The sequence below is a fragment of the Chanos chanos genome, chromosome 12 (genome assembly GCF_902362185.1).
Source record: "Chanos chanos chromosome 12, fChaCha1.1, whole genome shotgun sequence".
Taxonomy (NCBI): domain Eukaryota; kingdom Metazoa; phylum Chordata; class Actinopteri; order Gonorynchiformes; family Chanidae; genus Chanos; species Chanos chanos.
Genome location: NC_044506.1, coordinates 12,945,398 through 13,017,486, shown reverse-complemented (window position 1 = coordinate 13,017,486; position 72,089 = coordinate 12,945,398). Strand labels below are relative to the sequence as shown.

The window sequence follows — 72,089 nt, the reverse complement described above, 5'->3', positions numbered from 1 at the left end:
GGGCACAGTTCATACTACCTGAAGGTCTCTTTCCGTCAAATGTCCAGGTCTACTCGACATTAGCCGCTGTCCATTTGAAACGTCAGCAAGTGGAGATGACCTTGTCACCGAGGCTCCTGCCAAACATGTTAAAACCATCAGAGCTCTCTCAAAGTCACAGAAATCTCTTCTTTGAGCCGTGGCCAAAACACGTGCGGAAGCACCTACGTTCACTATACTTTGTTTCATTCGTTTACACTAGTGTGTCCTTCATTTTGTCAGTTACGTGCCTTTGGTATTTTCTCATATCATGCATTAGTAAAGAGATCTCACTAGTCTGTTTTTAGATGTTGAAAATAATGGCTTTAATTTAAATCGGATCGTAAATCCTCATCTCTTCTGTGCTGTGCTGTGCTGTGCTGCGCTATGCTGTGCATGTGAAAACTGTTTCCAAATGTGAAAATCTTTGCTAGTCACACCTGATGCGAGCTTTATTTGACTCATTCTGTCAAAGGATGAGCCAATTGTGTGGGTGTCAGCGCATAGGTGGTCCAACCTTGGACGGTCATGCCTGTGGGTGTATGCGTACATATATGTGATTCAGGTGTGGCTCATGCTTGGCCACACCGTGACCACACACACACACACACACACACACACACACACACACACACACTCATTCATTGCTGGCAAACTCCAGAGAGCTGCAGAGAGGCCCATATGTGAGTAAACACTTAGCCAAAGCCTGAGAAACCATATGCACTTTTCTTTCTTTTTTTTTTATACCTGATTGTCCTGTAGTTTATACATCAGACAGTTACAAGATTCTGTACCCTTTGAAACTGTGCTATGTTCAATTGTTTCAGCTCGGTGATTTAGGATTAGAATGGTATTTTGGGTTTGTAACAAATGAACCACAACATGTTTCAGATCCAGTTTTAAGTTTTCTAAAACTGTGAGTTACCAACAGTGATGAAAATGCAATTGTACAGTACTGCATGTCACATCATTAACACATATTCATATTTTAATATTAATAATTAATGATTTGTTGATAGAACAGTACCCAAAATGTCTGGCACGTTGCTAAATTACTAAGTAACAAACTGCTGTAACTTTTAATCCTTTTAACCCTGTGTTTGCAATGATACAAGAAGCTTGTACTAAATCAGCAATATCATGAATGAAAACAGCCAAAACAACAATGGGCATGTCATCCCATGTGGTCTGACTGTCAGTGGATGAGAAATGGAGACAAAAGAGAACTAATCAACCTGTGAGAGGACTCCAATGAATCAGTGGTATGCTCTCTACCTGACATCAGTACATTGGGAGTAACTTTGGCACATACATCTGTTACAAAGCAGGAGTTCTGCTGTGTTTCTGGACACAACCCCCCTGATGCAACACTGCCTGGAGGTCTACAGCTTGGTCAATTCATCACAAGCCTGAGGAGAAAGTCCCTACATGGACTGTAGCAAGGTGAGCATCCAGCTAGCACAACATCAGCTACAGCATACATTCATTTGGACCATAGCTATCCGTTAAACAATTTACTGACCTTGTAGCACCCCTGTTAGTTCAACTGAGGAGTGCATGCTTTGTGCGTGTGCGTGTCCGTGTGTGTGTCCGTGTGTGTGTGTCTATATATGTATTTGTGTGTGTCGCAACAACAACAACAACAGAAAAAAGGCTGACCTTTCAGTCACTCTTTTATCCATAGTTTAACCTGTGTGTGTGCGTGTGTGTGTGTGTGTGTGTGTGTGCGTGTGTGTGTGCGTGTGTGTGTGTGTATGTGTGTGCGTGCGTGTGTGTGTGCGTGTGTGTGTGTGTGTTTGCAAGCATGTGTGTGTGTGTGTGTGTTTGCGTTGATTATTTTTCTCCTATGAAGGCTTCTCTAAAAAAGTAAAGGTCCAGATTGTGAGATATACATGATGTGTGGGATTTCTTTTTTCACTGTTCAACTTGTCATCATTTGAAAGGAGCCCCTCCTTCCCTTGTGAAAGCTCAGCCCCCAGAACGCTGAGGGCCGCTCCAGCATCCTGATAACAAACTCAAGAGCCTTTTGACAGCTGCAATTAAGCATGTTAATTAGTGGCAGAGTACAAAGAATAATATTTACTGTGATTGGATGTCCTCCGTCGTCGGTTTAAATCAGATCTGAGAGACAGGCGCAGTCAAAACCCCTCTCCCTCCCTTCAACTGTCTCCCTCTCCATTGTGCATGCCGATGTCACCTTATAACCAACATTTCACTTTCTTTCACACTGTGTCACATCTTCAAAAATAATAAAAAAAAGGAGTTTTTAGACTCCCAGGGATTAACCCATGTCTTGTGAAATTGTGAGCCATCGCTGAAAGCCAGTTAATATCTGAGGGACCATTTCCTCATGCTTTTGTAAGCTGAACTTTACATCAAAGTGCTTGATTAATTACTGATAAGGGCCTAATAAAATATTAATGCATTTTGTAATTAATGGGACTTCTAAGCTGCATGTCCTACAACCCCCAGCTAAGTCTTGTCTTTTTTGAAAGTAAGTTGTATTTTTTTCTTTTCTTTTTTTCCATTTCTTTTTTTTTTTTTTTCGGGCTGTCTTCCTTGGCACTTGCTCGTTACTGGAAATTATTCATAATTTAACGAATATCCGGGAGGGGGATAAACAAAACAGATTTTTTTTTTTTTTTTAGCCCCAGAATGAAAGACAGAAGACATATTCGTTTTTTTTTTTAAGTCACTTTGAAAAAAGCAGGGGAATTGAGAGACTTGGGTGATGAGGTCAGTGTTAAATGGCAGTTCTCTTTCACACTGCTATTAATGGAAAGGATTTCCACCAGTCAGTGTTCTTCACTTTGTGCCAAACACTATTAACCTCATTTCCTGTGTTGTCAATAAAATCCTTAAGACTTATTATGAATAATGACTCATGTCCTCATTAAATTTTCAAAATCTGACTTCTAAAATCTGTCTAGAGGAGACGTGTGGGACATTCATGACACTTTTATGCCTAAGCATGCTCTTAACGAACTCAAGTCATTCAGCTGGATCTTTCCTCGAACCTTCTCCAGTCTGCAAAAAGAAATGAAGACATGCCACTATTTCCTAAAGCTCGTGATGTTAATCCTAGTTATATTTTAATATTGTTCAAAATTATAACTTACAGTGTTGGGAGAATAAATATCACAATTTTCTCAGACAAATTTAAAAAAAAAAAAAACAGATTGAAAAGCTGATTAATACATTTGTATTTCAGACTATCTTGATATGAAACATCATTTTGCTTTTGTTGAAACTGCTGATGGCTTTTTTGAGAGTTTTTTTTTTTTTGAGAGAGAGAGGTTTTTTTTTTTTTTTCAGTCATGTCGTAATAAGATAATGACCAACTGTCACTTTATCGCAATTTAAATACTTTTCCATTTTGAGAAACAATGAAGGATATTTGTCTCCTGTTCTGAAATTAGCAGTTCACCTTAGTCAATAAATCTGTCCACAAAGAAATGAAGTGTGCACATAAATGTGATTGTGAACATGGCCTGAAATTTCAGAATAGCAGAACCATGAGGGTTACATTTCTATTGGAACAATTGTGAAAGTACTTAAAACGTGTCTGAATGTGCTTGAACGAGCCTCAACAATCTTGTTTTTCCATCGCTTAGCTTTTTATCTCAAATATGCCACAAAGCATCTTCACAAAGCATCAAAATTCCATAAGAACGTCAAAACTTTGATTAATATTTGCAATTGCATGTTTTGTATTGTTGACATAGAGTAATACATAAATGTCTGATGTACACAAACCCTCGATAGGAACGCATGATATGAGTCTGTTTCGCAAAGATTAGAAATCTGAAATATTCATGTGACAAATAAATCAGAGATTTTTATCTTCTTTTCAGAGGTGGCTTTTAATGTGTGAAACAGGCCAGTCCTCTGTCCCTTTACAGTCCCTCATTTCACTGTTTCTGAGAGAGTGGGTGGGTGTGTTTTAAGCTCTAAGTCATGCAGAGCAATGGGTTCAGTGACAAAGTTAATATAAAGCTGACTAAAGCATTCATCTGTTTCACGGCAAAACGCATCCATGTGAAATTAGCACCGCAACAAATAGCTCTGAGTGTGCACATGAGTGTATGTGTGCATGCATGTGTGTGAGTGTGTGTGTGGAGTGTGTGTGTGCGCATTATGTGTAGGCATGTGTGTATGCATATGTGTGTGTGTGTGTGTTTTGGGAGGGTGGCTGAGAGAGACAGAGAGAGAGAGAGAGAGAGAGAGAGAGAGAGAGAGAGAGAGAGAGAGAAAATTTGTGCATCTGCCTGTGTGTGTGTGTGTGTGTGTGTGTGTGTGTGTGTGTGTGTGTGTGTGTGAGCGTCCGCGTGCGCGCGTGTGTTGCTTCATGATGAATGTGTTCCCTCTCATAATCTATGTGCTTCAAAATATGATGTATGTGAGTATGAACTTTGAATTATATCCTAAACAGAGGCTCATAAATCTTGTAAGTTTGGTGAAGAGCGCTCTCAGTGTCTCTGTGTTTTATGAATAATGCAATTGAGAGTGGCCAGCTGGTTAAAGTCACTGACTGAGACTGACTGCTGATGGCAAACAAACGGCTCTTTCGGTTCTTACGGCAGAAAAATGCACCATGGTGGCAGCTAGCATGTCTGAGGAGCTCTGCTTTCTCTGAGAGTCAAGGTCACTTCAGGTACTGCCTTTACTGCAGTCAGGAGTGTGTGTGAGACATAACCTTGGGCTCGTGGACATATATTTATGAATGGTGACCCTCCCAAGGTCTGAGAAAAAGCACTGTAATGATACAAAGCTTGACTTGAGCCTCCAGTGAGTGTGTTGTGTACACATTAGAGGCCTCATGGATGTGTAATAACACATATGGGTGTTAACATTTGACAAGAAGAGGGCACTTCACACATCTCATCACATTTTAAAAAAATACCACAGATTTCTGTCAGTGCCATATCATGGAAAATTACACATTCATATATTTTTTTTTTTAAATAAATGGTACATACATTACCCTTGCACAACACCTTCACATCATCCTTATTTTAATACATGCCTGTACAATGTGTGTGTGTGTGTGTGTGTATGGGTGTATGTGTGTGTGAGTATGGGTGTGTGTGTGTGTGTGTGTGTGCACGAGAGAGAGAGAGAGACACTGTGGCTATCGAGGTTTGTATTCTTGTCATGGCAAAGTCAACGCACTGTAGCTAATGAGGTGTCATAACTCCTCAGATTCACTCTTAACTCCATAAACAGAGAGAGAGGGAGACGACACTGTCAGGAGTGGAGTGCAGTGGAGTGCATCTTAAGGTGCGCAAACACTTCGTTTTGGCCCAGACAAACTGCAGTGTATAGAGTGCAATATGACCGAGACAGTATTTTGTGTTGAGTTATGTTGTATCACTGCGGTAATAAGATATAATATCTCATTCATAACTTAAATACATCTGTTATTTGTTTAACCTTTATCTAAACAGAGGAGATCCATAGAGAATCAATTCTCATACTCTAAGATGCCCCGTGGAGAAGAAAGGGACAGGGCACAGGCTACAGTGCACCTGGAGTCACTCACTAGTTTAAGTGCTTTGCTCAGTAACACAACATTTAACGAAGTGGTTTATGTAAAGGGGCTGAAAGCGAGCTGGTTTACTGAAAGAAAACAATAACAGAAAAAAAGAAAAGTTTTATTTCTTTCTATTTGCGGGTTTGTTTTGTGTTGCAAAGTCTCAGATCCCTGTTTGCAATGTTTGTTTACCTGAGAAAAACAGTTTCACCTGTCATACATTAACAGGCTGTCCTATTGAAAAGGAAGTTGTGAGCAATCAACGCTTTTGCATCCCATTGGTTTCCGTCTCTTCGGTACATTTTCAAGTTTGTCAAGTCAAAACTAATTTACGTCATTTTCAAAGGTAAAGTTCAATCCCAGCACACAAAAATGTGGTTCCTGTTGAAACAGATACCCAACAGTATAAAGCCCTGGCTACCAAACTACAGAATGGATTGGTACTCAGCCAGCGATTTTCATCACTAACAGGTACATTATGCCCAAGCTCCAGCTGGGTTGCAATAACTAACTTTAAGCAATTTTTCCCACAACTGCAATAAGATTTCATCTTCCGTCTCAACCCAGCTTCAATCAGAATCCAGGGCATTTAAACACAGTTAATCATGTGACATCGCAATATTTATAGATGTGTTTTTACATTGATAATTACAGTGAAGTAGAGCAGGGTTTTTTGTTTTGTTTTTTTCCCCACCTGAGATAGTGGTAGGGCCCTGAGCAGGCGTTGGCCGTGGCAGATACGAATGAGATGCATGTGCATGATAAAAGCAGAACGAACCGCCTTCGCCCTTGTCAACACTCTCCCCTGTCCACAATCACTCACCATCCCCAACAGACAGAGCCCAAAGAGATCAGTGATGGCCAATGCAATTCAGCACATTCCCCTTCATGAATTTTAATTAAAAAAGTGCATGTTCTCTAAATAAATGGTTGGAAAATATGAAACACCTGCCCAGGACGTATCATTTACATTTCTATGATGATAAATCATCGCCGATGTTTCAGATATCAATTAGATGAAACACGTTGATTGAGTGAATTCAAACAGCCCATGACAGAGAGGATATATGAGCTCACCTTCAAAAAGTGTTGGTGTCTTTTTACACACGTGTGAGTACAAACGTTCACGCACGCACGCACACACACACGCACACACACACACACACACACACACACACACACACACACACACACACACACACACACACTCACACACTGTGTGTGCAAATGCTAGGCGAGAGCATGTTTCCTTTTGGTAGATCTATTTTAATAATCATATTTCCATGTGAGTTCCTCAGCATGTAGACAGGATTTATTAAAGATACTGAAGTGTGTACGGCTAATTTCTCTTCATCTAATTTATCTACATTGTTTTGGTTGCGTGCAGAAGAGCACGGATGTTGTAATCTGAGATTAATAATCGTCTTTGAATTTAGGGGTGTAGCCAATGCCTTTGTTAGAAGACTGAGTGTTGGACTGATTGAACTTGGTGGCAAGACCAAAGATTGTTCATTTCACAGTGTGGACGGTGTATTAGAGGTATTATCAGCAGCAGTTATTGGTTTAGAGATGATGGAGGAGTAGTCAGAGCTACGTCTTCTGCTAATAAAGTCTGTCCTTAATGACAATCTGGTCTGCCCTTGGTATGTCCATACACTCAGTCTAATTAACACAAAGCCGTCATTTAGGACAGAGAGGAAAAAATAGAGGCAAGTTCCTCAGTGTTCTTTACTGTGTTATTTTCTAATAGGAATCTCATTAGTGTACAAACCAGTCCAGATAAGTGAAAGTGAAACAGTGGTACTTCTCTTGTGGTTACTAATAGCATATTTTGGAGTGCAGAACTGTACACATATTTTATAATTGTGTTGACTGAGCTGACTGAAGTTTCCTCAAAAGCTGCCAAATGTTGAATTCATTCACATTTCCCATCTTCTTTGATTATTTTATTTCTTGGCTCAGTTTTTCATGATTAAGTAGTGAATATTAAAATAGCATTATTTATATAACCATAAAATGAACTTTAATTCTTTCAACGGCTTAATAAAAGCCATTTGGTGAAGTCAGTGGCTTCTTTGAGCTGTAATTTTTCTGATGAGAACTATGAGTTTGGTTAGTATATTTATGTCAGGCACTGGAATAGATACTCCTACAGAGCCAGACAAAGCCATAACAATATCACACCTTCAACAGACAGCTCAGTCCACTGGGGCCTTTACAAGAAGACAAGAGTTGAATAGCCAGCATCCATGAGAGGTTTGTGTCCGAGTGCTGCTTTAAACTGGTCATTTAAGGACTGAACACGTTCTGACAGAGTCCTCTAACACTCTGAGAGGATCTGACGTGGAGGCGGTCGCAAGTAAACCTTTTTCGGCAAAATAGGTGAGCCATCATGTCATCCAAAGCCACCCAGTTTCTCTCACAATAAAAGGTGATTTAGTTAGTGTGGTGTGGCTGTCACAGGGACTCTGCGATTCCTCCGTGAGGGCTAATTTTGTACTGAAATTGCCTCCGAGGAGATGCCCGTGGCTCAACCGTGATCGTGAGCGTCAACGGACAGAACATCCCTCCCCCCATCCCACCTCTGTAGCCACGCCCCGCCCATTTGGCCCTCGCCCTCCTCCCGTCGTTAAGATAGACCCTTTTGAATACCGTCGTAATGTTCTCATCTTCTGTGGCTATTACCACCGTGCTCAGGGTTAAAGAGATCGCACTCAGCAGCAATTGTGGGCAAAGATGTAGACAGAAAACAGTCAAAGGGGTACGATATGAATGCTTTTGCCCTTAATTGATCAAGGATTGTTGCTGGGAGGTTCAAAGGTGTTAAGAAATGACTATTTTCCTAATTTATTGTAGATGTCAGCCAAAGGGAGATGAGAGGCGTGCAAGATGTATAGGCTTGGAGTCTGCTTCCTCACTGGATTATTCAGGGAAAACTTCTGCATCGTGCTAACTCTGGTATGTTGACTAAATCACATGTAGTGATTAGGGGTCATCAAGCTTGAATTAATTGCTTTGAATTCGGGGTTTTTTCCTGAATATGTTGCCTTAATGACTTATTCCACGCTAAGTGTCACACAACATTTTACGTACCTTAGTGTCATAAAGGTATTTTAAAGCTTGTCCATAATCACATACCTCATTGATGGGATCATAGCCGAAAAACAGTCTTAAACAATTATGTTTAATCTGTTCAAACAAAAGACAGAGGATTGTGAAATTTCACTCATGTATGACAATAAGAATACCCGCAGGCCTGCGCACAGAGAGAGGTACATATACACTCTGTCTGAGAATATAATGCAAGTTGGAGGTTGAGCAAGTAGCTCTCACTTTTCACACATATTTCACAACAACAATATATTATTTTTTCTTCTCTACCATTGATCAAATGAGAAGAGAGTGACAGTCATTCTTTGTAGCACATGGCTGATTTTGGCAGCAAACAGTTTTCGGCATGCCTTTCACATTAAGTCACTGTCTAGTCATTAACCCAAGTGGACACGGTTGCTTTTGTGGCCAAGAAACCTTATGCCACTCATAGCTATAGCGATGGGAGCCAGGGTGAGAGGGAAATGCATCAAACTCAGGAGAAAATAAGTGGCCCCACTCTTTTCCATTAGCTCATATCCTTAGCCTGCTTTACAGCTGGCTGATCAGCAATCAACACCAGTTTGTTTCAATCAGCCAGTGCCTCTGTAGTTTCTCATTTAGACTCCAACCTGTCAGATGAGAGTGCACAACTGCCTCTCAGAACCAGAGACCCAGCATTAGCAACATTCACTCATCAGAGGAGCGAATTACCAAAGGGTACCTGAGGGGTCAGGCTGCCCAAAGTATGAACTTTTAATTCGAATAGAATGTCTCCGGTTGCATGCACTTCATGATGAGCAAGAATGTATTATATTACATGAATTTTAATTAAGCTTCATTGTAATTTATTACTACTACTACTACTACTACTACTACTACTACTTATTATTATTATTATTATTATTATTATTATTATTATTAAGCAATACTATTCACATCTTATGTTTTGATATACTATACAATAATACTTTGCATTAAATGTTTTGGAGTTATCTAACTGATATTCTTCAAAATATTGAGAGTCTGAGACCAGGGTGGAATCCTGCCTTCAATTCGTGATTATCTCCTTTTGTTTCCATCAGAGAATGGGGAGTGGGGGAGAAACTTTGTGTTCTTTTGATGTAAATATATGTCCTTGGGTTTGCTTCTCAGAGAAGCCATTAAAAAACACACTTCAAAATATATAAAGTTGATTAGTTTTTTTTTGTTGTTGAGCTACATGAGGAGCACACTGTGTGATTCTTGGTACAGAATAAACTGGCTCCTCACAATCCCTGGATTTCTCAACAGATCCAGAGGCACCCGAAAGGCTTTGTATTGATTTACTGGCCTTGAACTCTATTTAATACCGTTTTAGGGAATGAATTCAGTTTGGTTTCATACATTTCTACCTCCAAAACACAACATGTTTCATTTGTAGCCATTTCTCACCTTTCCTGGAGACTGTAAGTAAGAAAAAGGAAAAAGAAAAAAAATTAACACTTTCACTACTACTTCTTCTCTATCCTTCTCATCCCTCTGTCAGTGATAAACCCGTCAAAGCATACATACCCAATTTCCCATTTCTTAGCCAAATAGTCTGTATCTCAGCCCCGCTATTTCTAAATCCATGTTTTGTAACTGCAAGCGTAAAAAAAACCCCAAAAAATAAAAAACAAGATGGGAGATCTATGGCAGAGTGGAGCGTATTAACAACCTTGTTACCACTGATAGAGTCCTGACATAGTCTTAGAATCCACTACCAGGCACAGAGAGTGAGAGACAAGAAAGATCTACTGTATATACAAAGTATAGCCCTGCCTTTGAGTGAGAAAGATTAGCTTTCACAGCAGTTGATTTATACACAGCAATGGCAATTCCTTATAGGCTGTGTACAACAGCCATCTCTTCTTGTCTGTAATTCCCAACATTGCCTGTGTGAAAGCCCCTGATACTCTGTTAGCCCTGAGGTGTAATGTTTGATAATATAACTACTGCTACTGTCAAAGCGTTTTTGTGCAAATACATTATAGACGCACGGGACGCTAAAGATTTATGTGAGACTGCAGAGAATAAGGGAGGGGGGGTGGGCGAAAAAAAAAAAAAGAGAAAGAGAGAGAGTGAAAAAAAATATGCATTGATTAAAAGCCTGCGATAGTCCATCCAATACCGCCCAAAGAACATAAGTTATTTTGCATTCTGACGCAGCGATTGATAACTCATAAACGCGAGCAGGAATGACAAATGCAGATGGAAACTGGCTTTGACAAAAACGATAACTGCATCAGTCTCCAGGGGCTATGGAGGGATGAGCAGGAGCTGTTTAAAATATTTAATCATTTTATGAAGGCTGCAAGATGTTGTTTGACCCTGGAGGAGGGTGAATGTCACATGGATCAGAAATTGCCAAGACTTTGAAGTGAGTCGTGGAGGGCAACAGTGCTCTAATGGCTCCTACTTGATGTATTGTAATTTTCATACGTTATTTTGTCTCCCATGTCTGGAGGATATATAAAATCATCTAATCCCACACAAGATGAGAGAGAGAGAGAGGGAGAGAGAGGGAGAGGGAGAGAGAGGTATAAAGACAGAGAGGTAGAGAGAGTGCACATCAGGGGTTGTTTGTGATGACTTGAGCATTATCAGACATAAAGATCAGACCACATACGCCACAGGCAGGTTGTTGTCTATTTTCTTACCATCAGGCAGAATGAAATAAGAGTTAATACACGCATAATACCACAAAAGCAAACTGTGGGCGACAGCAAAACAGCAAGCCTTTCACATCTCAAAGCCATTTCAATTAATCTCTGAAACGCAAAACATGATTATTGATCCCATGCTATTGTTGTCCATGTCAGTTAAGAATGTGGATTGTACACAGTGTGCCTATCATAGAAGCTCTGTGTATTCATTTGTCCAATTTGAGCTCTGTTCCCCTAACAAAATTAGAAATCAATGGAAAAAGTGCTCGTTTTGATCTGGATATAATCTTCGTCAATGCGACCGCCATGTCACATAATTTAACCTCCCTATGCAGTCCGTGTGCTTGAACTCTGACGAGACAGTCATTGCAAAACCCAACTCTCCAATTGCTCCAGTAAATGTTTATTGAAGTGAAATGAAATGGCCAGTGAGTTCCACATAAAGCAGTCTATAAAAGACAGACAATAGGTTTAGTACAAGTGAGAACTGGGGACAAAAAAAAGATTAAAAATATGAAGAAATAAGGACTTGAAGGAACATATGAATTCAGACAGATATTTCCTGCTTAGACAGATGTACGTATGTATGTATGTATGTACGTATGTATCTATCTATCTATCTATCTATCTGTCTGTCTGTCTATCGACCTATCTATCTATCTATTTTCTGTGTGTGCGTGTGTGTGCGTGCGCCCGCGTTATTTCTGTAACAACAGACAGGTCATTACAAACAGTTTTAAAAAACAGCTGTAGAAATCCGGTGTGTAGATGTCTTTTGCTCTCACTTCTCTCAGATTTGTCACATTGTGACTTAATTGAATGAATAAGGTGAGAGGGGTATGTGGAGTGAGGTCTGGAGAGGTAAAAAAAAAAATATTGCTGTGGAGGATGCAGTATATGAATAAGTAGTGTGCTCTTCCCCTGACCCGGCTGGTCTCTGGCTCAGGCTTGGATCTGAAGGATGGGTGGACCGCGGGAGCCCAGGCAGTCCGCGCTCCATATGGCTGCCCCACAGCAGAAGCAGTGGGGTGCTGGTAATATCAAAGAATTCCAATCCCTCCTCCGGCCAGGGGCTCTGCTTACCACCGCTGTTCTCCAGCACTAATATACAAAGGAAATTAGTCAGACAACAAGCATAATCACAATCGGCTTACTTAAATCTGATGTCTGAGAAGTAACTCCGACAATTAAGAAGCACTGGCTAATGAAGTAGATTAGGGATTGATATAAAAAAAAAGAAAAGAAAAAAAAGTAGTGGGTTAGACCTAGAAGAAGAGGTCTTGGTCTGTAAGAGTATAGGCGTTAGGACTGCAGCACGTCACATAGAACTGAAGGCTAAAACGAAAGAACTCTACATGTTAGGTTCAAATTTTCATTTAAATACAAAAGCGTAAACAGAGAAAATTGGCAAGCTATAGTTACTGAGAGAGACATGCTCGCCCTGTAGGTTAGCTTGCTTTCTGGCATGTTACTCAATTAAATACTCTGAGATACTGAAATACTGTCAGAAACCATCCTTTCTACATGACAACATGATCAGATCTTTGTGTGTTTTCATGGGTGAAACATCTCCAGTGTCATACATGTATCATTAGGACCTGATTTTCCCCTTCTTCTCTCATGACATGATAAAAAAGACAACTTAACATGAAAATTAACTACTAAATATGCTATATTCCCTTAACCAGATACCAAACATTTCATCAGATCAGATAAGATAATCAGATAAGTTAGGCTATTATGCTAATAATGAGACATTGTTAATGTACATTCTAATATGAAAAGCCCCTGGGCTTGGCACCAAAATCCCACCTAGTCCCCCGCAAAACACTCTCCATCTGACCTAGATACTCACAGGCTGTCACAGCTTGGCATTAACACCCATAATCCTGATAGTGCACATAAAGGGAACCTTGATAATATTTCCAAAAAAAAAAGGATATGTATCCAAAGGTCAAATTAAATTTTCAAAGTTTAAGGTCTTTAATTCATTTAGATTTGAAAACCTGGAGCCAGGTTGAAATTTCAAAATTAGATTTCTGGTCATCTGTTATGTGTATATGTGCTGTATTGGGGTTTTTTTTGTTTGGTTTTTTTGTTGGTTTTTCTTTTTCTTGGTCACCATAGAAAAGGCTTGCATTTCCACTCAGACTGAGTGCCCTCAGAGTTTGTGATTGAGGAGTTTAATGAGGAGAACACCACTAAGGCACTAATAATTCTACAATAACTCTTAATTTGACCACGGTTATGAAACATCATTATTGCCATTTTAGTGTGCATCTTCAGTACAAGTCTGTTGTAAGAAAAAAAAATATGTATATATGTATATGTATATATATATATATATATTCCCCAATTCAATCAGTCAGTGAACGAGCAACCACACAACAAATCAGCATGTTATCAGCCTGACAGCCTATCACGCGATAGTTGTATTTTTTTTTATTCTTCTTTTTATTTATTTATTTACTCATTTTCATTCCATCATACATTGGCCGGTCCATAAGTCACAATGCTCCTTTTTTTTTTTTTTTTTTTCGACTTGGCCTGGCACTTTTTTTTTCCCCCCGCTCTATAAATATCTCTGACCATCTCACCAGCGGTCCCTGCCGTTGACACTGAGGAGAGGAAGTGGCCGGTCTGTCCAGCCTGCAGTGCCACTCTGCCAGTCAGTGGTGTTTTGGCCCCTCTTCACGCGCCCGCTGTGCCCTTGAAAACTCCGGCCCTCCCCTCACACCTGCATTGCTGTCACAGTGCCACTTGTCATATTTCTCCGACAGTTCCTGTGCACTTCCTGTGGTGGTGGAGGGGATACTGTCAGTAATACACCATACCTTGCACTAACCTGCGTTACAGATGGTGAAAACCATAAGCTTGAGGTATGGGTGATGAATACATCAATGACAAAGACAATTCATCCTGTGGAACTCCAGTATTGGGCTCCAGGAGAAAGACCATTTAAAGTGATTTGTTCAGAGATTGCATCAGCAGCTACCACCCAGAGTTCTCCTTGATTATGCAGGTGCTTTGTATCCATTTTTCTTGGTTTTAGCGAATTAAGGGTATGAAAAACAGAGGTAAATGGTTTCAATAACCATAATCTGGCACTTTCAAGAAGATATTAGCTGTCAGTTTTTCATCTTTTCAGGTGTTATTTGATGTTCCCAGAGGTAATCTCCAATTTAGTTTTTGTAGCAGGAGCTGTTGAAAATTGTGTGTTTATGTGTGTGTGTGTGTGTGTGTCTGTGTGTGTGTGTGTACGTGTGTGTGTGTGTGTGTGTGCATGCGCGTGTTTACAGCATTGTATAAACTAAAAATTTATAAAAGAAAGAAAGAAAAAAACAAGGTTATCTCCATATTTCTACCCTGGATAGTTATAAAGATTCCACAGAGAGGAATAAAACAAACAATAGCCTTAATAATTTTTATACTTCTGGGGTAGGAATTGTTTTAGAAAGGGTTCCGTTAGAAAAAAAAAGGCCGACACTGTGACCTTCACACAATGACTATGTGGAAACAAGAGGGTCATGCTCAAGAGTCACAGTGCAACTCATAGCATTAGGCCTTTCCCACAAAAACACTGGTTACAAGCTTCAGTCAATAGACCAAAAACATTACCTTGACAGAGAACAATGGACTACTGGTAGCAAAGGTTCACAATGATTCAACTACATACACTGTTGTCTTACTGCCTCCAACTTATAATTACAAGTTCAAATTAAGCCTAGAATTTTATCAATGGGACTTCTAAGTGTGCCCTCTTCATATTTTTTTTCTTTTCTTTTCTTTTCTTTTCTTTTCTTTTCTTTTCTTTTCTTTTTCTCTTTTTTTCGCATCTGTACAAACCAATGTGCTTCTCTTTACTTTGTGTTCTAAGAGAGTGCTTTTTATTGATTTCATGGGAGGAACACAGTGTAAAAATATATGAGTAAAACTGTCAAACTATATTTTGGAATGACAGCTCATAAACGTGTGTGACAGTATGAAGCTAAGCTACTTAATGTTAATTCCAGTTGAAGCTTTCATTGTTGATTATCACTGCCCAACCAGCAGAGCAACAGCAAATAAAAAATAAAAACAGAGATAGACATTTGAGGAGAGATAGTGAAGAGGAAGAAACAGAGGACGAAAAAGCATACGTGATAATATGCCGGAGAAGAGGAAAGAGAGAGAGAGAGAGAGAGAGAGAGACAAATAATGGATGAAAATTGATTTCAAGTTTTGTCTGTTATAATAAAGAAGGCATTACCCTAAAGATCCCTCTTCAGAAATGCTTCTGAGAACAAAATGTGCTATTAAGACAATAATAGGATTATTATTTCTGTTTGTTTGTTATGGTGGATCAAGTAAATCAGGGTTAAAAGAGAAGAGATTAACACCACACGGTTATCGCGGTTTCATAAAATTAGCATCAGCCTGAGAGCTCATTTGCATATTCATTTATTGTTTTGAGAACCAACCCCATTAATTAGACATTGCACAGAGATTGTCACTTGTTTCGGCAAACACGCAGGCACAAACACATACGAAGCTGTGTGCTCCGCAGAGACTGTTTTTATTTATTTCATTCAAACTTCAAGATTTCACACCACCTAGGCAGGTTCTGGAGTGATAAATGAGTAGGAGGTGATTTCTTCTTAAGTTACATCAAAGTTGAAAGGCATGCATTGGGAAATTAATGTGAGTCAGAAACAGTGACTCTCTGAGTGTCTGTGTATGTGTTTGTGTTAATGCACCTGTGCTGAATAGAATGTGTGTGTGTGTGTGTGTGTGTGTTTGTGTGTATGTGTGGAAGGGCATTTATGCTTATGTGTATATAGCCCTTGTACATCTTAAGTAGATAATTAAAAAGCCAAATGGAATTGTCGTTTGATTTTAATTATCATGTACAAATTGAGACAGTCTTTGAAGTAGTTTTTCTTTTTTTTTTTCCTTTCACGGAAACGTGTTCCTCAACATGAGGATAATGTGACAAGCTGTTAATTAAAGTCACTAGTTATCATTGCTCTCAGTGACTAAACATTGCATACACCTTTAGGCAGACATGGTTGAGCACCAGTAACTCACACGAAGCTCATCTCCTGTGTCTGTTGCTCTGGTCACTTTGAGTTGAGTGTGTAACTAATTTGAAAACATTTTGTCTACCACCAGTCCAAATACCTGCTTGTCATTAGCAATCCAACAGCACTGACACAAGATAAAGCTGTTAATTTTTGAAACAAAGAACAGTTGGACTTTCTCTGCTGTTGGAAACTGGATTCCTCAATCACCCACAGCCTCCAAAAATGATTTCTCTGACGTAATTCCTCAGAGACCTTTTGGAATATCTTTACAATGGCAAAAAAACGAAAACAAATTTCGACCATTTCTTTTTAACATAACATGACTTGTCATGCCTGTTCTGCATTCCATTTGTTCAAGTCCTACATGATCTTGTAGTGAGCATAAAATACGCACTCATACATGTATGTGTCGAGAGCTGTAAATAGGATTGAATTGCTTCTGATGTGATTTCCATCAAGTGTTACCAGAAAAATCATCCAACGAGAACGTTATCATGCTAGTTTAGTTTTACTTGGACTATATCATGAAACTGAAAAGTGTCTATTGTGATATGCTCATCTAACAATATCTCAAGCATCAATCTGTAGAGCTGTTACGTTGGTGTAATTGAAGCCCTTTTGGCTCCTTATACCAGAGTGAAAGTCCAAATTTTTTCGTCTTGTCCTCGAGTAGCTATTAGAGAAAATGGGGATCATTGCTCTTGCTCAGAGTCCCTGGTGTGTAGCCCATTTTACATTTGGTTTTTCTCCACCACGTCGACTCTATCTCAGTGCAGTAATGTAATGACCACTTTGGGCTCATTTTGGAAAGAGCTCTATACACATGACCGCTCTGCCTGGTTGGAAGAGATGAGTCTGTGTTGCTCCTGTTATTCCTGAGGGAGCAAAATCGCAGGCCAACACTCTTAAAAAAAAAAAAAAGAAAAGAAAAAAAAAAAAAAAAACAAAAAAAAACAAGCCTCGACAGATGAGGCAGACGACAGGACATCACAAGATGGACAAGATGGCGTATGCTACTGCAGTTCTCTCTGGTTAAGCAGCCATACCCTGATGCTGTTCAATGCCTTTCCATCAAACAGATCAAAAAGCTCCTCTGATGCCCTGCAGGCTTTTTTTTTTTTTTTTTTTTGGGAGGAGGGGGTCGCATTAACCCTGTGTTCTCCAGAATGACGGCCTCTCTACTTCTCTCTCTCTCTCTCTCTCTCTCTCTCTCTCTCTCTCACTCTCACACAGGAGGTGGTCAGTTCAAATGTGTCATCTCTGGGAGTTGAGAGCGTTTGCCACTTTGAAGGTTGTGAGCTCACTTGCAAGCATGAAAAGGGCTTCCTTCTTAGTTGTTGATACTCCTTCAGCGTTTTCTTCATCAGTCAAATCTCAGCCTTAGGTCATCAGCGGAATTATCATTACCATAATGAGTGTACCTTCATCTGCTCATGACTGCATTGCCAGATAAGCATGAATTGGACACAGTGTCCTCCTTGGGGCCTTTTAATTGTATAATGGGTTTCAAAAGAATGCTAACAAACACAGACAAACACATGTACAGACACACACACACACACACAGATTAGCATAAGTGCTAATTTGAGATTTCAACCTGACTCCATTTTTTTCTGCTGTTCTTCTCAGGAAAAATGACAAAGGTGCACATTGAGTGACTAAGTGTGATGAGGTTGTGAAATGAGTACTGCAGCACATGCTATTCTGCTAACAGGACTGCAAATGCTGCATTAGAGGAAACATCATAAAACGTCCTATAAGACCATCAGCAAGGTTCATGATTTATGCCAGTAAGGATGTAAATCAGCATTTAAAAAAAAAAAAAAAAAAATCTGCCACGCTAAGGCTTGTAAACCAGACCCAATGTGCAATACACGCTAAGGAGCATAATTATGATACGTGTTATATGGCGATGTAAATTCCCACCAACCTATAGCGTGTTACTGCATATCAAACGTGGGACGGATAGAACAATGCCAGATGATGTTCCGATTGAGAGTGCTGTTTGAGAGATGCGCCCCGTGTCTGTATTGTTCCGTCTGTGTGGCACATGGTTCCTGTGACACATTTGATTTGTCGGCTTTCCACACTGTGGTGTGTATATAAATAACAAAAGTGACTCTCCTGACAGTGTTGTGTGGGGAGAAAAGTGTGGATTGCCAGCACTCGGCTGTCTCCTTCCCCTGTCGCTCCTGACAGGTCTGATCAGAGAGTGATGACAGCCTATGATTGTCAAAATACGTGTCACTGACTGGCAGCCTAGCTTTGGCATGTGCTGAAACTCAATTTTCCCTTTCTTTTTTGTAACCCACCCCCCCCTCCTCCCCAGTCTCTGTCTCTCTCTCTCTCTCTCTCTCTCTCTCACTATCTCTTTCACTCTATCTGGGATCTAGAGTTGGTTAACACAGAAGAAATGTTGGCGAGAGAAAACACACACACACACACACACACAGACTTGGGTGGGAATTAACTTACAGTATGTTTTGTTGGAGGAATGACACTCTGTGTCACACGTCAGTGTTCCTGTGTGAGCAGATCGGGACCAGCGTGGGGCATGTCAGCCAAGGACTAACAACCGCAAACAGAGTCAGGCTTTGGATAGAACTAAAGCCACTCAAAATATGGACTCCTTTGGAGATTTAGGGGCATGGTGGATATGATTGATGTGTTGCCTGGTGGTAGTTGTTTTTCTCAGGGTGTCAAGCACAACTGGTACAAACAAAACTAGCTTGCAGAGAGGCAGTGAAGCAAGATGTGTTTTGATGTTTTGCGTGGTGATACGGAAAGACCTTTTTTTAAAAAAGCATTTCCAATGATATAACTTTAAAAGCTGATAACAGGTAATGCCTTTAGTCATATCTTTTAATCTGCAAGATGTATCATATAATGAATAATAATATATGTCACCTAATGACAATAGACAGCTGGCGTAGGTAGCTTGTTTAGTTTTTTTGAACATATAATAAATAAAACCATCAGAACAAGACAAATATATCATAACAGAGCAAAGAGACAAGCCAAAAGGGACTGATTTCTTGACAAGTTTTTAATGCTTTTGTTTTATGTATTTTTGTTTGGAAAAATGTTAGCATTAAAACTTGTAATGTGACAGATTGTTGACAGTATTAAATAGATACCTTGTCTATTAAAAGAAACAGTTAAAACATGCCATGACAAGTGTTAAATCATGCTTAAGAGAATATGATGTTGATTTTTTTTCTTTTTTAATCAAACTTTCCAGCAAAGTATAAGCTAATTCATTATATCACATAACTGGTTGGTTTTTCTTGGCACAGTGTGCTTTTAACTGGGATGATTAGGAAGTTGAAGTGACAGCTACCAGATCAATCTGTTCTTCAACTTTCCTATTTATATTTCCATTCATATTCATGAGGGAAGGAGCATGAGTGCATTTTAACGTTATTGCAAAGATGAACTTCACCCCTTTTGGCAGCTGACAAAGAGAGATTACTCGGCAAAAATGACAGCCGAGTGACAGTCGGTGCACTAAATCAGTGTCTGGACACGGGCAACGAGAGCGGAGCTCATTGGTGGACTTGTAAAAACGCCCCTCTCCTTCACTTTGGGCATTAAGTGGATTGTTTGTCTCCCTGTTAATACATCTCTTAAAGGGGTCTATGTCTTCCGTGGCTGTTAAAACTCAAGACAAGATGCCGGGATTGACGTGCATTTATGGGCCTCCCGTCTTCGCTTGTCGTGCTTGGCGGACTCAAACAAACTTTATCTGTGCGCTGGCAATGTTCTCACACATGTTCGGCACAGGCACGCGAGAGAAATGCACTCTTCACAAGCAAGGAGGCAGTTAACCTTTAAACAGATGGATAATTCCAAATAGCACTGTAAAATTAATAGACTCTATACACGGCCGCTCAAAGCAGTGAGGCATGTCATGTAGAGCGTTCATAGATCATTCCCACCTAGCATCTCATTTTAACAGTTATAGGACATGTACTTTTGAGGAATAAAAAATGTGAACGGTTGAAGCATTTATAGTCCTTACATACATGCAGGAGTTACCTGGTTGTTATTGTCATCGTTTGGCATGATGAACTGGGCATACAGTTAGTGTTTAGAGCACATTGATACGTGAAAGAAGAACATCAAGGTGAAATCAGATTTCAGAGACAAGTCAACCATGCATTGAGAATAGAGTTTTAGCCTCAGGGAGTATATATATATATATATATATATATATATATATATATATATATATTCAATTTCTTGTGTTTGGTGCAATGGTTTTCCTGAACTTTGAACTGATACCATGCGGAAATTTTGCCATGTACAAAAATGTATACATATAATGTGTGCATTGTACTTACATATAGTAAAACATTTGGCCTAAAAAAGCATTATTGCTAGACTTATTCATGAGTCGCATTGATACTGGTAAAAAAAAACAAAAACAACAACAACAACGACAAAAAAAAAAAAACAAATTAAAAAAAAGCAATCGCAGGAGAGGCAACAGACTATCAAGAGATGGTTTCTTGATTTTTATAGAATCCACTGAAGTCTTTATGAACATGAGATTTGCATACAACATACAAAGGAAGACAACAAACAGAGATCCATTTGCATGACATTACACTCCCTGTATGTAGCAAACAGCTGTTTGCTGAGAGGCTTGACTGTGTCAAACGTAACCTGAGGCCTGCTTAGTGTGTTAAGGTAATCAATGAACTCAGCTGGTGCTGTGGAGTAGGTCTCCCCACCAGACTAGCCTTGTCAACTCTGCTTGGGTCAGAACAAGACCCCTTACAGGTCCAATAAGCCCCTTACTAAGCTTAATCTTGTTATTACAGCTAAGATAAGGATTATCGCCTCTGCAGAGGAGGGAACCACCAATATGACCCCTGATATGCATAATGCATGGATGGATTGATGGATGAGGATGCAGAAAAACCTACAGAGCAGCACAACAGCATGCATTATCCCCGAGGAGGAACACGAGAGACGCTAACTTGAAACTTCTATCAGTTGTTTGCGGTAATGGAAGCTGCTGTACACATGGATGAAAGTTTGTATGTTTCCGCGACAGTCAAGTAGATTTCGTGGCGTTTTTAATCAGAAACCTAGTCTTATCCCGTTATACTAATATAATGAAAGCGCTTTGGCATAACAGTAATTGAAGTCTTTCTTTTCTACCACACAATAACGATTCGGTGTTGTCTCAACAATGACTACAATGACTATACTTGTTGCAAAAATCAATAACGCAACGCTGAATAATTTGTCAGCTTTGTTTGAAAAGGACTCACTATGGCGGGTGGGTTTTTGGCTGAAATGTATGATTGTTCCACCTCGTATAGGGAATGCTCCCCCCTGCATGTAATACGGAGCAGTCATTTGAGACCAACAGAGCTCTGGATAATTCTCTACATACATCTATAAACCCCCCCCCCCCCACACACACACACACACTCACACTCTGCTGTCCCCCGTGCATGGCATCTACTGACAGCATGCCTCCACATGAACGAAGCATTACCTCCAAATTATGCAGGAGCGTCATAAGCTCGTCTGTGGGTTGGCTGCATTGCAGCAGACATGTGTCAGAGATGCAGCATCTCCACAGAGCTAATGATGCCACGCTGGACAGCCCACAGCCCCCTGAATCTGAATCCATGCCATGATGTGTCATCATCGCTTGGGACCCTCAACCACCCTGAAACAAAAACCAAACAAGAACGATGCAACTAACAAAACATGAAAGGGTGTTATGCTAAGCATGCTGTGGACATGCTGTTAGTATCTGTATCACCAGAGGAAACGACATGATGCAAAATCATTGACTCCTGAGAAACGAAATGGCAATAGCTCAGCTGAAGTCCACATTTAAAATTTGTCAGGACTTTTGCGTCTTTGTACCCGTAAATTGGCATCTTTTCTCATAATTTTCTCTTAACGGTTTATTTCAACTGCGACAGACCGGCGACCTGTCCAGGCTCTGTCCCGGCCTTTCTCCCAATGAATGCTGGGATAGGCTCCAGCAACCCCCACTACCCTAATTAGGATAAGCGGCTTAGATAATGAGTGAGTGAGGGTTTATTTCAACATGTCTATGGGACAAACAAAATGGCTTCTAATGGTCTTTAACTGAACAATCACATCCAATCCTGTCTGTACGAGCACGTTAGCATCAAAGATATGAAGGTTTTAGACTTACAATGCTATCCAAGCTCTGTGATATATCCAAGCTCATCATTGCTGTATTGAAGTAACTCTGACTAGTCAGATTTTTACCATGTTCACGCCTGGCTGTTTGTTTCAGAGGAAAAGAAAAAGGCACAATATTCAACTGTACAAAAAAAAAAAAAAAACGTCAGCATGAGGTACCAATAAACTGGGATTCCATTTCAACATAGTATAGGTCATAAACAGTGGTAATATGCATTTTTCCTCACTGAAAATGAGAACACAACAACTTCAGTAATCATTCATTTGGAAGGAACCTCCTTTCTGATATCAATTTGGAATGAGATTGCAGAGAAATCCCATAGCAACAGTTGCAGAATGCTTTTGTTTCTCTGTGCGGCCCTGTGCAATTACAGGTTGTGCATATATCATTCAGACATGACAAAATTCAGTCATTTACTTCTCAATGCAAGGCAATGAACCTCTTTAACCAACAAACATACAACATACAAGAACAGAAAGGTGGGAATTTTGTGTTTGCTTCTTTAGGGACTTTTTTTTTAAATGGGAGGTATATCATTAAATAGAACCTTCCATATGGGTGGGCCATGATGGGTTAATTGCTGTATACTGCAGAGACAAATAATCTTCTCTCATGTATGCTATGACACATATGCACCTTACAACTTCATCAAGCCCTTAAATCATTGAAAATCAGATACACAAATTTAAACAAAATATGTCTGTTTAACTTTTGAAAGCATTTCGATGAACTCAAAATCAGTAGTGATAACTAGTGTGGTAGAGTACAGTGCACAATGTAAAGTGAGTTAATGTTATCATTTGACCAAAAATAAAGAATCTTTAAATCTTTTGGCGAAAATTGTTCTGCTGGAATTTTCTTTTACGTGTAGCAGGTAAGCGAGAGAAGACACATGCTGTGACAGCCCACCTGTAGGCCTCGCAGAAGAACTGATCATAAAACAAGGCTTGATTCAGATTAAAAGCAGCGTATCCATTAGGCCCAGTGTCAGCCATCATTATTCTATAAAGATTCCATTTTGTCACATCTCCATTCTTCAGGGCCACTATCCATACACTGATGAATAACCAAGATGTTCAATCTGAAAACACAGCTCTGGTTTTTGACAGGAATACAACCATTCACTAGCCAGCTTCAAACTCTTCAGATGTCAGTTTGGAGGCAGGCATCAAATAGTCTCGCAATGATCTCGCAGTCCATCACCAACGGGGACTCAAATTCTCTACCGTATTTGTTTTCTCAAATATACGCTCTATCCAGTGCTGCCTGCCAATCAAACAGACTCACAATTTATTCTGTTCTGTATATTTATTTGACAGCTCTTTGTTTTCTTCAGTGTTTTCAACTGTGATTCAATTTTATTCACACAGTCATTTGACAGCTTTCATTGACAGCAAGAAGTGATTCTGTTCTTTTTAAAAACAAATCCTGGTCATTCAATAAACACACTTACCTGGAGGTCGGTAATGACTCTTCAGAAGGAATCACTAACTGACATGAAAACAGTTCATAAAGTAGTTAGTTACTATACAGAAAGTTAGAGGGAAAACTATGGAATGTCACAATTTAATTTGAATTTTAGTGCACACTGAAACATAAAATAACATTCTTTAAAGTCAGTCTTCTGTTTTCTTGAGTCTTCCTCTCATTATGAAGTCAAGGGACAGCAAGGTGGTACATTCCATGCTCCTATCCTCTACCATAGAGAGGTTTTTGACGTCTTAGTGAATGTAAAACATAAGTAATTGCTGATGTGTTGTCATTTGCTGATAAATATTGAGTTGTGTGGGATATGTATTTGATCTTCAGGTTGCGCCGAGAAGTGTTGCACGCTGTCATAACGAGTTGATGGGCATCTTCACCCTTTAACCACAATACGAAAGGTCCCTCGACACGAGCGAAATGCAGGAAATGTCAGGGCACGAGAAGAGCCCCCATAATCATTTCGCACTTTTTCATTTTATTAATTTGTTGAAGAAAACATAAATATTCAATGACACATGGGCCACGAGTTGTCTTTTTTTTTTTTTTTTGAATCATTGTTTTCCATTTAACGTCAACTGGTGCATTGCAGATATGCGCGATTTCAAAGCTAAACATTTCAATTGCACTCGAGCTCTCAGACTCACTGCGCTGCCTTTTGATTATAACAAATTGTAAACAGATAGAATTTATCATATTCTTCTTTCATAGCAGCTTTTGTAAAGCATTATATTTATGTCACTTCCTAGGTCTGTGAGGTCGAGAAATAGCAAAAAAAAGGGAGCTCATTTATTTTTTGTTTGCTTTAAAGTGGAAGAGAAAAGTAACAGACATAGCAGTGTCTGATTGAGTCGTTCTGATGGGCCACATCTCCAACGACAACAGTTGACGCTTTGAGAAGACAGGCTATTCAATATTCATGATTTTTGTAGACTTAATGTTGACGATTGCGTGTTTAAGCGCTGTGAGAAATATGCTGCAACATGGAATAAGTCAAAAACGACATGTACCCATCTGAGGGGCCTTTGTTACAATATTCCACTTTGTTGATTTGTTTATTTCTGCATATGGTCGGTTTTCTTTGTGAATTCATTTGTTCAAGTAACCAAGTGTAAAATCAGTCTTCACAATGTTGTGACTAAAATTGGTCTTTGCTGTATTATGAAATGAGCTATGCTCAGTCAGACACACCATGATGACATCAAATGCAGGGACAAAGCAAGAGACATAAAAAGAATGAGGTAAATACTGATTTCACCTTCAAAAGTTATCTCCGGTTCTTTTTTTTTTTTTCAGATAATTAAAATTTGTAGATGTTGTTTTTGTTTGAGCACATCCTGGAAAATACTGATTTCTAGAGCAGAGAAGAACCCTATATAACCCTTTTTAAGTGCAAAGCAAACCTTTTCAAAGGTGTTTACACTCTATGCTCTATGTCTACCTGCTGTGGGTTTTTTTTTTCTTTCTTTTTTAATCTTTCACATTAAACTTTAAGCCTGCATAGGACTGAGCTTTTATGGTATCGAACACAAGCTGTGAGACACTGGGGCTTCTTATTGTTTCTCAATGCAGTGCCTCAGGCAAATGTAAAGAAAATCTATGCGGAAACCTAAGTCACTCAGTAAATACTATTGGAAGAAACCTGCCATGCCCCTTTATCAGAAGAGTGTGTTACGACCCCAGGTGTCAGGGAAAAATGGGTGGCTTAATTTCATAATACATCTGAAACCACAAAGTACCTCAAAGGCATGATTTTAATAACAAAGTCATTTTTATCTGGTTATTTTTTGGGGGAAAAAAAGTCACTGCATATGTGATTCACTCCATTTTGTTCCCACCTGTGCCAAGGTTTTACTCACACTTCTACTTTAACATATGGCATTCAGAAATCCTGAAGCTGTGATTTTCTAATCTTGATTAGAAAATGTGTACACTTGAGAAAATTGTTCGCTCTCATTTTAGACAGAAACTTATTGCATCTTTCCAAGGTACAAAATCATTTAAATCTAAATACCTTAACACGGCACAATGCTACAGGCTTGCTAAAAAAATTAAAGCAAAAGAGGTAACCAAAAGGTCAATATTGATCTTTGTAAGAGAGTTGTAAGACTGTCTGGAAGTCAACACAAGCCAATTTGAATATCTGTAAATAGGACATTTGACACGGGGTTTAACATAGCAACTCCCTAAAGCTGGTTCAGATGGAGATTTAGATTCTTTTGCAAATACTAAGTAGCTCCTTCACCCTTCTTGTTCTGTTTCTGTGTCCATGGCACATGGCGCATAATCACACAGTAATTGAGTTGAGAGAAGTAAATTGTTATATTCGCTGCAGAAACTGTGCATTTACCTAAAGTTGGAAGCCAGTAAATCACTCTGAATGTATTTGTATAAGTAGGGAAAGCTATGCAAATCTGCTTAAACTGTGTCTATCTGCAGATGTTTCCGTTTGCTCTGCAGGTAGATGCATTGTGGCATTTGTCATGATTACCGTAATTTACATAGAATACGTACCAGGACGGGGCTGGTATGGGGCTGGTAAGATCTTTAACAAAAGAGAGTAGGCAGGATCTGCAGAGCTGGTATCTGTCTTGAGAAGACAGATATACAGGCTTAACTGCGATGTATTAAATACTCAATTTTTTCTTTCCTTTTTGTGTAAATGTATGAATCTCTTCAAAATGCCTGTTGTTTATCTGCAGTATTTATCCCTGCAAATGTTCTTTTATGTACAAGAATTCTTTAAGGTCTTTTTTTTCAAGCTTTATGTGAAGAACTGCAAGATATTGAAGCTCTCCATCAAATGTATAAGTTGTATGTCAGGGCTTGAGGTCAAGGACAATAATGATAAAATAAAAACTTTGGGGTCTGTATTCATTGTATGATTTTGTTATGATGTCAGATAAAAAAATTAATGATAAAAATAGAATCACTATCCATATATTTACTACTGTTAATTCTGTTCAGTATTTCATATTTTGTTCTATTTTCGGTCTGTCAGATTGACTTATACTTTACTTCTGTCCAACATTAAGGGGGAAAAAAAACTTAATGATGAAAAGAAAAAGAATTAGTCAAGAACTGCTTCAGGTTTTATTTTACAATTGGGGAAAAACATTTTTTTTTAATGAGAGTCAACAGGACTTTCCACAATTATGATAAAACATTGAAATGTACTGTATAATCTATTGTGCATTGTTTGTTTATTTTCACATACCATGCATCAAAAGAGATGCACTTGGTTTAATTCATTTATGTAAACCACATCGGAGGATCTACTTTTCTTTGAAAACAAAAGGACAAGTTGCGGCTCTACAGTATTCATACTGCATATATATCTATTTACATATTTTCTTGTTTTGTTAACTATATATAAAATGACAATATAAAAGAATGCACACCATACAAATAATGTTGAGCTGTTGGCGATTGGCGAGATATGACAATGGAAATTTACATATCATTTAAATATATATATATGCATATAAGATTTCAATTAAGTCTTTACAGGTTGAAATTGAAGCGGCACACTATAGAAAGAGGAAACTGGTACCAAAGCATAAGTTTTCCAAATTGCTATAAAACAATATTTAACAATAAAATCATCTGCCAAATTGTACTTAAAAAATCTACTTAAGGGAACTTAGATTATGAGTTAACTGATGCAGTCATTGAACGAAAAATCTTCCAATGCTTACATTTTCTTTTTTCATTACCTTTATGCACTATATTCATGTGTTCATTTATGGGATTAACAACAATAATTCTCCCCAGGCCAAACTGCTGTTTTCAACTCTTTTAAGTGTGACTGTAGTAAAAAATAGCCACTTTTTAAGCATTTCCTAAATGGCTCCACGCTTCAATTCCAGAAATGCAACTTCAGTCTTCTGTTAAAACTTGAAATAAGGTTTTAGTAAAAATTCATTCCACTGAATTCCTTTTAATGCTCACCTCATATGCCCTCTCTCCATTTTTGCCTATGCCTGTGGACACAATGTTAGTTTCATTCCGAATTTCACAAACTAGAAACAGTGGAAATTATGGTTGAATCTGACTTCACAGGGATAAAAAAAAAAGGGGAAAAAAAACATGCACATAACAGACAGATATATAAATACAATACAAAGTAAGTAATAGAAATAAAAAAACTCAAAGAAATCAAAACAAAACAAAACACAGTCCAGTTAGGCAGTTTCACAACAGAATTCAGTCTGATTTCAAAGGCTCAGTTCAGGCGCAGTGCAGTACAGTGATATAGTGCAATGATTCTCAAGTCAGTCACGTCACTGCCTCTGGCCTGCTCCTTTACTGTTTATCTAACTTTTCAAGTTCAGTAACAAAGATCAGGTGGTCCTCTGGTGATTTGCCATGTGTTTTACTGAGGTGCAGCTTGACTGCATGCTTGCTGACAAAGGTTCTATTGCACAGTTTGCACTGAAAAATTGAGCCAGAGTCCTCCTCGGTCAGACCAAGGACATTGCATGTCTTGTCTGTGATAATTTTTGTGACAGCTTGCTGCTCTCTTATAAGGTCTATGGACAGTTTGGAGAGATCCTTCAAGCTGAACCCCAAATGAGATTCTAAGTGACTAATGTAGCTGGATGGAGTTCTGAACTGAGAAGCACAGTCATTACACAAGAACAGTGGCTGACCTGAATCTATGTTCTTCAGAAACTTGGTTCCACCTGTCCGCCTCAGCTGGTACTTTACATTGGCCAACCAGTGTGAGATGGTGGTCATAGAGAGACCCGTGAACTTGCAGATCTGGACCCGCTCTTGAGGACCCAAGTCTGTCATGACAAATTTCCCCTCTGGAGTTTCCCGGAGGCTGGAAGCGAACTGGGCTTGGAGAATAAGTAGGTGCTGGGGGTTCCAGTTTGACTGTCTTCCTTTCCTCTTCTGGACTGGAGAAAGATCCTCCAAAGCATCTTCAAATGCACTGCCATCTGCATCTGACTTCTCTGATATAGACGAAGGTGTTGATGACTTTGGCGTCAGTCGCCCTGTGAGGTTCTTCACCATGTCTGAAATGTCCATTAATGCATTTTCACGTAGAGGAGATGATACAGATTCAGTTAAACTGGAGAGAATAGGTCTGTTGCTGTTATTGGTGTTGCTGTTGCTGGAGGAGCTATTGTTGCTGATAACAGTGGAGGTGCAGTTGTTAGAACGGCCATTGCTGCTCTTGGATTTTGTTAAGTCCATGGGTTGATCATCATTATCATAATATCTGTTGATGGACTCTAATTGTTTGACCTGAGTTGGATTGTAAATGGGTTTCTCCATCATGTTGTTGCTAATCTTGTACAACATTGCCAATGGGTCCAGTAGGGGGTTAACAGCTTTGGACGCCTTGCCTAAGTGAGTGTTCATGATAGACTGTAACGCACTGAGGGGATTCACAAAAGGCTGTTCCGGTGAGTGATCTGTGATGATTCCCAAATTACTGCAACCGTTGCTGACCTGTGTTTTGATGGCATCTGTGCCATTCTTGATACCACTGTCTACTTGACTCTCCTTTTGCTCTCTCTCCCTACAAACTGTTTCCATCTCCTCATCACCAGTACCATTCTTTACAGGTTTACTGATTTCATCGGACCTGGCCAATTCCTTTTTCTCCTTGGGCACAGGTGAAGGAGATTTGGCAACACTATGCTTAGATCTGAGTTCACTGACCTTCTCATCCCTCTCTCTTTTCATTGAAATTTTACCTGTGACTTTTTCAACTAATTCCTCCATAGCCAAGACATTGTTTTTATGGTTTGGAGGTGAGGATGGACTGCCAGGGGAGTGCATTAGGGCACTAGGGTCAGATGTCAAAGACTTCAAGCTACTGGCACTGAAAGTTGGTTGAATCTGGACACTCTGCACGGCAGGTAGAGACGATTTTACCGACCCTTGGAGCTGGTAGGCAGCATGGATGCTGGGATATCCTCCCCATGTGGGTGTTCCTGTCTGAGCTTTGCTGATTGCACTGGACACAGTATTCTCCAGAGATTTGAGGATATCTAGACCACCTTTTGGAGTTTCTTCAAGATCTTCCTCTCTTAGGTACTTATAGTGACCAGATTTGTCTGTTTTTTCATTTTTCTCAAATGTATCCTCTTTCTCCTCTTTGATCTTTTTCTCTGGTTCACTTTCCTCCATTTTTTCCTCCTCTGGCTCCCTCCTCTCTTCAGACATCGTGGATTGCACTGGTGAATCTGGCTGTGACTTGATGCTGGGAAGTGGAAGCCGTGTAGTGGTTGGTGGAAGAGGAATGGATTGGATTTTTTCTTCCACAACTGGATCAAACACCAGCTGCTTTCCTTTTTTTGAAGCAGAGTTTGTAACTTTGAGGAAATGTCCGGTAACCATCATGTGGGCTGTAAGTTGCTGTAAAGTATCGTGAGAACTTCCACATTCCATGCACTTGAGAATTTGCGCTTTTCTGGCTTCAAACTGCCAAGTGTAACTGGCACCATTCTGATAGCCATAGCGATTGTTGGCTGTAACATAGGGGTTAGCCACCTTCGGGTCCTTAGTGGACTCTGTCAGTGGGACACCAGGTGTGCTACTAATGGACTCAGGTGAGCATGGGGACACTATGTCCTGAAAAGCTCTCTTTTTGGTAGAGGGAACCAGCTTTGAGGCAAGAGCTGGCATTGGTTCTTTGAGAGGCACTTTCTGGTAGTGTTTTGTTTTGATCATGTGGACACTCAGGTCTTGTAGAGATTCAAATGAGTGGCCACAGTACATGCATTTTAGGACTTTCTGAGCATCTTCTTTGCCCTCCATCTCCATCAGTGAACGCTTTCTGGGCTTCGACCATTTCTTGCCCCTGTCATCCTCATTATCCTTATTGTCATCACGGTAATGGCCCGTTTCATTCATGTGTACTGTGAGGCCTACCAGGGTGTCATAAGCTGCACTGCAGTCTTTGCATCTAAACTTGCTTGCTCCTGTAAAAACAGGCCCATAGAGCTTATTGTTCTGCCGGTACAGCTGCACTGTGCTAAAGAGGCTTGGCTCTGGTAGGAGGTGGTAAGGTGCATGCTGTAAAGTTTTGGCTAATGCAGCTTGGTGCCAGTCATAAGCAATGCTGCTAGAGTTAGCACCAGTAATATTTCCGTTGTTAGTGTTATTTAAGGTGGTGGCATTAGCTGTGGCGGTGGTGCTTGTGGTTGTTTTCGTAGTGGCACTAGAACCGCTAATGTTGTTGCCTCCACTGCTGCTAACATTTTTCACATGGCTATTAGCAACACTACTGCTCCCCCTATGGGTGGATATGGTACTGCTGCTGCTAGTGTTGATCTGTTTGCTTTTCATGATGTCCCTGGTAATGCTTGACCAGGATGCATCTGAGATCAAGTTTGCATAGACAGCTTTCATCTGCGCCAGGCTGTCCTGGAAAGAGAGGCTTGCGTCTGTTTCCATGTCCTCAGCATCATCTTTATCCTGGCCCTCCCTGGAGGAGGTGCTTTTGAAGTCGGCCAGGTGATCGCTGGTATCGCTGAGAGGCGATCCATACCCAGCGTCTGGGTTGGTGCCATTGCTGAGTGGGGAGTTCTGGTAGCTCAGCTGGTCTCTGCCATCCTCCTCTTCATTGCACAGGTACTCTGCATCCTGACCGTCTAAGGAGAGGCCGTCATCCTGCAGGTGTTCTTCATCGATCTTAGCTGCCTTGAGCTCATCCTCAGGCACGTACGCTGCAAAAGACAAAGCACAAAATCTGATGATGAGCCAAAATACAAAAGAAAAATGTAACTTCAAAGTGAAGCCAGGAGTTAGATAAGTTATATGGAAAAAAAGCGGTTGCGTTTCTGTTTAATTTTTAGGTTTCTGTGAGAAATGTTTAACGTCTGAATATGCATACATCTGTTTGTGTGAGTGTGTGTGTCCATGCCTGTATAATGATCCTAAAGAGATTTTTTGTCAATAGTCCTGGCAAAGGACACAGGTTTGCAATTATAAAGTGGCAAACATCCATATCTTGACTATGATAGATAGTACCCTTCACTGGCAAGACTAACGAAGCTATCGAACATTATAGCTCAGCAAGGGTAAAGGGGAGTACAGATGAGCAAGAAAAATAAGTCCCCTTGAGTGAATAAACAGGGACAACAGCAAAAAAATGGACCAGATGAACACCAAGAGTTCAAAGACAAGAGATCTAAGAAACCAACTAAGTGTGACCTAATATCAGTGAACAAAATATTATATACAATGTTGTCAGTCCATCAAATATTCATCTAATTGTCAATCAAAGTAAACATTGTTCTATCAAGAAAACACTATCCAGTGTTTACCACAATCCCCAGTCACAAGCTACTCCCAGTTCTAAATATTTTTCAAGACATGCTGTTACTCTCTACTTATTGGCAATACATCCGATATTCTCTTTCTCTTTCTCTCTCTCTCTCCCTCTCTCTTCCTGTCTGTACTTAGAGGGCACAGGCTGTGTCTGACTTTGATCCAGTTTCCCCTGCCACTGTGCCACTCAAACCAGGCTCCTCAGAGTGTGAGATTGCGGGTGAGTTATTGCCAAAGATGCGAAGCCCCACTCGCAGGAGTTCAGTTGGCAGTAGCAATGGAAGTTCTCGCAGCGTGTCGCACTGAAATGCAAGTGGAAATGACATGTCATGTTGTCACGGTCCATGCTGTACTAAATCTCAGGGAGTCAAGTGTGCCGCAAAACATAGAGAGACGGAAAGGAAACAATGCATAATCCAGTCAGTTTCAACACCTCTTCCCCTCCTGTCTAGATTTCAGGTTTTTTGGTCTCTGGAGATTGATAGAAAGTCAGTTTTCTCATTTCAACACGATAGTTTAAAGGGATGCAGCATATTAAAAAAAAAAATCCAAAGGAATGGTGGTTGGAAAACACAAGCTAAGATTTCACAGACATAATTATATTTTAAAATCATAGACAGATGTAGATGTAAATCCACTCTTTTCTGTGACAGCCACTTCAACTTAGTGGAAATTATATGAAGATATTCCCATTGTCTGGAAATGTGCATGACAGATTATCAGTTCCATTACCGTATTGAAAAAAAAGACATGAAAATAACAATATTCTCAGGTGTGTGTATTGATTTTACAAGCACAAAAAGCTCCTTCAACACATTGTGTGTAGCCAGGGTCATGGCAGAAAGCAGAATAATGGAGCACTGTCGTGGCAGCTGAGAGACAAAAAGAGGAAGAAACGTACGCCATTCGTTTAATACGCTTAATGAAAAGTGAATAAAGGCCATGAGACCAAGTGCTTAATGAGGAACGGTAGGATTAAATTCCTGTTCCATCAGCTGCTTTCGATCTGTGTCGAGAGATAAACAAAATGAGAGCTCAGCCAGCGAAGACATCAAAGCACCTCTACAGAGAATGCATGCTCACAACATGTCCAGCTCCAAAAAGCCTCCAATTCAATATGGAGAAAGGAGGGGGAGGTTTCTCTTATCAGCCATTTTGAATACAACATGGCTCAGACTACAACAGCTACTAAAACTTTGAAGGCAACAGGAAGAGACAGATGAGAAAAAACAGAACCTGAGAAAAGATGGAGAGAATAAGAGAAAGAAAAGAGACAGACAGTGCAGGAAGAGTTCTTCCTTTATCTTTTTCAGCCACCATGAGATGTCTGTCCACGATGCCAGTATCTGTCTCTCCTTCTGAAGCAGATGTGCTGTCAGCTTCAAACAGCGTGCAACTCACCATACTGTAATCGAAGTGGACATAATACCTGATGTTTGTAAGGTGCCATTTACTGCTGCCTGGAAGAAGCTAGGGCGGCATAAACAGCTGTGACTGTGTCTGAGTGTGTGTTTATATGTATAGGAGCATTCTGTGTGTGTGTGTGTGTGTGTGTGTGTGTGTGTGTGTGTGTGTGTGTTTGCGTGCATATTCCAAGAAAAATCATGGTCTGAATATTTGTACTCATGAAGATCATACAAAGCTTTGTGTCTCAGAATGAACTAAATTGACTCTTCTGAAAAGCTTCCAACTTAAATGGTTTACAAGCTATCACATCCTTTGAGAAATCAAGGAGGCAGCGTAAATTAACATTACCAACTGCAGAAACTGTCAAACAAATCACTGATCCAAAATTACATCGAAGGAAATATTCCGTCAGCAAATGGCTCTGCAGATTGAAGGCCTGATAATTCCTACAAGTATCCGCAGCGCTTACGACAGCTTATCACATTAAAACAAAACAGAAAATAAATAAATAAAGACATAAGACTAAATAAAGAAATAACTTTTTCCCCCTCTCTCCTCACTATAATTAGTGAGTGTTTGGAGTGAGGAAATGCTTTGCAGAGAGAGACAAGCAAGACCTGACACCAAAACTAGCACATCTACTCAACCCCACAGCCATGTGGCTCTTGACAGACATCAGTGTTGTCATGTCACTGTCCACACTTTCAGGCTTCAAAACCCAACTTGGCAATTTTTTGCCATCTGCGTCAAAACCGCCGGGCGATCAGCGCTGCACTCACACTTAATAACCCAATCAGAAATTTGACTGCTGACATCTTTCATTGAGCCACTGCTTTTAAGCGTCAGTCTGAACAATGAAAGAGGGATTAAGGGGAGGGGGAGGATGAGGGGCTTGTTGTGTTTGTCAGTCAAAAATAAACCCACATTGTACTGTCAGAGAGAAAAAAAAAAAGGACAGATAAGTTGTTAAGAATACATGCAATTAGGAGAATCAATAGTGACTAAAAAAAGAATACACAGTAAGGGAGAGAGAGACCTGCAAAGTTTGATTCCCAAACATATCACAACTCTGAGTATATCTGAAAAGACAGAAGTCTAGATAGCACACAAAAAAAAAACTAACTGTGCCGATAAAACAGTGCAGTGCATTTTAAAGTGCAGATTTGACACTGGTGTATGTGAATGTGTTTGCAAATGTGTGCATAACTGTATGTGTCCATATGCGCACACATAAAGATGTGATCGGACGGAGTATCTTGGCGTGTGTGTGTGTGTGTGTGTGCACTCAACACACGCACACACACACACACACACTAAAAGGTGCGCAGCGGTATGCAGAAGGAGAGGGAGGCCATCTGTGTCCAGAGTGCGGCTGTCACTTTAGTTCTCTGAGGCCTCGCTTCGCCCAGACAGGTGACACAGCAGCGGGACATGACCAAACCTCACTGTCTCAACCAGCACAGATCAACCAGACAGCCAGCCAACCTTACCACCACAACCCCCCCACACCCCTCCTCTCCTCACACACCCCCTCCCCCCGCCACACAAACACACACACACACACAAACACACACACACATGTACCCCCCTCCTACAAACACGCAAATCCCCTCCCACATACACACAGACCCACCCCAACATGTAAGCTAAACATGTACACACATCTCCCCCACAAGCACATACAACCTCTCCATCAGCTTCATGCTGGGTGGTTTTGCCCTATCCAAGTTACAATGTCTCTGTAGTAAGTTTGCTAAACACACCCTAAAATTTTCATATCATTTTTTTTTTCACAAAGGTCTGCAAGTTGGATACATAAATCTACTTGTCTGATTTGTATGTCTGAGTACCTTGGCTGGTGCTAAAGGATCCTAACGTACAAGATAAGGGGGAGGGGTGGGTGGGGGAATGAAATAAAAAAAAAAAACAACCTAAAACAGACTAGTGACCTGACATGATCAGAGCTGCCTGACTGTGACTAGCATTCCTGTGGCTCACTGTCTTCTCCCCTGTTTCACTCCCTCCCTCTCTCCCTCTCTCCTTTTCTTTCTTATTTATTTATTTTATTTGGAAAGAGAGGGCAATCACAGCAGTCATTTATGGTGCTAATGTCCAATTCAGCCTTCCCTCACTCCACTGATTTAGGTGGTCAGAGTGGTTTTGGAGTGGGCAGGGGGAAGCCGTGCTGTTTAGCAGACATTTTAATGGGAAACTGGCAAGTCTTATTTCTCTCCTCGATGCGGTTTGTCACGAGGTCTCCATTACATGCCACTCAAGTTTGATGCCTTTGGACAGGGCTGATCAAAAGATGTCATTTGACCTACACAGCATGGCGGAGTGGCACAGGAGGCTCCAGCGCAAGGGACATGGAGGCTGTAAATAAAATGACATTATTATTTCCTCTGTCCTATCATGTAGAAAAGCCAATTATGGTAATGCACAGCATGTCAGTGGAAATGCAGCAATCTCTCTGGCGCTCTCTCTCTCTCTCTCTCTCTCTCTCTCTCTCTCTCTCTTTCTTTCTTTCTCTCATACCTTTTTTTTTCCTCTTCGTCTTCTAGGGGGCTAATGCAAGGCTTCGCTGGCGTGATGCTGTCTGCCCCGCACTGCTCACTGCATGCCACCTCAGTCTGTTAGGCTCTACTAGAGCTGTCTGAGAAATCCACATAGCTAGCGTGCTCCTCACACAGTGAGCACAGAAATTAGCCTTTAATAACCTGTTTTTTATCTCTCCGCTGGGTTACGTCAGTGTTTGGGGAGTTAATGAACAGTATCCATTCATTCTTTGGCTCTCCATTGATGCATGATCCCTTTTAAGGAATAATGAGAGCATTACATGGATGGACAGATATCTGGGGGGTTTTGGAACATAGCGCAGAATTGACCCCCTCTCTGGCCCGACGTGAACCACGGCGAGGAGAAAGCCTTCACATTTTTCATCATCTCACACACAATCTGCTCGCTGAGGACCCCCTTTGTCGTCTGTCTTGGGGCTTTTTTTGGCCTTTTTCTCAGAGACACATCTAACTTTATTACAGACCAAACAAAAGGACCTTTTGAAGTGCAGACGGGCGTTTTACATGGGCCCTGCCCACCTCTCCTTACTGAGTGACAGTGATTTGTGTTGCTGCAGATACTGTGGAGTGGTCCCTCTAAATTAATATCTGCTTTGCCTTCTTAACCGCTCTTGTAAAAATCCAACCCAACCCCCTCCTACTGCCCATGTGGAATAGGCTACCATATGGCAGAATTGCTCCAGGGCCCAGAATAACTGGTATGGCATTCCAGTCTGCAATACAAATTCATCTCCATGGCTTAAACACTTCCGGGAGATGAGCATGAATACTGCTACTCAAGTAGGTCTTTCATGTCGAATAATACTTAATAACAGTACTGCTAAGAAAACTGCAATGTGTATATATATTTTGTGTCCAGTTTTTGTGTATTTTTTTTTAACTTTCCATATGTTTTGAATTTACAAGTTCAACATTTTGAATTCTGTTCTTAATGAATATGAGGTTTCCTTATATGTAGTCCACATCAATAAAATATTGATATTGATATAAAAAATTGTATTCAAATTGTATAAATATTATCTCCCATTGAAAGGATTTTGAATATTTTGACCAGAAATGAATATTCTGAATGATAATTGTTTCCTATATCCATTATATATTTCAGTGTCTAAAGATGTAAATGTTGACCATCAGTGGAAAGAAATAAAATACTTATGGAGTGCATCAACTCGCGTAGATACTCCCTCTCTCTCTCTCTCTCTCTCTCTCTCACTCACACACACACACACACACACACACACACACATGCGCGCACCAATGTCAAGACCATACTTATGCAAAGTGCGGCCTACTTTGTCATTTAATTTTTAAAAACCCTAAGGTCGTATAACACACTTTTCCTGTCATTTGCAAGTACATTAACTCAGTGGCCATGCGACAGCCAAATTATGCTAATGGGCTGCTAAAATGGGTCATATAGACAGTGCATTTTACATTAGCTTCAAACAATAGGGGAGGGAAGCGCAAAGGGGAGGTGACAGCAGCACCAGGGGAGCCAGGCAGGGCCTGTCGCCTTTTACCACTGTTACATCCTCATTCATAGTGCGGGGTAGTCAATATGGGTTACTTTACTACGCAAAAGCATTAACTCACCAAATCACAACAAAGCACTTACATCTCATACTCCCATATGACCCCTAAATGCTGATATCAGTATGGCTGCTAAATAATGGAGGGGCTCAAATCAACTGATAATTAACCGTCATTAATGTTACTGAGGTAATTTTTCCCCAGAGTTCACCGTGAGAGCCAAAAGAAGAGGGAGATGGATATGGAGTCTGTAGTAGTGTATCTATGATTTAATCTGTTTTCCTAATCCACTCTCAATCTATCCTTCCATTTATTCCCTCAGTACGCACAGTATTGGACAAATCTGTATGCTGGTACAAGTTTGTTGAAATACCAGCAACATCACCTTTTACAACCCTGTGATTAAAACCCACGACAAATCCCACCTGCAAGGCCCATGGCATTTCCTTTCATTACACTGAGATGAAAATAAACACAAAGGAATTAAAGTAAACTCAGTGAAAAGGCGGAAAAAAACCCCAAAACAAAACGCTGTATTGTTATCACAGGTTGTGGTGCAAGATCAATTGATTTGGTTTTGTAAAAATCAATGGAATTCATTTTTCCCCTCCCCTTGATCAACATGCTGGAACCTTATTAGAAAACATGACTGCACACAGACACACACACACACACACACACACACACACACACAAATAGATTCACTCAGCGTTTGTAACATGTAGAGGCAAAGCATTCAGAGGTCCTAAAAAATACAGAAGCAATCTGTTTCATAGTCGAGCTTGGTTACTGTACATCTGCACTAATGAATATCTCTGCTTCATTACAATCTAACTTACGACAGCCAAATGAAATAAGACCGACATGAGAAACAGGCCCACGAATATATATCAATGGCCTTCATTTAAATAAATAAATAAATACATACATACATAAATGAAAAGCTTTTTGGTTCAGCACAACTGGATTTGTAACAATGCAATTAATTCGATATATTTCAGTATCGTTTTAATGGCCTGAACTGTATGACTGGCTGTGCTTATTGATGGAGCTGAATAGAGCAGATCACAGCGCAGGCTGTAAACAATGAGAGAGTAAATTACTGCAGTTTAGTTAATTAAACATGACTCCTGATTGTTGATTAATTGAGGATGCCTCAATCTTCACCTGAATACCTTGACAAATAATTACATTATAGTAATTAGTATTGTTGAGAGTGTTTACGTGTGCGTAATGCATTTCCACTATAAACACACTACAGAGTATTAAGAGGGAGCATCCAGATAAATTCTGATTTTTTTTTTTTTTTTGTTAAATCATCCATATGGCCTCTTCTTAAAATTACTTTGATTTTTAGATTAAAAAAGAAAAAAACCTCTTTGTCATGTATTCGTTTTTCTTTCTCCTCCTGATTGCTTCTGCATTGCAGTTCCTTCCTTTTCCCTCCCTCCCTCCCTCTCTCTCTCTCTCTCTCTCTCTCTCTCTCGCTCTCTCTTTCTCTCCGTTCTCTCTTTCCCCACTCTGTGTGTTTGTCCAGGTTCCCTGGGAGCCGGTTTTGAGCCGCCATGACGACAGGCGCAGTCTATAAATCACCTTTCCCCCGCTGTCAGGGCAGAGCAGCTCGACGATGAGACAATGGCCATTATATCATAAGCACCACAGTCCCGGCCCCATCTGGCCCTTTATGTGGAACCACTCTTTAGCAGGGGGAGAGAAAAAGCTCTTGCACTCCGTCATGCAGGTTACAGAACACTCTCAATCCCAGATCCTGGCCTGCCTTTACACCCCGGAGCGCCACCGAGTCCAAGCAGACTACCCGCAGATTTAAAAAAGGCCCCGTCTAGCAGGCGTCATACCTTCACTGCCAAAGCAATAACACTCTCTGGATTGTGGCGCTGAGAGACATAACACTGTCAAAACGAACAGAGAACCCCCATGTGGAGGGATTTTCATGAAAAGGAGTTGAGAGGAGAGGGAAAACGGAAAAAAAAAAAAAAGAAAGAAAAAAGAAAAAGAAAATATTCTTTGTCTCTTTAAACCCCGCCTCCGCAGAGCCTCAACCAGGCCATCACCTGAGTTAGAAGGCTGACAGAGGACTCAGCAATCCAAACACATACACACACAGACACACACATGCACACACACACAACACACACATACACACACACACACACACACACACACAAACAGCAGCTGCTCCCATTGCCTAGCAACTACCAGTTGATAGATGACCCTAAAGATGGATAATTACCATAAATCACCCTCTTCTGAAGGAGAGAGGAGGAGAAAAGAGATGAAAAACAATTAGGTCTGCTGCAGTACACCTTGACGACCCCTCTCCCACCCCATTTCCCATTGTGCGATGGCCATAATCAGAGTCTTTTAGCCACTCTTTCCCACGGCCACAGACAATCACCTGCCTGACTAGTCAACATTCACAGATTTGCCTCCTTGGCATAAAGGATTCAATGCTAACATTTTACGTTTCAAATGCTTCACTTCACGTTCGTATAACTCCGTCGTCGGTATGGAAATAAATCAGAGACAACCTGCAGGAATGTTCTGACATTAACAATTATGTCTTTAATTATGATTCCCTTCCTTCTTTTTCTCGTAATATTTTTCCATTTCCTCCCAAGATACGTGGTTAAATCTGCATCCATATCTGGCATTGTCCACTTAAGAATTATGGTTATGTCTATGAGAGTATTATAGGATTTATGATGGGCACTTCAAGTACAGTGTTTGTGATTTAATCCGGTTTAAGTCAAAACACCACATATCAAACAACAACTGAGTGACTCAAAGGGTATTGAGAGTGAGTTCAATAATGGCTTAGTTGATGCATTTTCTCTCCGAGGCATAAAATATGCTTGCAGTAAAGTACAAACACTGTTTGATAGCAGATCATAGATTAAATTCTAAACCATAACAAAACTGATTGCAATGAGAGTGGCTTGTTGAAAAGTTTCTTGAAAGAAGACATCTCTGATGAATTGCCATAATCACCATGAGCCTGCAGAAAATAATTCAGAAAAAAAAAAAAAAACTCGTGGAAGAATCTGTGGAGAGGAGACAAAGAAAACAAAAAGGGCTATGAGAGGAGATGGTCAGCAAAAAAAATGTGTCAGAGAGAGAGAGACAGAGAGAGAGAGAGAGAGAGAGAGAGAGAGAGAGAGAGAGAGAGAGAGAGTGAGAGAGTGAGAGAGGAAGAGAGAGAGGGAGAGAGAGAGAGAGAGAGAGAGAGAGAGAGTGAGTGAGAGAGTGAGAGAGGGAGAGAGAGAGGGAGAGAGAGAGAGAGAGAATGAGAGGGCAGGAGGACAAAAAGTGCCTCCTTTCTCAGGCCATGACCTCACCAGTTCTGTCTAGCTGAGTCTGGTTGCACAATAACCCATCAATCAAGTCTCCCCTGTACCGTCAGCTCATAGGGCCGTCAGCTTGTACACCACTCAGGAACACACACACACACACACATACGCACACACGAGCGCGCATACACACATGCACCCACACATTCCCAGAATCTGACCCTTCTTTGACCGGGAAACCCTGCACATGCTGGAGACAAACATGGGCAATGGCCATTCATATGACACCCTGACACACACACACAAACACACACACACACACACACGCACGCACACACGCACACACGCACACACACACACGCACACACACACACACACACACACACGCACACACACACGCACGCACGCACGCACGCACACACGCACACACACATATAGTATTATAGGAAAAACTGTCACAAATCACTTTACTTAAACAGTTCTAAATACATAATGACTTTCCAATAGTCCAATTGTCCGTGATGAAAATACACTGTGATTTTTGCTAAACCAGTTCAAATGCTGCAGTACATTAAAGTCACGACGAATACACTCCCACTAGAGTGTAAAATAGTGCTCTGGACCATGCTGACAACACATTTGACTATAGTAAATTAAAAAGGTTCTTCAGACGGCTAATTTAACACAGTAACTTTGGTTACACCAGAGCAGATAATTTTCCATCATTTTCATCTGCATGACGTGTACTCCCAACCATAACGATTAATTATAATCAAGCCAAACAGAGCTCTTTTCTTTGATTTGCAGCTGATTAGCAGTATGTTATTAAAAAAGAAAGAAAGAGAGAGAGAGAGAGAGAGAAAGCAAAAAAAAAAAAGCCTCATGTCTGGTTTGGGTCGGGAGGGAACACAGGAAAGGTCAGATAACAGAAAACTTTAGCAGCTTTACTCAGGCCAGACCGTTACTACTGGGTGTCAAGTTGCTTTCCAAAGTGAACCTCCACACTGTGGAAAATGGGGTCCAGGATCGTAAATAACCCGTGAGGTCTCATAAAAAAAAAAAAAAAAAAGACCTTTCTGCTCTCAAATCCAGAAGCACGTTTAAGGAAGCAGATGCACATTCATTCCCGATCTCACATACTTTCACATCTAGCTTTACCCTCTGAGACAATTCCTGGCTCCTTCGATTCTTCTCCCATTCAGACCGTCCTTCTTAAGAGAAGAGTCTGTTCTTGCCACTGTTGCCCTAGGCTTGCTTTCAGGAAGCTATGGGCTTTGACTTTGATAGTATGAGAAAGAAAAGAGGTTGAATGGCAAGGTAAAAGTTTGGAGAAAAGTACAGAAAAGTACAGAAAAGTACGGTTGAGGAAATAAAAGTGTAAACTACAAAACAACGTGACTGAACTGGCGATGTGTACACCAATAAGAGAGACTCTTCAATAAGAGTTAATAAATAGGATATTTAAAGACAAATTGGCGTAATATATCTGGTCAGCTAATATTTTAAACACTTTTGTTATCGTGCTATTCTGATGTTTGTAAGATGTCTTTCATTGACCAGTATTAGTTAATGATTATTGTATATGAGATTTGTATGTTTAACAAAAAACAAAAGCAATGTTTTAGAAAGGTCATTTAATACATTTCCTCACAAGAAATACAGCCGTTTTCAAAAACTATTTAATGCATCAAAATGTTACTGCTGGAATCAGTCTGCACACAGGTTTGTGCACTAGAGTTTAGTGAATGGAAACCAGTTGAAACAAACAATAGAGGCAGGGAAGGAGACAGCTCAAGACAAAATGAGGTGTGAAGTAACAGAATGTTGAAGAACTCAAAATAACACTGACGGTGATAAATACGATTGTGAGAAACCCCCAAAAAAGTTCCAACTCCTTTCTGCGACCCTTCAGAGAGACATGCCACACAAAGAGGCAGCGGTTTTCTGGAAGGTTCCTGACGGGCGTGAAAGTGAGCTGACAAAAGAGCGGGGTGTGCAGAGGGTCTGCAAGAGCCACTAAATCACCGGGTCCGCTCTCAAAGAGGGGCACGTCACACCCAATCAATAACAGCATTTGAAGAGGGGGGGGGCAGTTTTCTCAGGGACGACACTGCTTTCTGGGAGACAGGAACATGTCTCTTACAAAACCATCGATAACAGCTCCGGAGCAAGCAAGCATAGCAATAGAGGGAGAGAGAGAGAGAAAGAGAGAGAGAGAGAGAGAGAGAGAGAGAGAGAAAGAATGGTTGAGGGTTGGTGGTGGTGGTGAGGGGTGTGGGGGGTGAGATGGGGGGGTTGAGGAAAAAATGTGAAAAAGCCCAAAAAGCCCATCCCTCAACACAACATAATATTGCCAAGCAGACGCAGAGGCGTAGCAAATCCAGTAAACCTTTCTGAAACAAAAAACGAGCCTTATCCTTCCCCTCCCTGCTTCTCCATGCATACAAACACACACACACACACATACACACACACACACACACACACTCACAATTAAACTTTCACAGCCTTCAAATTGTCCTCTAACAATACACTGCTCCACGACTCCCGACTCCTTGTTCGGTCCCTGCACCTAAATAATATTCACAATGATAAATGATGCCATAACTCCGATATCCACAATCAATCTCTGCTTTAAAGACACATCCATCTTCAATAATGTTGATGGGAGACTCAGTCAAATGGGGGAACGTGACTGGTTTGCTGACCTCCTAACAGTGGGGGGATGGCGGCTCAACTGAGTGATGCCTGTCAGCTCACATCTGGCTGCAAAAATAAATTAGGCTTATGAAGACAAATGAAAAGACCTGCCCTGCCACAGAGAGAGAGAGAGAGAGAGAGAGAGAGAGAGAGTCAGAGCAGGCAGGAAAGGTGGAAGGGAAAGACAGGGTGAGGGAGAAACAGGGGGAGAGAGAGAGAGAGAGAGAGAGAGAGAGAGAGAGAGACTGTGAGGTAAGCAATCTAGTGAAAAACTGATCCTCGATTAAGGGGGAAGTCACAGCACTACACGCTGTATCAATTGCAATTTTTTTGTTGTTGTTGTTGTTGTTGTTTTTTTTCCTTTTTTTTTTTTTGTTCCTCTCATATTTTCATCACATGAAAAGGGGGAGGGTGTGACAGTGGGTTGTAAAATGACCCTAACAGTACAGGCACTATAGTATGAAAAATGGAGACTCTTCAAAACACTGCCCAGCAGCCTGAAATAGGTATTTCTGACCTGTCCTTCGGCTTGTCTCCTACACACACGCACGACATGATGAAGAGATTCTCACCAGAAGAAGACCTCTACGATGAAAGACGGCAAAGTGCCTCCCTCCTTTTGCTTCTCTATGACTGACTCTATCATATCTATTTATATGTGTAGGATTATTTAATTAGGGGTCCACATTAATGGGATTAATCTATTAATCAAATCCAGTAACTGCAGCCGCTTTAGAAACCCTTGCATCAAGCTCAAATAAACAAACTCCAAAGAGTCTTAAAAAAAACTCATTTTGTTTGATAAAAGTAAGTGTTTTCAAGGTTAAACCACTTAAAATTGATTATTAATCAATTTAATACAGGCCATGTTTTATGTTCTAACATATATGATTTAGTTCTGCTGCATCTTCCAAAACAAAACTTCAAAAATTAGAAGAGTATTGTAACCCGTAAAGTATTAAAAGACGTTGAAAACTTCTCAAACACATCACATCTGACAGGCGAAGCATCTACACCACTGTTTAGACAATCTCCACGGTCCAGCACACAATGAGTTAAAAAAAACAGGGAGAAAAGACAAGAACAGAGCGTTGGTGTCGGGAAGACAGAAATATTACAGGCCCATTTTTTTGGCAACAGGCAAACCGAGAAGAGGTGGGAGGGGACTGAGCGCACGAGAGCGTGTGTGTGTGTGTGTGTGTGTGTGTGTGTGGAATGAACTCTCCCAGGCTTTGTCATGTGCGTTTCCCAAGGCCTGGCCTCTTTGATAAATGACACATGTCATTCTGTCAGGTTGTGACGCTGCAGCTGGGAGGCCCTGTGATGTATGAGCACACTGCAAAAGGAAATCATGCTTTTTTGGCATGGACTGAGACCGTGCCCTTTATATAAGCCTTCAGCTTTCCTCCAAAGGCAACCGCTGCCGCTCTTTTTCTTTTTTTTCCCCTCTCTCTCTCTCTCTCTCTCTCTCTCTCTCTTTTTTAATGAGTGTGGGCTTTGTTAATACAGACACTAGTTTGACAGTGAGGACTGATGTAAAGTTTGTCATGACAAAGTGTTAAACGCAGGTCAGACTGGGATGTAAGGTAGCTAAGAGCTTTAATGCTCTAGCCCTGGTGTCTCTCTTCTCACCAGTCAGGCCCCCAGTATACAACACATACAGTCTCTATTCTCACCAGTCAGGCCCCCAGTACACAATACATACAGTGAGGACTTTCCAAGCGGAATAACCTTAAAGCAGCGTAGGTTATCATCAGGGTCAAACGATGTTACCCTTACAAATGCAACAGAGAATCACAAACACACAAAATGCAAACACAAATCCTGTGTATACACTATTGTTTTGTTGTACTCTGGGTAATGTAACACCAATATTGACATGTCAATATAGATGTTTCTGTCTTTTAATTTTATTCCAACTAGCAACCTGAAATTGAACTGCAGAGAGGAAAAAACACTTTTATTTCTCCTGTGATCCAAACTTGTCAGAGATGGCAACAGAACTTAACAAATCTGTTTCAGTGCCTTTACAGCTGTGACCCAAATTTGGTGTGAGGGGAGAAAGGGATGCAGGAAAGAGGAGGGAGCAGCGAGCTTTACTTTGCATTTTGATAGCTGACACTTTGCAGAACAGGCCGACTGAGGAGAGAGACTGCTGGGATCGGTCACACGATACACACTCAGACACACACAGACACACACACACACACACACACACAAACACACTCACTCTCTCTCTCTCTCACTCACACACACACACACAGAAAACACATGCACACACACAAACAAAGCATTACCCCTGGAGCATGATCCCTTCTACACACAATATATCATGTCTGTAAACACATGTACCACAGCTTATAACAGTTACTAATAATTACATATCAACACACGTAGAACATGATACATGGTAGTTTCTTTACAAAAACAGACACAAAAATGCATATACTTCAACACACACTCACACAAAGTTACACACTATCACAGACTCACGCAACCACACACTATCACAGACACACTAACCAAAGTCAACAAAACACTGGCAAAGCCTAATATTTTTCGACATCTGCGATCCTGAACTAAATACTTCCAGCATGTTACAATCAACCAACACCTTCTCAAAAACAGGGCATACCTAAGTGACAGAGACAGAGGGCCTCTCTCAACCACAATAACAGCTCAGCCCTCATAAATCTGCCAGTGTGTTTCACACAGCACCTCAAATAGAAGATACAGACAGACTGACAATAGACAGACAGGCGTCAAGAGAGACAACAGAGAAAGGGAGAAAATCTCTCTCTCCCTCTCCCTCTCTCTCTCTCTCTCTCACACACACAGACACACAGACACACAGACTTATATATATGTATATATATATATATATATATATATATATATATATATATGCTGAATTAACCTGATACACACTCAGAAACATCAGTAACTTTCTGAGACACAAACAGTGACATTGTGAAGGAGTCACCGTTTTCATAGGTCATGGAGGAGCAAACCACAAACACAAACCCATACACACACACACACACACACAAGTTACACAGTGTCCGGTTGCCTTAAGGATGTGGTAGGGAGGGAATGACCACCTGGGGGTCGTGAACTTCGGATGACCCCGGGTTTGATTTGCACTAGGCTGTGGAATGGCATGGAAAAGGAGGGAGAGGAGGATAATTAACCGGTGAGTGATGAGTGCTAGATGTGGCTGACCCCCCCTCCCTCCCCCCCTCCCCCACCTCAGTCACAGCCTCTGCAATAAGACTGCCTTTATTAGCCCTCATAACCATAACCCAGCTGGCCTAAGTCACACCACAGCAACCCTCTAACACCCACAGCCAGAGAAATATCCTGTGTCATGTCGTCTTTAAGGCAAAAAATGACAGAGTACAACTATGAGAATTTTGAACTTCATCCACTTCTACGGGACCAGCCGTGACTTGTTTCAGTGAAGTCGCTGTGATTCAGGTGAAATTTCCATTTATCATGTGGACAAGTAAGGATTAATGTTGTGTAGATAGGTGGCGAAGTAATCAGCTTACCATACATAAGCCAAACTCCTTTAAAACATCAAGGAACAGTCAGTATGCGTAACACAAAAATATGTGAAAAATACTAAAGCTACGGTCCTTGGTAGAAAGGTTCCAACATTCTCAAAAATAGTAGTTGCGCAAAGAGAGAAAGAAAAAGAGAGAGAGAGAGAGAGAGAGAGAGAGAGCAGTGTCACTGTTGACGACACAACTGAGAAAGCCTTCTATTTCAATTTCCAATACACAAATGCTTCAGAGGAGCTATCTCTTCCATGTAGGGGTATTGACAGATGATACTTGAAACGGTGGTTTATTTACACCAAAGCAACGCCACTTCCATATTTATGACATGTCGTCACTAAAGCTTGTCACAGGGAGCTGGTGCATTGACGGCTCTAAGTAGGTCTGTATTGCACTGCCATAACCCATTTACATGGGGATGATGCAGAGAAAGAAAGAGAGAGATAGAGAGAGAGAGAGAGAGAGAGAGAGAGAGAGAGGGACTATCCACTGCTTCAGTTCAGTGTAGTTTGCTGTCTATGCAGGAATGGCTTTAATTTATTTGTGGGTCAAAGAGTAACCAAAAGGACTAAGGTGGGTTTCCAAAAAAAAAAAAAAAGGGATGTTTATTGAAACCACATATTTAACACCAGATGTTAATTTAATATAGATATACTTAACAGTGAATAGATACTTGTGTTAGACAACTGCTTTTTTTTTTTTAGACAATTGCTTGGGTCCAGCTGAAACAGGTCTAAACCAGTCAAAGACATAAAAGGCAAACAAGGCTACAACTTATTCTACTCATTTTACCTCAGTCTGTGTCTTCTCATCTCTGGGTGAGGTCAATCATCTTTCTGTCACGTCCTACACAAACTGAATTAACGATCAGGTAGGTAAACATTAAAGACATGTACCCACACAAACTAGGTCAAATACATCAACAGCTGTGTCTCTGTTTGAGCCGTATGTAAAATATTGCATGTAGTCAGCTGTTTAAAGTTAATATCTAATCCTTCCATCTATTTAACAGCTCCCTCTCTCACCTTCTCAATGTGTGTGTGTGTGTGTGTGTGTGTGTGTGTGTGTTTATGTGTGCATGCGTGTGTGTGTTTTTTTTGCGTCGTTTTACGTTTTATGTATGTCCCGTGATCGATAAAGCCACTGTCAGCACACACCCTTTAGACAGACGAGTCTCTAACTTTCCTGCTTGTTTAGTTTTGTAATACCCACTCATACAATCATACAGACTTTCAGCCACTTTACTGGCCTTTTTTTGTACAGATGCTATCTTAAGGCTTACTCTCCTCTAAGACAGTGTCAGGGCAGACTGTGTGTGTGGGGGGGGGGGGGGGGGGGCGGGGTGGTAGACACCCCCCATTATGCTCTCAGACATATTACTTAGACAACAGCTTAACTGTCTGATTGACACTGTCTGTGTTGAGATTGTCTCAAAATAAGATTTAGTGGACACAGAAACATGGGGCATTTGGCTGTTGAAACAAGATTGTGTCATATCTCTATAAATACCTAAAAGCGTTCTAAAAAACACGTCTACCCACCTCCTTCCATTGTGCGTTCAGGATGTCATCTAGACATTGTGTTTATATTCATATTTTGGTAACACCTAATTTGCACAGTTTTGCAGGGAATTTGCACGGTTGCATATGAGATTATGATACCGTTATGAGTCACACGATACCCAAATAGATAAAAACCAAACATCTATCATCACAACTGTGCAGAGGAATGTTACAGTATACAGAATTAATATATAAATATAATATAGTATCTTAATATAAAAAAAACATATTTTACCGGCAAAATCAAATCTGAAACAAAATAAAGATGACTCTGGTTGTGTATGTGTGTGTGTAAGTGAGAGAGAGAGAATGAGAGAGCAATAGAGCGAGTGAGACAGAGAGAGAGAGAGAGTGAGAGAGAGAGAGAGAGAGAGAGAGAGATCTAAAACAGAGGGTGACCCGTATGGTGTCCATCTCAAGGACAAACAATCATCTGCTGTTGTATACATCCCCCGATGCCTTATCTGTGAGGTAAACTGTTGCCCAAAAAAAAAATTATATTCATTGCTTTTCAAAGCGCTAACGGTTAAATAAAGACCTCTCAGGTGGATAAAAATTATAGCCACTTTGAGCACTCCCAAGCTTGTCTTACTCTCAGCTGACAAGCTTTTATCAACCAGGGAAATAAAACTGACCTCTCCTTCTAGGACCAGAGGTTCAAACGACCCCTTTTATTTGGCTGGAAGAATGATACACTGCAAATACACGCCTAAGTACCTGAGGGGCAAAAAAAGAACGAAAAAAAAAAAAAAAACGAGCAGTGAAAATGTCACTAGAAAACACAAAAAAAAGTTAAAGTGTTTTGTACGGATGCTTTAAAGCATGCTACAAAATAGCTCATAAAGTCGTGGGAACGCTTTATGTGTCTGTGAGTGTAGAGTGTATTATGTGCTTGGTAAAAGTATGGCAGCTCTGTCAACACATACTGGAGGCTTATCTTTATCCACCTATTGTATGTGCAGTGGCTTAGTTCAGCATCTAGAAGGGCCGTGGATTAGGCCTTCACAAAATGTTCCTCCTGTTATGGGTAACTTTGTTATGGATCGGGTCATTTTTTTTTTTCCTTTTTCTTCCATGTAAAAATATTTCATCTCAACGTGAAAAAAAGAAGGAAAACATTGCAGGCATTATGACGACAGGATAAGGAATATCAAGTCCACAAGTGTAGTTAATTTTCTCTATTCCTGACCTGTTTGCAGAGTTAGCGTTTATAGCCCAGATGGCCTACATCTCCTAAGGAGGCCTACTATTTACCTCCAATATCAGTGTTTAACTAGGATTCAAATGAGTACGGGTCTGTCCTTCCTGCATTTTATTGAAGTCCTGTCCGCTACAATAAATACCAGCATTTACGCCATTTCAAAAATATCAGCATTACAAAACAAGCTAAAGCACTACTTTCCTCAAAACATCTTCAAAACGACAAACGAAAAAAAACCAAATCTATATTTATTCAACTATAACACCCTCCTGTACACATGAAACAAAATGTTTGGAGTTTACCACCCACTATCAGGCCTAGTACTGGTCTCATTAGGCCATGCCCTCCCTCCACACACACACAGAGAGAGCAAAAGGCCATCCATTCAACTGAAACAGGCCGCAGCTCCTCGCTAAAATGGTTTCCTTTTACAAGCTTCTGACACCCACAACCCTATCAGCATCCATCCAAGGCTTGGCTCAGATGGGACAGTATTTCACGACTCAGGAGGTGTGGGGAGCTCCCAGCAGCCTAAGCGGAGGCTGTCGCTTTAACGGCAACCAATGATGAAAGGGCCAACAGGGCCACTAACAGTCTGCAAGAAGATTGTTCTAGACCCTGAGCCTCTGAGGAAACATATATCCACCTGGCAACCAGGGCTGGGGAGTGTGATGTGGGATGGTTGGGGTGTACGGGCAGATCTAATCAACGGCTAATAACAGCACAGTAGGAGTCATTCGCCCTCATAAATCAATGTGCAAAATAATTGCTAATACACTGGTTATCGATTAGTGCACCCACGCTCATTTTCGGAGGCTATGGCTAAGAACTAACAAAGTGACAAGGGTAAAGTGTTATTTCTTTCACACGCAGACAGCTGGGCTGGAAAAATGACTCCGGCAGGCAGTAATTCTTAATTGACACCTGTCAGGATAATGGGTGCAGTCACAGCTGCTGCGGGAGAATTTCTCCCCAGTCCTGTTCATCTGTCAGCTTTAATACCTTTCTGAGCAGCTCTCTTTTTTTTTTGGACTCCCTCTCTCTCTCTCTCTCTCTCTCTCTCTCTCTCTCTTTCTCTCTCCCACTCTCTTTAATCAACTGAAACTGTTGGAGTCTCTGTTTAAGGAAATAAAGCAAATGGCCAAAAGAGAAAAGAGAAACAAAGTATGTCTCTTTCTTTCATCTTCTTGTTTTACATCTTTTGTATGAAAGCAGGATATTTAGAGCAGGAAGTAAGTACAAGGGTTTAGGGGAGGGAGAACATTAAGTCCCAGGACATGACTTCCCTGGGCTTGAGGGGGCTTCTCATTTGTTTATTCTACGGCATCAAAGGACTTTCTTTTTGCTTCATGTTCATCTGTCAAAACTAATGTTTGTAAGAGCACGTCCATGGGCTAGTGCACAACTATACATCCATTGAACTCTTTTCACATGCGCGTGCACGTACACACGCAGACACACACACACACACACACACACAAGTACGTACGCATGAGCCCATTTATATATTTATATTTATATCTGAGTTTTTATATATATATATATACACACACACACACACACATATATATATATATATATATATATATATATATATATATATATATATATATATATCAGATACAAACACATCAAAGCCTGGATTCCTGCGGTCACATATCAATAGAGGACTACATCTGACGACTATACAGTTTGTGTGTGTTAACTGAAGCGGATGTGTACAGCACGACATGAGGAAAGCTCCAAGCTGGGATAAGAAAACTCCAGTGCGCCTCTAAAAACACACCCCTCCTCACAACGCTGGAAAAAGGAAGAGAAAACAGCAACAGATGAGTGTGGGCTAGGATGGAGATAGTTCAGACAGGGGCTCCCGTGGGTACACATTGACCTCTGTGTACACTCCCAGCTTCCAGTCTCCCGTCGCTAGGTCATGACTCCTCCCTTTTTCCCTTTTGTCTTTTTTTTTTTCTCTTCTCTCTGACTCACTCTGAACTAAATTAGCTGAGAAATGAGATGGGGATCACAACACACACACGGAGAAAGGGAGAGCGAGAGACAGAGAGTGAGAGAGAGAGAGAGAGAGAAAGAGAGAGAGAGAGAGAGAGAGAGAGAGAGAGAGAGAGAGTACATCTGGCTTCTTTGATAGCATGATTTCCCATAAACTTCCACCGCCCCCATCCAATCGTCATCTGGTGACATTTGAGCTCCTTGCAGTTTTGTACATTCATTTTTCAACTGAGCTGTTGTGAGAACAGCAAATCGCAATTTTTTGTCTATGACTTTCCATACACTGATATCTGTCTGGACATATTCCTCGTACACTATATCTGACTGAGAGGAGATTAAGTGATAACAAAACATGCATTAACATTAAAAAAAAAAACTCTGGACTGTATTAGACCTCATTAAAGCTGAGGACACTGCAACAGTATGGTGGTGAGAACAGTCATGCTCTTGGCATTCATAAAATCTAAACATATTCTCATTTCGATCTTTTTTTAAACTATAAAAGCTGTCCTCTATCTTCATTAGTCACTTCAACCTCCACATACTGAGGCAAAGAGAACGTGAGTCACTGGAATCAGAATAACTCTACACTCTTTGATTTCCTATAGGCACCTGGCTCAATCCCCTCATGCAAATTAAACTATTAGTTTGAGTAGCGGGATCAAACATGACTATTGACTAAATGGTTCAATGTCACCTGTTAATGCAATGAAGACACATGCGGCCTGTAGTACCTCCTGCCGATGCTAATCTAACGCTTTCCGGCTCTGTACAGGCCAACACATTGTTATGTGATTACACTAATATTAGCCAAATCAAAAACAACATTATTTATACTTGTTTTTGTTTGGGGATTTGTTTATTCTTGTAAACATTTTTATTCAATGAAAGGGGGGAGAGAGAGAGGGAGAGAGAGAAAGAGAGAGAGAGAGAAAGAGAGAGAGAGAGAGAAAGAGAGATAGTGAGAAAGAGAGAGAGAGAGTGAGTGTGAGAGAGAGAGAGAGAGAGAGAGAGAAAGAGAGAGAGAGAGATTGTTTTACAAAGAAAATTACACACACACGCGCAAAAGACACGTGCACGTGCGCACACACACAGGGTTGCACACACATCGACATTGGTGTATTTTAAATTGTAAGAACATTGTAACTACACATCTGTACCTAATTCATTATCATTTTTACAACTTCAAAAGTATATCAATTATAAATGATAATTGTGAAAATAATGTTTACAGTCAAATTCCGCATAAAAAAATGACTCTCTCACTGCAAACCTAAACTCAGTCTGATTAAAGCAGATGAATCCCAGAGCGTCACTGACCTCGTCGTGGTGAAGCAGTGCACTAATGCAACTCACTGCTATAACTCTTTAAAACACACACACACACACACACTCAGGCCGATAAACACACATTGCAAATAGCAACACTACACAGTCAAAGCTAAGAAAGTAACGCGAAATCACTAGAATTTTCAAAAAAGGAAAAAAAAACACATTTCACCTTTAACAGAACAACACAGTCAACAACACCGCAATATAACCGCAATGAATCCATAAACGTATCACATGCAAAAAAAAAACTTCAGTAAATCACGGAGACAGAAAAGGGATGTATCCGAAAGCACAGAGCGGAAGAGCTGGGAGATGATTGGCCGGCTGATTTTGTGCTGCTCTCGCAGCTCAGCGGTGCAGTTAAGAGCAAGGATTACTGAGGTCATTAAGCTACAGCGGCTGGCTGACATGATTAGTCAGGTAGCAAAGTCCATTTGTCACCTGCACCAGAAAATTGAGTTAATACTGCACTACAGGCTATGGGGACTGTATAATATCAACTTGATTACATCAAGGCAGCTGCAGACCTGACACCTTGCTGAATTTGTCAGCATTAATCGTTAGGGCCTGTCACAAATCCATCAGGATTGGAGATAATTAGGGCTTCCATCTAATGAAGCCAGCAGAACAACCTTACTTTTTTTTTCTCCTCTGATAATTAAGAAGCCTCTTCCTCAGGAAAGACTGCCTCTAATGACTCCCTGAGCTTGTCCAAAATAAAGCGTTTGCTTCTCCTTTTTTCCCTCTCTTGTTTAGTCCTCTATTTATTACACTTTGAATCGGCTATCGGACTCGCCCGGAAAGCTCGCTTGCAAAGGCTATCCGAGAACAAGCAGAAGGATTGATTAAACTAATATTAAAGGTAACTTTTTAAAGACACGTACTGAAGTGTACGTTCGACAAATCAGCACCGCACATGATTCGCTTGGTGGCAGGCGGCTCTATTTTTTGTGTGAGGGGGTTGATTAAGCACGTAACAGGGTAAAAGCATAAAGAAGCACAAGGTCAGAGGACACAGGAGTCGTCCGTGAATCCCTTGGCTTTTGTTGCCACTGGAGTCCTGACCCCTACAGCTACTCTCTCTGCGTGGGAGGCCTGTTTCAGGCAAAAGGCTGCAAATAAAAACAAATGACTGCAGCAGAACAACAGGGAGGGCCATTCAGATTCCACTGCACCAAAACGACCCAAACGAATAGGTTTAGCCCCACAGCACACGCAGGTGAGTCATACTAATTTAACAACAAAAACAACCTATACGAGGTGAACCCAAACAGCAGAGGGGAACAGTTGTAGGTTTGTCAACGGATATTAACTGCCTCACAGACGGCACGTTGCGATACAAAGCACAGGCAAATGCCTCCGTTTCCGATCGAGGCAAAACGAGAATAGGTCCTTCACTGAAACTTAGGTTTAATTTCGATCAACAAAACGTGAACGTCAGAGATGCGCCTATTATTTTTTATTTAACGTGACTCTACTTGAATTTTCTTAACCTTGGGTTGAACAGTAAAGAGGCTCTTGCTGTTGTCTCTTTTTTTTTGGAGTGTTTTGATTGAGGCTGGGAAATGTCTGGTGCTGGAAATAATGGAAAAACCAAGCCTGCCAAGTTTTGATTGACCATTAAAGCCAATGATGTATATGCCTGTCAAAAGAGAGACAATTAAATCAATATTCAGCTGAGGCAAGGGGGCTTGATGGCTTGTTTTTGTGTAGGAGCTGCCAGGTCAGATTACCAACTGCCATCGCACCTTTGGAAGCTTTTTAACTGCTAACGTCAGTTCTCTGGGCTCCATTTAGTAAAGCTGAAAGTTCTGAAAGTGAGCCTTTTCATTTAAGAACTTATTTCATCAAACTTAGTAGAAGATTTTTTTTGGGCGGGGGGGTGGAAGAAAAGGTCTCAACAGTCATCTTTTTCCAGTCTTCATTTTAATCTAAAGCTGTATTCAATTATAAACCAGAAATATTCAGTCTTCTATGATTGTCTTCTTGATATAGCCACATGACAACTCAAATTTCTGTTTAAAATTCTGTAAATGTCTTTTATCCAACCTCATTTGTCACTGTCTTAACTTCAAAGCTAGCTTCTCATTAAAAGAGGAATGGAAATTCCTGTCAGTCATGAGGGAAAAAAAATTGGAAATTGCAGTGTTCCCTCCTACAGAGTACTATTCTCAATGTGATCTGCTTAGTCATTTGGATTGAAACAGAAATCAAAATTTAGAAGACACAAAAATTGTTGGTCAGTTAAAGAAAAAAAAAATAAAGACCGCAGCAGACCTCATCGGTTAAAATAAAGTGATGGGCCATGGTCAGAGTAGCAACGTTCATGATTAAAATCAGTTTAGAGAAAAAGTAAAAGCCCTGTTCAAGGGTGGTTCCCTGGCATTTCCCATCAGGCTATGGTACTTGGGTGTTACTTTTTGTGATCTCGACACGCCCCAGCAACCTCCCATCCCCTCTCCCTCTCTCTCTCTCTCTCTCTCTCTCTCTAACCCGCTCCCTCTCCCTCCCCTCTGAGTGAGGAATAAAGTACAACCTTACCTAATCTTTTTTCTCCTACCCCAAGACAGGGACAAAAGTTGTCATTTGAGTGGCTAAAGCTGTCAGGCGCATGCGTGTTTCCATGGTGAATGATTTACTGATGTTTATCAGGAATGAATAGATCAAAGGCAGCCACATGACAGGAGATCAATCAGGCATCAAATCTAGAATGGCAATCCTGTGCAAAAAATTGGCTACTAAAATGCCTCAGAAACTTTTTTTTTTTTTTTCATTGAGCTGTTCACTGGAGTCTAACCTTTTCTTCAGTCGAATTCTGTTTAACTGATGACAAAACGTTTTTTCCTTTAAGGACTTTTAAAGTATTCATTTGAGGAAAGTACATCATAAACTGGTACTACGATTTTTTTCCCCTCCAAGTTCACAAATACCTTAGTAAAACACTTTGAAATAACCAGTGTAAGCTACATAATTTTTTTATTCCTTTCTCTTTTTTAATTATTCCTATATTCTTTTGGGGGAGCGATAAGTTTTAGAACTTTTTTGTCGAAAGGCGCCTATTTGTTTATATTGTCATTCAAAAAAACGGATTTACAAGAAGCGTTAGCTGTTTCACAGTATGCTTACCTGAAGATCGCCTCGGCGCTTGCTGCTTTCTCCGCGGCATGCTGCTGCTCAACACTTCCCACTTGACTTTTCATGCAGAATCAAACTAACGGGCAATAAAGAAAGCAAGCCAATTGAAAAATGTTTCAAAATAATATACTTCGTCGTTCTTCTTTTCCTCGGGTTGATCAGTGTCAGTTTTTTGATTCCCTTTTTCTCCTTCGGAAGTCCGTGAGTCGATTTAAGTCTTGGGATCTTACTGAGTCTTTTGAAGGTTAACGTTGGGATGAATAAAAATTGTAGGAACAAAAGTGAATACTCGAATAATGTATTTATTCAGTCGACACGCTCGATAACTCATTGCATTATAGACAAGATCACCAGTGTCTCCCGTTCTCTAACGGCACAGAATGCTGTCAGACGTGAAAGCTGCCTCGTTCATTCTCCGTGATTCCATCCAAAGCTTTTGGGAATACTTTGTAGAAATTTTATCAAGAAAGTAACAATTTAATGAACACTTCCACAGTTGGAATAAGCCTGTCAAAAGTGTATTTCCGTTCCGGCGATCCTCTTCGATTCGAGCCCTAAAATCAGGAGGAAATGATGAGGAAAGACAGACATGAGACAGTTAACGTCAGTCAGTCACTTTAACAGCATACACAGATCAAACAGGCTCGGCGTCAGTGTTTTTCTGTAGTCTATTTCCTAACAACACCGGAGCTCCAGCTCGGCTCCCACGTTCTCTCCGACAGCGCTCTCACAAAAAATAATGTCCGTCCATGCTCTGAGAACATGTGGACAGATGATTTACGCTAGTGTTACCATTACAACTAGACGACACAAACAAAAAACAAACACATACACTCTTGCAGTTATGGCCACGAACTAATCACTCTATCCCGAAACTCCAGGGAGCGAAACGGGGTCTTGTCTTGTCTCTTCGGTGGAATATGTATCGCACATTCGGGATGCGGGAGCGTTTCAGACAGTCTCAACTGATAGACAGACACATCGAGTTGCCTTTCCTGCTTCACTTTTACTCCACCCCTCCAGGAGCGTCACTCTGACAGTGAAAACCTACCTGTCAATCTTTTTTAATTGTTCTGTTTTTTCCTCCCCCAAAACAGGGTCATTTGAGCGACAGCAAACCACTGCTCGAGCACAGACATTTACTGACGTGGTTTGTTTATTCATTCGATATTACAGTAAAGTAACGTTATTCGTATACTCTTGTCTAATCTTGTGACAGAAAGAGTTTTATTTTCACGACAGAAAGGTAAACAAAGATGTGAGGTCATTTTTCAAACTATACATTGCAGCTGAGCTAGGCTGTTGTCCACAATGATTAAACCATGAAACTTTATGCTTTACGTGATATGTGCAATTTGGAAAGAGCAGGACGATCAAAAATCAATACAGGCTACATTTTGGGGCATAACATGATTGATTAATGCTGCTTCTGCCTCCGCTTCCCTTACTTTACACTGAAGTTCACACAATCATTTCGTGTTTCTCTAGCTTTTTCCCCCAACCTTACATTTAAACTTCTTAAGATCACACTGAGATTCACAGGGAGTCGTTTGAAAATATCACATCCATGTTCTGATTTCAGGTCTCCATCTATAATTTGCGGGAACTGATACTGAACGCGAGGATTGTGCTCTAAAAACTAACCATGGCGAGACATCATTGTGCTTCAGGAAAACTATTCCACAGACTCTTTTCCATCCCCCGAAAAAAAAAAACTGTTGGAAGTTGCAGATTGATTCGTTACACCTTACTAGGAAGTGAGCATTTCGCACGGGAAGGGGAGGGACTCTAGAAAACAAGTTCACTGTGACCGTAACAAGCCTCTCTATCCATACGCATTACTTATTCATCAATCGCAAATATACAAAATTTTATAACGGACCCATACCACTGTTAAATACATCACGGATTCGATAAAGTTCATCAGAACTGTTAAAATCCACAGAAAGTAACTCATTTATCAGGTTTCCCGTTGGGCACACAATTTACACTATACCTGAACTTTATTTTCTTTTCCCTGTTGACGCATTGTCCACTTTCTCTTAGTTGGTGAGTGGGCGGGCGTGTTTTTTTAGCACACACAGAGGGGACTGTGGAATCCATGCGAATTTTGGTGGCATTGAATTTGTCTCACGTCGCCCGACAAAAGCCTCGCGCTGTACCTCCCTCCTAGCGGATTTTAAGACTCTTCTACACTGCACCTCGATGGAAGCGCACATCCTCTCCAAACCCAGCTCAAACATACAGCGACGCTGCGTCTTTTTGTGGATCCTGTATCGACACCTGATGGTAGTCTAGTCGCTTATCAGTGTCTGGTGAGTGTTAACATTTGTTCGTATGTCAGGTTGATCTAGAAATAAATGTACATTTCGCTGCGGTATAAAGCCTATTTAGCAAGAATGCAGATGTTCCTGGAAAATATAAATAACAAAAAAAAACTATTCTGATGTTTTACGTTTAAACCAGCTTCTTACCTCTTTCGGCGCACTGCATCCTTGAGATATCGCTAGCTCCAATAACTGATCATCTATGCTCTACGCCTGTCGGAGGAAGCTAATAATGTGGAAATATTTCCAAGTTCCGCCCCAACATCTGTCTATCTATCCATCCTCGTATCTACCTCGATCTGCCTGTCGCTATTGATGTTTCTTACGTCACTAACCTTCTATCAGAAACTCCACGGGAATGCAGTGCAGGCACAAATAAGCAAAGATCTTGCACTGCACAACATCAATGTTGCAGGTCAAGTAAGGAATCGGTATTCCTTTTTCCCCCATTAAGACATTTGTAGTACATAGCGTAGTTTGATATGCATCACTGTTTGGAAAATGATGAGATAGGGATGGAGTTGACCGATATGGAGTAAACGTAGCCAACTTTAGATCTTAATTTTAAGGTAGAGATTTTTGTCCTCCTCGGGTTTATTATTATTATTATTATTATTTTTTTTTTTTTTTAAATATATTTTACTTTTGTAGTTGAGGCATATTTTAGCGAAGATATTATTAGCGTAGACAATTTTACTTTGTCGTATGTTTGACACTGGCGAAATGTTTATTGGTCACAATAGAGCGCCAAGTCTAATTATATAAGTATTTTTTGGACTATCAACATCATCATCATCATCATCTTGACGATGAAGGGGATGATGATGGTGATTGTTATTATTTTTATTCTATTTACTTATTTATTTTTATCCAACTGACCTCTTTTGAAGCATAACATATATATTGGTTTATTACTGAATAAAAGCTCTTTTCATCATGTTAAGTGACTGAAGTGTATACGGTAGCACTTTAGAACAGTTATTGCTAGTTCTAAACAAGAATTCTTGAACGATTGCCAAAAAAATCAGATATTCATTCTAAATGTAACCACACTGAACACTTGTCATTTACGAGGGATTTACTCGTGTAGAACTTTCTTACTTTCTTTCTTTCTTTCTTTCTTTCTGTCCATTCTCTTACTTTTCTCTGTGGACAGTCGGCATGTGATTGCTCTAATGCATCTCAGATCGCTAAGTGCTGTTAAATTGCCGTGCACCCATAGATTTGCCTAGATATTATGCTGTTCTCTAGTAGTGTTCCTAAGGACGAGCATTCTGAAGCTACAAACGTGTTTCGAGTTTACGGACCCAGAGCAACACATAGGCTACATCGCATTTTAAGTTCATTCGAGCTGAACAATGATCACTTTTAAATTTACACGGATATGGACTTCGAAAAGAAGTCTTCATTGACTGTGTAATTTGAGCCCAATTGTAGGTAATAGAATGGGACCAGCGTGAAATGTTAGGGTTAGAGAGAATCAAGCAGATTTATAAATTAATATACCAATGTGTATTTTGTAAAAGATAATGTGTGTGTTTAACAGACTTTGAAAGGGGGACAACATAAACCATTGTAACTCTTACATAATCTTTTTTTTTTAATTATTATTATCTGCCATAATGGTCACTAAGCACTAAGAATTATGTGTGCTATGGACACAACTAAAAAACATACTTTTTCACCTCAGCTGTCAGAAATGACATTTTGTATTTTGTGTGTGTGTGTGTGAAAGAGAGAGAGACAGAGAGAGAGAGAGGGAGAGAGAGGGAGAAAGAGAGAGAGAGAAAGAGAGAGAGTTCGAGTTCAGAAGATAGCATAGGGGAAAACAACGAGATCTTGTATTCTTTTTCATATGACCAAATCATTACAGCCTGCTCTCTTGAAGCTGTGCAATATTATTGTGTCTTACAAGACAAAATGCACAAAAAACTGAGGCAGAACTTTCCATTAAAAAAAATAAAAATAAAAAAACCTGATCTCAGCAGTCTTCAATATTTTGTTCCTTTATCTGACAGGAACAGTACTTAGATGATTAGATGATAGCAAACTCTTTAGTCCAGACAGTAGACGTGGTTTTATGTTTCCACCACAAGGTGTATTATTTACATATATATGTATATATTTTTTTAACCCCGTAATTAAGTTCTGCGTCGCTCATTAAAACTGATGACAGTGTCTGATAGAAAGAAACACTAACATTAAAATAACGGATGTAGGTGCCACTACTGCCCTTTGCATATGTGATTACTAGGTATTACTGTGTGACTACCTATTGAATACAGCACTCCTGCCATACTCTATGCTTTTCCACCATGGGGTACAGAGAGGCCTCATAGCCAACACAATCTAATTTCTTCCCCCTTGTATTTTTATAAGGTTGGGTGCATTTTCACCAAGCCTGTTCTCACATCATATTTGCTAATTATGGGAATTATTTATATGATGTTATGTGTATCAGAAGGAAACGCCACACCGTAAAGTTGTATGGCATAAATTACACTGTTCACTGAATTTTTTGGAACAATGAGGATATCACACATATCACCAGTGAGAAGATTTAAAAGAAATTCTTTAGGGAGAACTGAAAAATAAGTCTGTAGAGAAGATCTTTTTGGGGGAGGGGGGGTGTTTGTTGTTTGTTTGTTTGTTTGTTTTTGTTTTTTATGTGGATGCGATCAACATTTGATCAGCATATCTGATCCAAATGCACGCAAGCTACATTGTGCAGGGCAGCGTCAGACATGTCCACTGACTTGGTTCTCGATATCTGCATATAGATGAAATAGATGATGCGGTATTGTGTCTTTGATCGCACCATTTAAGATAAAAATTTATGTTTTGGCATATTTTATGTATTCTGTGTAAATCTATCACACAGTTATATATGTGAATTTCATGCATTATCCCCTGGAAGAATATGAGATACATTGGAATGCACTGTAAAGACTGGACATAGGAGCAATGTAACAGCACCACACTCCTGTACTACAGATCACAGTCCGAATCATCGCAATGGCTTTTACCGATACCTGACTTAACAACTGAATTATATGTGCACATAACCGGATCTGTCCACTCCAGGTGACCTGGGAAGCCTGATGCATTGTTACGTCTTTTTGTGGTCTTTGGCACAAGAATGTTCTTGACTTTGCTTTATGATGCTGATAAAAATGCTCTTTAATTCCTTTAAACTGTATCCACTCAACATCAACTATAACAACTTTTTAAAATGCTAATAAGGACATGTTTTACTGAGTTGAAGTGTTTCGCCCCCTTTATAGATTGTGATGTCACCTATCAGAAAAAGGACAGCGTGTGGCCGAGCCTCAGGTCAGCAGTGCTAGCCGTTAATAAACAACCACTTGACGGGATTCCCTGCACTGCGTTCAGACCTCTTGCGTTATTTGTTGGTGATTTCTCAAGCAGGACACTTATGTTTGTTTATACATGTGAGTATTGTTTGAGATCGTTTACTAGTTAGTCATTTTCCACCGAATAAACAGAATTTTAAATAAGACTGAATACATGTTTAATGGAAAATAGGACTTTACTGTTATAATCATCAGCCATTATTACATTTATTTATTTTATTACATGGTCTCTGATTATAATAGACGGCACGAGCGAGATGAGATTTTTTATTTATTTATTTTTTAGCTCGAAATTTCAGATCAGTTGTGAAGCATAATCAGAAACCTCAATAATGTTAGAAACTTTTTTTCTTTAAAATCTCACATAAGGAACTCTAAAACACCAACAGCAAAATGACACTAAATCACCCTAGATTTCAATACAATTTTGAACGTTTGACTTAACATTTACTTTTATCTAAGTAAAAAGATTTTTTGAACGATATTTTGACAAACATTTGATATCAAATATCACCCAGGTTTTTGTTTTGTTTTTTTTTCCGTTGAGCAAAACTTGGAGAGACCAAAATCCGTATATTGCCTGAAACAGGAGGGAGGGATTTAGAATCCTAGCACTCTAGCATTCTTCAGTCTGTTCCTGAATCACATGCAACATGTTTATGCTTGAATTATTCATGAAGTAACATTTGGGTATTCCCTGTTCCAGTTGTGGACTTATTTATTTAATTAACTATTTCATAAACTACATAGCTATCATAAATGTAACCATTAATGATCATCTTCCTAAGGTAGTATTAATAAAGTCACAGCTGGCGAAAAGACCATTGTATCCATCTTTATTGGCCTACACATTTCAGATTTAGTAAAACTATTCCAAACCATTTTGTTCTCTCTTACCTTCATGTCAGATACTTAATGTTAAGGGGTTTTTTTATGCCTGGCATATTGCATTACACTTGTGTTATACACACGTGTTATTTTAAAATGATCTCTTTTTATAAAGTCATATTGTATTGTTTTATTTTATGTGCATTATATTATAGTATTGTAAACTTTAAAAATTAAACATTAAGTATATTGAGCACTTTTTTTTTTTTTAATGCAAAAGTGCACACAGATTTCCAAAACTGCTACATAGCTTAAAATGCCAAAAAGTTATGATTTTTAGGAGTAATCAGCAACTTTCCAACAGTTATCTATTGCATATTCTCCTTATCACTGAATCCTTGCATAGATTGGGACAAGTCAGTAACTCATAAAATGATTGTTAACCACCTTCAAGTTTATGCACGAATTAATGGGCAGGGCCTGAACCTGGTTAGCTAGTCATTATCATGTCTATCCCGTGGTCTACTATTACCCTACTATAGCTATCCTCGTTAACACTGCAGCTATTAACAGTCATTTACTTTTTTAATTCAATCTGTATACTTTACAAGCTGTCAATAACAGAGCTATTATACCTCATATACAACGTGACAGTTTGATGGAAGTGTCACTGTTTAGTGTTATGCTACACAAAATTAAATGATCTGTTTAAGTACCCAGCTTTAAATTTAATGACAGAATAGGTTATTGTAGACTAAGGGATTTACAATCCAAAGAGGCAAAGTTCAATAACTTCAAGGTTATCTCGTCTAATATGAGACCAAATTAAAAACACTAGCTTACCACTCAATTTGAAAAACTAGTTCAACATACTGTCAGTGTAGGATTTTTCTTGCCTCATTTTTAAAATTTTTGGAGTTTTGTCTTTTTAGACAAGCAAGTAACAGAGTTTTTTTTTTTTTTTAACAGAAGCTCTTCATAAAACTATCCCATTATCGTTTCAAATCTTCAATCTTCAATCAACGACAGGTCAAATGAATTTCATACATTCAATGACAGTCTGAGTCTAAGAATATATGATAAAAAACAATAAAGAAGAGGCTTTTACTTTGTCAGATGAAATATCTGAAAATCCATCAGATAAAGGAGTATAATTAAAATGTCACCTCACAGAGACGAGAGAGCTATCACAAAGCTTCACGTAAGTCATTACTTCTGTACTTTCACAAAATGCTGATGAAGAAACTTACACAAAGCATGTTAAATCCGACACTCAGTGAACGTTTGAACATCTGTAAATTTAAACATTTTTACAGTTAAAGCAGTGATTTATTGGAGTAATATCAATCAGGCAATTTACCATATAGTGAAATGATGGGAACCACACAGCAAGTTCATAGAGAAAGTGATATTGGACAGTTATTGAATTTTCTGGTTCCAAACTTAACGTGCTCTACCCTAATATTACTCAACAGGCATGTCTGTGGTAAAAAGTAATCTTGCATTTAGTCGTGATCATTTATGCATACAAGAGACGCCAGTGGTGGTATATTTGAGAGAAAATACCTATTTAATTACTTATACATTACATCATGAACACACACACTGTAGCATGCCCATGAGCCCATAAAGAGATGATTTGCTCACAGTACAAGTGACAGTCAACACTACTTCCCCGCTCTTCTGCGTCTGTGTCAGGTGAGTCAGGTGACTTGATTCTAAACATCTTTTCCTGCATCACTGCACACTTGTGCTTTAGAACAGATTCACTCCTAAAAAAAAAAAAAAAAAAAAAAAAACCTTTACAGCATACAGGAGTGAAATGACAGATTTCACATTTCAAAATACCATTCTTCGACATCAGTACGAGAGCCAGCCCCACCATCCTTTTCTGTTTTCTTTGACGCATGCAGCCTGTGTCCAATTAGCATTTTTCAGCCATTAAGGAGGAGAAAGGAGCATTGAAATGTTTTCCTGTTTCATTACCGCTGACTGCACCTCTTTGATTGGTTGCAGAGGGAAATGTACTGTAAAAACACTATTTTCTGCCGTACCTGAAAGGGATGCCGACTACTACTGAAAACAAATAAACTTTTATATCGAAGTAATTGGTGAGAGACTTCTTTAAATCCAGTTTCAGTTTATGAAATTATTTTAAATGAAGAAAGGGAAGATTAATCAATTGGTTGTGTGTAAACTAAGACAGCAATTAAGAAACAGAAAAACTGGTTGAAAAAAATATACACACTGGGGTCAAATGTTTTGAGGGTGTGTTGTCAACAATTTCAGTAACAAAAACACAAAATTATTTTAATTGTTGTTACTAATATCATTATTACAGTAGTTTTGTGGTCTAGATATTCATGAGGCATACAGTTCAGGGGATTTCATTTTTTAAATGTGAGGCATTCTTAAGATATTGTCAGTTGTTTTCAGTTATGTTTCACAATGTCCTCACGCTATGCAGGAGGCCTGTTACAAATGAAAACACGAAAGAGTAATTGAAACTGAAGAAGTTCAGTGAATTTTAAATGCTACAAAATGATTATGACATTACCGGGTTATATCAAAGACACGTATGATATACATTTGTTGATAGGAAAATTCTTTAAGACTAACAACGAAACCGTCTGATTTTGCTCTCGCGGTCAAACCCATCGGCCAAAGGTTTCAGTGAGAGATCCCGTCCCTGCACTATGCTTGAGTCAAGATGAGAAACAACTCGACACACTGCTAAACTAAAACTGAGGATTTGAAACGTGTTTGTTGTGAATGAAAACAATTATGCTGATGATCAGCTTTATTTCGGTCTGAGAGCTGACTATTTTCTTCAAAGAGTAAAAACAATGGGTTACTACTAAAATACATCATTTTATATACTTTCAAAATCTTAACAAAATAAGATTTTACATTTCAGTAAATTATCAATTCTAGAAGTATATTTACTTATTCAACAAGGTTAAGATTACATCATACAGTACTGTCCCTTTTTTTTCTTTCTTTTTTTTTTTTTTTTGTTCCACAGGTAAAAATGTATCTGGTTTATGCAACACCAAAGAGCTACCATAGGCAAAATCTCAGCCGTTTCTACGTACCATATGTACCGTGCGCTTACGCCAGAAATAGGAGCCGTACAGTGAATCAAATAAAGAGCTCTTACACTGCCATTCCCTTTGATCACAGTGCTAACCAAGGCAAGCTCTGCAACCATGTGCAGGGTTTCCACTCGCTGTATGAACACTGCTCCTGTCCCCCCGTCTCAGACTGCCTCTCCAGGGCAGCACTGTCTCGCCACATGCCAAACCCAAGGTTAGATCAGCAGGGAAGGTTTCTGAACCTGTGTTATGCCTTAAAACTAGTCTGCAAACACTCACTACATCCCTTTGTGAATGAGAGTTTTCTTTCCTTCCCAAATGCCATTTTGTCATACAGGGTGGACTTTGAGGTCTTATTTCTGTTTTTTTTCTCCCTCCATCTCTTACGCTGTGAAACTACTCACCCCACCCTAGCACTTTCCCTCTCATGCAACATATTACATTACATCGTGTCCGCACGCACACACACACACATACACACGCACACACACACACTTCTGACCTAATTGCTCAATCTTACTAAACTAATTAATCACAGTAGCCTAATCACAGTGACAAGGTTGACTAGGTGACATTCTCCAAAATCTCCAATTTGTTTTTATAATCCCCTCTGAAATCTTTCTCTCTCTCTCTCTCTCTCTCTCTCTCTCTCTCCTTATTTAATGCTCAGACCAAAAAAAACTGAACCTTTTCAAGGTCAAGAGTTTGAAAATGATTCAACAACATAGTGTACAAGAACAATCATTTGGTCATGAGCTGCTTTAGAAAAGAAACTGCTGAAAATAGGGAATTGTGACTCAGTGTCAGTGTGTGTGTGTGTGTGTGTGTTGGGCATTATATATGTGTGTGTTGGTGTGTGTGGGTGTGTAAGTGTTGGGGGTTATGTGTGTGTGTGTGTGTGTGTGTGTGTCGTGGGGGGGGGGGGGGGGGGGGGTCAGATTGCTGCATTAATCAAGGAATATGACAAAACCTCATCTGAGACAACAGCAGCATCTCCTCTATGCAGTTTTGCTATAATGGGGGTGTGTGTAGGGGGGAGGTAGCTTTATTAATCAGGCTTCCTGATTAATTGTTATAAAGTGTCATCCATAAATTTTCTTTCGATTTAATAATCCTTGCGGAAGACTTAACAATCTCCCCCGTGATTTGAGTTTTATTGAGGGCTGTACCGAGGGAGGTTGTGTGACACAAATAGCTTCTCCATGGCCAGTCCTCCTATAGCTGACAGTTATGAAATACAATTATCAGTGTGATCTGCTTAAAAATTCATCATCAGCTTCTGCCTTCGGAAGGGAAAAAACACACAACATACAAAGGAGTCATAGTTGATAAGCCATTTTATCCATTTTAAATGATCATTTCATTTCTTTTGGCTTTTTTTTTCTTCCTGAGCTCGTTAAATTGTTTTTAACACTGGGTATTAGTTTTTTGCTTTTTTTTTCTTTGTCCTGCCTGTGCTTCTATATTATATTAAAACATAAATCACTTGATAATCAGTCAGTAAGTGACAATGTTGAAGCAAATCCTTGCAGTCATTGTTTCCATGCAAATATCATTAATACGATTTTTATCAGCAGTATCAACGGACATGTTGTAAATGATTTCGTATATTAATGGAATTATTTATAATGAAGGTTCGAAAGGAGAATATTCAGACAATTCCTCCAAACCCCCAGGATTCAGAGTCCGTGCCGTGTAAAGAAACTGCCTACCTCTCCAGCCACGTCTGTCTGCCTCAGCACATCCACCTCCTCACATCCTCTGCTCCCTGCTCTCACTAACTGGACTCCACTCCGTGTCTGCATATTGCTGTTTGCCATCACTGATGCTTTGCACGGCATGCTTGGTCTGAATTGCGTATGGAATGTGTGTGTTGTTTTTATTTTACGAGTAAACATTTATGGGCCTGCGCTAAGAGTAGATAAATGAATGAAAACACGTCTTTAAACGTAAGCGCTATATGAACGTGAAATGAGGGTTGATTCACAAAAAAAAAGGCGCTCTTCGGCCATAAAACGCATCTATATCGGTTTACTGGCTTCAGATACTGATTAATCTACATTATCTCTCAGACTTCAGTCGGAAAGCAGCTTTCATGTTTGTTTGCTCAACATGGCAGTTGGCGGTTAGAAATTTGAAGGACTTATATTTCATCTACAGGGAGAACTTTGGCTAGGTTAAGCTAAATGATTATATATTTATGTGCAAGTTTTCTCAGCTACATGGAGAGTTCAGAAATAGCTTTACCGTTAAGACCCTGGTGTCTCAGTTACTGCTGCTTGCCAATTAACCAGAAAATGGGACTCAAAGTATACACCCACTGTCTTGACTAGCAACCCAATTTGCAAATTCTCTGTCAGAGTGTGACAATGTGCAGGATGTATGGGCTGGATCTACACATGTCAGTGGTGAAATATGAAGTCTTCGGAGACTGTGGATGGACAGCTTCGGCCGGCCCTGCACAAGCCTCTCCTCTTCCCTCACGGAGCAGTGGTCAAGGACACTCATATCAGCACGCGTCCAGAGAGACACCATTCATCAGGGAGATCGGTAATGGAAACACCCAGTGACAATGATCATCAGCTCTGAAAACAATGGCCTATAAACATCCACTGACATATTGTTGAGAGAGAGAGAGTGAGAGAGACAGAAAGGGTGATAGAGAGAGCGCGTGAGAGAGGGAGAAAGAGAGAGAGGGAGTTAGAGGAAAGTGATGAACGCAACAAGGAGAAAGGAATTTAGCAAGACGGACATTGGAAAGGGACAAAAAAAAATATGTATAAGAAGGAAGTGGCGGGTGAGGTCAACATGAACAGCTGAACGAAGCGGAGAGAAGTTGGGGAAAAAAGGACTTTATAGAGGAGTTAGAATTTGTACCTTTCTCGATTCAGCATAAACAAAAATTAAGGCGCTTTAATTCATAGTTACCCGATTTTAACTGAAAAACCAGTGAGGGTCAACAGTCTATAGCACACAGACAGAAAGAAAAAGAAACAGAAGGAGGTAGGGGAGAATGTCTCAGGGAGATGGAACAGAAATTATACGTAATAATACTCCATGAACATGGCATTTGCCATAATAACTGAATATATGCCAAAACAAATGTTTCGCCTTTTTTCCAGATTTTTTTTTTTTTTTTGCTTTCTGCATGAAATATAAAAGAAACCGTTCTAAATTCCTGACGCTGTATTTATCCCAGAACTATTTATTTTATTTAATTTCATTTTATGTTTTTCCATTCAGTAAATGAAGTCTAATTAGAGGAGCTGAGACATTTTGAAGTGGGAAGTGCATTTGCCTCACAGGATGAGGGTTTTTTTTTTTTCTTTTTCTTTTTCTCTCTTTCATTCTAATTTTTTGTCAGCTTTTTTCTCCCCCATCAGTTTAATTAGCCAACATTTGTCTCAGCTTTCCTGTGCTTCGTTTGTTTATCCTCGTGTCAGGGCTGACATTGGCCAATTAGTACAGTGAAATTGTTTAGCCTTCCTAGAACAGTGAATGGGAAAAGAGGTGAGATGTTTGCTTAGAACACACAGGAAGAGCGCGGCGTAAAAGTGAGAGATGCCATCTAAAATAGAAAAGTTTGGGATTTTTTTTTAAAGACGATCTTTCGCATTTTGTTTCGCATCTTTTGTTCTTTAAGTCGATTAGTGTTTTACACTGGTGGTCGTGATGGATATATGAAGGCTGATCTCTGCGGGGTTTCAGTTAGATGCATTGGTGTCTAATACTACTGTAAATGAATGAAAGACATATAAAATATAGGCTTGAGGAATATCTTTGTGTTTGCGTTGACAGTGCGCTAATTGTTAAAGCATGGAATCTAAATAAACATCAAACCGGCTAATCAGCTATGGGGAACAAGAAAGCGCTTTACATTCATCCTTATTAATTCACTCTCTCTCCATATAAACAATGTCTAATAATCAAGGGTACAGTAACCTAACATACACTTGCCTCTGGAGCTGAAGAAAGGCTTCTATGAGAACAGTACACATCTGTGTGTACACCACAGCGGGGAAACAGTCAGATGCTCACTTTGATGAAAAAAAAAAAGGCCCAGCACTAATAGTCTGCTCAGATGTCTTTCAGAGTCATTGTTATGCCGAAATTAGAATATTTATCTCATTTTGATGGTGTCACTTTGATTGATGTGTTCTACATGGCATGCTTCAGGTTCTGAAGTATATGATTCTGAAGCACGTATATATATCCCTGGTGAGATAAGTGATTTGATTCACTCTTGCATGCCCATGCATATCAGAGTGTGGAGATCTCTACGCCTCCTAGAGAGAGCCAAGACTCATAGCAGCGCCTGGTCTCTCCCTACCATTACAGCAGTCAAGAGCCACCGGCAAGATAAATTGATGCAACTGCACAAGACAAAAGATTTTATGTTCTGACCTATTTATATTATTTAAAAATGTTCTTTGACTTTCTTGCCCGCCCGTCCCAACCCCCTCCACACGTGTATACACATACACACACTCACACACACACACACACACACACACACACACACACACACACACACACTGCGCGCAAACGCACAGACGCACGCACACATGCAGGCACGTACACACGTGAATTCTAGGTGAAATATTGAGTAGCAGTGTTATTTAAAAACAAAAAAAAAAACAAAAAAAAGGAAGTTATACATATGGTTGTTAGATGTTATGACTGTGTATAAAGCTCGGCATGTTGGAAAGATTTACAAATGTCCCAAAACAAATCCTAAACAACTGAAAGGTAAATTATCCACGCTGATCTCATAAAAACAACAACAACAAAAAAAAAACTGAACAATTAAAGTACAAACTGATCCAATCCCTTCCATCTGTGAATGTGGTTGGGGATGTCCCTATAAAAATGGTACAAGGGAGGTGAATTTTGACTAGATAAAGAGAAAGGAGGGAGAGAAGGAACGATTGACTCCACACTGTTTGTTCAGCCCTCACCCCTAGGGTCACAATCCCAACTGCAGTCGCGCAAGTTGGCTCTGAAATTTGAACAGTTCAGAGGAAACACCGATCAGATCTCAAACGTAAAGAATGCATGAACAGGAAGAACTGATTTCTTGAGAAAGCAACACAAATAAGTGAACACTGTATAGGTACCATAAAAAGCCATTATTTTATTTTGGGTCATCGGTTTGGGTCATTTACACACTTCATCATTAGAGCACTGTCATTTATGACAAGAATGTTATGTGAATGTGTCTTATTTTAACCCAGTAGAGTTTTATGAGAGACCGTAGAAAGATTTATCGTCATTCTTATCCTATGATTATGCATTACATGATATGAATACCACAAAAATATTAACTTCATGTGAGACCTGTTTGCTGTGTTATAAGCACGTATCAGAAATTTAATTTTAGGGTTTTTTTGTAATGTTATTTCATACATTGAAGCCTATGTATTAGACATTAATTATCATTTATAAAATTCATTACAAAGGCTTTGCCCATGTCAGATATCATCGCTTAAAATCACCCAAAACCAACAACACACTGAACCCAAACTGCTGTGAGCCTGAAGCACCACACTACAAAATCATACCTACTTAGTCGTTTATAAAAATGTCTTTCTCTCACGTGTACCTTAATGGAGTGACAAAGAGTCACACTGTTAAGAAAACAGAATATGACTGTGGTGTCTTTAATGTCGGAGGAAACCCCATCCATCGCCTGTGGCTGATGGGAGACACCTCCATCATGCTAGCAGGCCCTCAGCTTTTTTGCTCGGGGCACAATATGAGAATCACAGAGAGTCATGTCA

At 40.0% G+C, this 72,089-nt stretch overlaps 1 protein-coding gene across 1 annotated transcript; it reads right to left on the bottom strand.

Annotated features, from left to right (window-relative positions):
• Positions 1–28,380: 28,380 nt before the first annotated feature.
• Positions 28,381–56,759, bottom strand: tshz1 (teashirt zinc finger homeobox 1). The gene is made up of 2 exons (XM_030789192.1): positions 56,677–56,759; positions 28,381–31,763 (listed from the first exon to the last, which is right to left on the bottom strand). Exons 1-2 carry the CDS (start codon positions 56,714–56,716, stop codon positions 28,381–28,383), a joined length of 3,423 nt encoding a protein of 1,140 aa, XP_030645052.1. The 5' UTR covers positions 56,717–56,759.
• Between the last annotated feature and the right edge of the window lie 15,330 nt (positions 56,760–72,089).

What these genes read in the sequence shown, in the direction of transcription:
- tshz1 (XM_030789192.1), bottom strand. Translation starts at nt 56,716, where the DNA reads ATGCCGCGGAGAAAGCAGCAAGCGCCGAGGCGATCTTCAG. An exon ending in AGCGCCGAGGCGATCTTCAG is followed by an intron (nt 31,764 to 56,676) that starts GTAAGCATACTG and finishes TGTCTTTTGCAG; the next exon opens with CGTACGTGCCTGAGGATGAG.